At 45.0% G+C, this 72,089-nt stretch overlaps 1 protein-coding gene across 1 annotated transcript; it reads left to right on the top strand.

Moving 5' to 3' along the window:
* Positions 1–5,717: 5,717 nt before the first annotated feature.
* On the top strand, positions 5,718–32,609 carry TNFAIP2 (TNF alpha induced protein 2). Its single transcript, XM_029598004.1, has 12 exons — positions 5,718–5,874; positions 9,877–10,125; positions 12,425–13,055; positions 14,500–14,614; positions 17,928–18,050; positions 18,954–19,057; positions 20,690–20,788; positions 23,537–23,651; positions 24,720–24,842; positions 24,993–25,148; positions 27,823–27,944; positions 29,943–32,609. Exons 1-12 carry the CDS (start codon positions 5,871–5,873, stop codon positions 30,079–30,081), a joined length of 1,980 nt encoding a protein of 659 aa, XP_029453864.1. The 5' UTR covers positions 5,718–5,870; the 3' UTR covers positions 30,082–32,609.
* Positions 32,610–72,089: the final 39,480 nt, after the last annotated feature.

A 72,089-nucleotide genomic window follows, 5' to 3' on the forward strand; every position in this document is an offset into this window, starting at 1 on the left:
AGAGGGTCAAAAAAATAAAGCGCACACAAGAGCATAAGCACCCAGCACTACTTGTGCGCAGAGGCAAACGGCACTTAATGTGGACGCACAGACCACAAGCCCAACTGTGCGCCCAAAAACAGAGTGCACAACCTGGACGCATAGCCAGATGCACACGCCGGACCAACAATGCTGTAGAGGGCAGCTTTAGTAAGCGCGCGAAAAGCCGTTGCAGCCTATCACACAGTGTGCAGCGAAAAACCTCGGAGTGGGGCCTGGCCTGAGGAAGCTGCTCAACCAGCCAGGCTGCCCACATCCCTCGACCTCCCACGGAGCGGGACGAATGTCAGACTGGCGTGCCAAGCACGGAGACCAATGGCGGAGGGAGCCCTGGAAACTGGCTGAGTACACAGACGGTCTCCGGTTGCGGGGGGGGGGGGGGGGAGAGGGCATTATACCGTCGCCGCCACACTCAGCTTCCTGCACCCGCTGCCTTTCAGCTGCTCAAGCAGCTAAGTCCACGCCAGCTGAAAACCAGCTACCGGACCAAGGCACTCATCTGAGGGACCACGGAAATCACCTGAGGAATTAACTGGGGAAGGGACCAATTGGAATCAACACAAGAGAGCAGGGCGAATATATTTCCCAAATTCTCCTTTCTTTAAAATGAAGCAATCCCCAGTGGGGAGATGCACGTCCACCATCTGCTGGAGACGGTGCTTACCGGCAGGTTGATGTCACAGCATGGGTATATATACTGTGACGTCAGCTTGCTCTGTCTCCATCTGCTGGTAGAGGTGCACAACCCATTTGTTCTAGATTCATTTGACTGGACGCTAAGAAAGTGCTGTTTAATATTAAGAATTTCAGTCTCTTGAACACTGCATTTTGGTAGTGATTCTTCTAACTTTGCAGAAACTCCCTGAATTTGACCAAAGAGGAAGAACTCCATAGCTGTTATTCTCTCCCATAGTGTCACAAACTTTAATCGCATCACCAGTGCTGAAGACCCAAGTGAAGAGAGTACCCCCTTTCCTTTCACCAACCTTTGAGCAGCCCCAGGAACAGATCCCTGATGCACCTGAGAAGCCACGGTTCCTGTCTCCTCAGCAGCCTGAGCTGCTCCACCAGTGGGTCCCTCTACCCTGCTGGAGCTCTCCATCATCTGTGAGCCTCTAACATCATCTAGAGGTGCCGGATTTGGCACATTCCCAGCCCAGAAGGGGTAAAGATAACTCTGGGCTCAAGCTGAGCAACGACTCTAGAGTCCCCCAAGAAGCTCCTTCCACCCCAGGAGTCTCCAAGGATGTTTTTATGGAGAAGAAGCCATGGTGCCGGGCAGGAGAACAAAAGAATCAGTTGGGCCTGATGCTACTTGAGTGGAAGCAGTTGGACAATCTGTCTGGCATCCTTTTATCAAGAAATACTTTATAGACAAAGTCTAAAATGGTGCCACTCCCACTCCCACTCCGTTAGCTTCCACCATCTTGAAAATCTGTCTGTCAATACCCCAAAGAGGGTATCACTAAATTAAAAAAATAATTTTGGTAAGTACATATTCCATTGGTTTTCAGATAAGGTTCCTATATACTAAGCATTTTTACCATAGATATGGGGAAAAAAAAAAACGTTTTGTACATCTGGCCCTTAGTGATTTTTTTTTTTTTTTTTTTGCTGGAATGCAGTAAACCACATGTGTAGATGTATAATAGTAATATGTTCTTTTCAGGTGCTAAATTACTTTTAAAAATGGAAGACGTGCATGGCTGCCGGGTTAGTCCGCTGGGATAGATAGGAATAAAGGTCAATAAGCAAGCTGCGAGACCTTTTTATGGGACTAACTTAATGCATTCCTGAATAAGCTCGCTGACCTTGCTCATTTTCATTACAAAACAATTTCATTAGTTTCCATGAGAAGCTATTGGCAGCAAAAAACATGGTAACAGCAAAAAAGAAAAGTGGTTATTTAAAGCCAGGAGGCAACACAGCAATCGTTGCAGTTACTCCCGTGCGCAGTCGCAGAGCTGCCAAAGAACGCTATCTCTGGCAGCAGACTCTGGGGGCTTTCCTGCCCACTCCAGATCATCATGGTGCGTGGATGCCTGCAGGGGAATCATTTGCCCCCCTCCCTCTAGGATTTGTATGACTAATTGCTTTTGGCCCCATTTCTATGATTTTTTTTTATTCATCCCTATTTTTTTTTTTAATATCTCCTCCACCCGCTCCTTCTTCTTAAACCCATTTCAGCTAGTGTTGTGGGATTTGCAGTCCCCGTTTCTTCTGTTTGAAACCAGCATTACAGGAACCAAAAAAAGCATTAGAAAGGAAAGAGGATGTCAGCCAGGACGGGCCTGAAGTCTCCCTCCAGCAGCAGCTTATCCCTGACACCCCCTCCCCTGGAGCAACTCGTTCCTCACCCACTCAACCCTTACCCCTGAACAACTAAGCACCTCCCCCCCCTCCCCCCCACTCAACCATCAATCAATTCATCCCTGACCCCACCCTCAGAGCAACTCACTCCTCCTGCACTCACCCCCAGCCCCTATCCCCAAAACAAATCATCCCTCCCCACAGGAGCAGCCCATCTCCCATCCCCAAGCAACTCATTTCCTCACTCCCAATCAACTCATCCTGACTCTGACCCTTCCCCCTGAAGCAACTGATCCCTCACCCCTCCAAAGCAATTCATTAATTCCTCAGCCCCCCCCCCCCCCCCTCCCTACCTCCAACAGCCCAGAAGCAACTCAGACACACACACATGGTGTAATCACTGGAGACTCGGTGAAAGAAAGCAATCACTGTGCATTTTATTACAATATTTTCTAAAGAAAAATTCAGAAAAAGAAAAGTCAACACATACAAAAAGTGCATATGATTAAAAGTTTATGGACTCCTCGCAATTTAGAATAGTCCTAGAATGAGACTGTCCCATGAATAAATATAGTAAATATGAGTAAATAGTTCTGCTGGCAATTGTTATGTTTTACATTTTATTGTTGTTTTTTTACTCAGCATTTTTTGGGCCATTTTTAAGTTGGGCATCAGCAGGGCAGGAGCGAGGGGGGATCACTCCTATCCCATGGACCCATAGATTAATATGAGACGTGGGGGGGGGGGGGGGGGAGAGAGACCTGAGGGCCTTGGAAGGCTTGGGCACAAAAATCCAGAGAACATTTTTTTAAAAAATTAAGCGGTGTTTTCTTTCAGCAGAGGAGAAGGGACTATGGCCAGGGCCCGTCCTGGCTGCCTATTCAGTTTTGAAAATGAAACAAAATATAAAACAAACTTTCATCCTCTTTTCTTTTCTTTTAGAAACAAAATAGGAAATTTTGTTTCAAATGAAGGCTCACCCCTAAAGCAGGACTATAGCACCAGCAAAATGTGGTAAGAGAGCAGAGAGAAATTCAGACAGAAAGCAGAGAGAAATTCAGACAGAAAGCAGAGAGAAATTCAGACAGAGAGCACTCCTAAACTGTCCATTTTATATGTCACAAAAGCCAGATATTCTTGTCTCTAACACACAGCACCCAGTAATTAGCTTCCCTTTATCCCAGCCACACATGGCGGGATCCCTAACTACATATCTCTCACTTTACAAACCGCAGTTTGAAGTCATAATGCAACGTTTCATGAGAGTAATCTTGCTCAGTTTTGCTCTGTCCAATTGGAGGCGATCCTTTTCCCCCCTCCAGTGCAGTTTCTCTGTGACCTGTTTTCTTTAGATTTTCACTGACGGTCCGTTTGATCACGGCTGAACACTTTAGGTACCTTTGAGCTCCTTTTATACCGGACAGAATTTCTGCAATTTGATCTCGGTTTCTGCTTTCTAATGCTATCTGGATTACCATTTTCTTGGCTCCTCAGATGCCTATGTGCGATTTCTGGCACGCAAACTTCAGTTCTTTCTGTTTGCTATCCTATGTAATACATCTGCACAATGTTGTCGAATGCGACAATAAATGTAATTTTTTTTCATTTAGCCTGCATCTTCCCCCGATTTTTTTATTTTATGATGCGAGCCCCCAAGCCACAGCACAGGAATCACCAGTGGGGTGTTGCGCAGTGCTTGGGCACCTGCTCTTCTCTCGAACCCACAGCTCCAGGCCTCTATTTATTTCTGATTCCGCCCAAACTCTTAAGGCAGTTACGGTTATTTACGGATCACTAAACTCGCGTCCAAACCACCACGTAGCTAATTGCACTCGTCACATGTAAATTCCATATAGATGAGGCTATTAGGTAACACCCCCGATTCAAAAAATTTCCTGAGTGGCCAATGAGCCCATTGCAACGCGGCAAATTTTACGTGTTGATAAAAACAAACAGATCCTGCTTTCTGGGATTCCTCCTAGTAGTATGGTCCTGATACTAAGTAGGAGGAAGCACAGAAAGCAGATTCAGGTTTAAAAAAAAAAAGTCTTGGGAAAAAAAATAATTCTGGGGGCCCAATATTCATGTATGTTATGTGTGTCTATTATACCGGTAGTGGGAGAAAACAGACGCACATACAGCCCAATACAGTAAACTGTGCGGGAGAGCCGGCGCTGCAAGGCGAGTGCCCGCTCTCTCAACGCGTGCCCAGGCCACTCTCCTGGGCACGTGATTCAGTATTTAAATTAGGACCCGCGCTAATAAGGAGGCGCTAGGGACACTAGCGCGTCCCTAGCGCCTTCTTATTGGCGGAAGCTGTCAGTGGGTCTGTCAGCCAACGCTTAATTTTACTGGCGTCGGTTATTGAACCTGCTGACAGCCACAGGTTCGGAAAACGGACGCCAGCAAAGTTGAGCGTCCGTTTTCCAACCTGCGGGCAGATTTTTTTTTTTTTTAAGAAGATTTTTTTTGGGGGGGAGGGGGTCTCTGACTTAATATCGCTATGATATTAAGTCGGAGGGTGTACAGAAAAGCCCAGTACCCCCTCACTGTATAAGGGGTAATAATAGCGCATCAAAACGCGCAGCGAAACGGGGGATAATGGTCTGATATTGAGCATCCGTTTCCCCAACCCGCACTGTCAGCCACGTCTCCTGTGCGCCCGATGCCAAGGAAGCCCAGGGATGCACAATTTCCCTTAGCACCTCCTTTTTAGCGCGACCCCCCCCCCCCCCCCCCCCCCTCATTTAAACGTTGCATCGTGCGCCCAGGAGAGGCGGCTCGGGCTGGCGTTAGGAAAGCCGACGTTCAACCCTGAGCGCCTAGTATTTCCCACGGACACGTCTACTGCGCGGGCTGAGGGTTCCCTCCCCCACCACCAAGAGACAACCGGAGCCACAGGGAGAAAGTCGGTGATTTCCTGTCTCCACCGCAGGAGCCGGGGATTCCTTCTCCCCCGGCAAACTACACACCCGAAGCAGCTTGGGGAAATTCCCTACTCAAAGACTAAAGGAGTGGGATCGCAGAATTCCCCTAGGTTGCAACAACAAAAAAAAAAAAACAAAAGAAAAAAACCAAAAGAAAACCAGGCGGGGGCCGAATCGAAGGCAAGCGAGAGGGGAGCCGATGGGAGAGGAGGCAGCACCTCCCCGAGCCATTTGAAGTCATTGCATTGGGCTGAGCCGAGGAGCTGCTCTCGCCCTGGCTCGGCTTCTGGGCTCCTCCTCCCTCCTCCCCTCCCGGCTTCCCCCGAAGGAAGACGAACGTCCTCGGCAGCTCCACCTGCAGCCCGAGCGCCGGCCGGCAGGCGCCCTCTTCCTGCCTTGCTCAACGTCAGGCTGAACTCATCGGGGTAAGTTCCCAAAGTGATGCAAGGAAGGAAGGCCGGGCAGGGCGGCGAGCGCGCCGGGGGTGGAGCTGGAAATGGCTATAAAGTCGGGGCTCTTAAAATTGCGGGCCGAGGTCGGAGCTAAAGAAAAACCCCTCGGCGGCAAAGAGGAAGCACAGCGCGCGCGCGGAGAATGGGTAAGAGAGCCTGGGCAGGGAAGTGCGCGACTTGGGTCCTCCCTACCCCCCCCCCCCCCTGGCATTTTTAAAGGCGTGTAAAGCGCGCGCGGCCCATTTTGATAGGCGATCCGTAAATTGTAATCAAAACGTGCGAACAAAATAAGTAAACATTGCTTATAGCGCATCTCCCGATAGGATCTCCACCTAAATTACTCATTCCTAATAATAAAAAAAAAACTGCACAAGAATCTCCTGCCTTAGAAGCAGATGCTGCTTGCGTGGGGTGATCGTTTCTAAGGACAGGCTGCAGGCAAAATCTGCAAGAGGAGCTGCGTGGGTACCGGTGAGGATGAGAGAGCGGGCGGTCCCAGCCTTTAAAGCCCAGGCTGCCCGGCTCCGGGTGACAGCGCTGCCGATGCCTGTAAAGAAGGGGGCGTTGTAAAAACTCTGCAGACTCCAAGATTATCTCTCCCCCGGTGTTTAGCTCTCATCAAATACTGCTGATCGACCCTGTTACGTTTAAGGCATCAATTCGGAGTCTCTTTGGGAGAGCTATGGCATCTCTTTAAATACTTACTGCAAGAGATCTACAGTTTATGGTGATTCCAATTAGAACAACATCGTGAATGTTTATTTTATTTGTTTGGTTAAAAAGCTCAGCTGTGTAAAAAAAACCAAACAATAATAATAATAATCTTATCACAGAGCCCTGCGTTTAGGCAAGCTGGAGGGAGCTAAGTGGCGGGGATATTGAATGCTCGTCTGCCCAAGACGATTGAGTACACAGAAAGAGGACACACGTCCGTGTGTCTGTCTTACTGGGCTACCATATGTTTATTTAAAAAAATACGTTTTAGCATGCAAAATATGTTTCCGGTGCTCTGTAAGTAAGGGATCGATGCTGGAAGCCTGCCGGTAAAGCACCAGTATTAACGTGGGTACTGGTGCCCTATTTAATTCGATTGCAGCGCTGTCCTGGTGCACCGGGCATTAATGACCTGTTGTGCCACCTACGACAGTGCATGTGTGTTACAGGCAGCCGTAAATGCCAGCCCAGATGTCCCAGCTATGACCCTGCCATGTAAGAGAGCAGCTTGCTATGGCCTGATTCTCCCCCACCCCCAATATGAATAAAGGTCAGAGCAGAAGGAATATAGCCAAGCCATTTTAGTTTCAGAGCCAGCGGGATAAGAGAGAGTTCTGCCAACATTGGCCTTTATCAAGCATAGCACTGGATGGGGTGTGGGGGGCAGGAGAGGGGATGGTAAGGGGGACCCTGAGGCTTAGAGGGAGTGGGGTGTCACCAGCTGGGAGAAGGCAGAAGGATCTAGGAGTATTCAGTCCATAGCAGTAATTTTAATACCATTCAGAGGATTTTGGCCCACTCGGGGGGGCTGGTATAGCGGCAGACGTGTTAACCTGCTGATAACTCTCACAACTTGTGCGATTTCCATTTTAGCCTCCTTTCTGAAAGGAAATGAGGTGGGGGGGGGGGTGTGTGTTTGTGCAGTAGGCCATATTAAAATTGGGGTTCACCCGAACGCAGACCAATGCACTAAACAGCATTACATAACGCAAGCATTTAACACGCTTTAGTACATCGGGCTCTGAGTGCACATGGAGGGATTTCATGGGAAGGGAAACTATTCAGCAACACCAAACAAAGCTTACTTGAAAGTGAAAAGAGTTCTCGCTGGTTGTTTTGCCCTGCCCCTGTTATCCTCGTGAAAAGGTGTGAACTAAATATAAGTGAATAAATCGAGCCGGAAAGGCAATGCCCCGTGCCGTCTGGAGAGTCTCTTCGCTGCTTAGCCTGCCCTGTCCGCGAGCACAGAAGGAGGTGGCCGCAGTTCACCCGCAGATGCCTGCGCGGCTTTCACTTTTATCATCGGTTTACTTTGCCTTGCGGTAGATGCATCGCAGCTTGCCGCAGACTTCTTTTATTTCTTATTTACAGCAGCAGCAGGGAAAAGTTTGAGATTATTCCACTGACGGTTAAGTGCAATCATTAAACCCATTTCCCCGGCACTCGTCCTAAATCTAAGGCGAGCTGGGGCGCTGCCCGGTGTCCGAGTCCTGCGGAAGGGCCAGGCTGATTATAATTATAATTACAATTAGCAATGCCTCCACTCTCCCCACTGAAGTTCAAAGGCCCTTTCTGTTGCCAAGGTTAGAAAATTCGGCCGCAAGGGATTTGAGATTGTGTGACATAATTGCATAAATTCACCTACACTTTACATTATTTACTATATACAAACGTTATTTTCCTTTACAAAAAAATACATTTTTTCCAGTTTTTCACGTGGGTATGTAGATTATTTCTTTTCTCTTGCCATTTCCGTTCTCCCTCTGTTTCTCTAAATTTTAAGATTTTTTTTTCTTTTTCCCACCTCCTTCTCTCTCTTGCTTTCTGTATGGCTCCCTGTACCCCATTCTGCCTGATTATCATTATTGAAGGCTTAGAAAGCCCCATCAAGATAGATATGTGGGAACATAGAAAGACATGAATCAAATCTTATTTTGGGGACGTATCTACTCCCTTTCTGAGTGTCCCCTTTGTTGATCACCATCAGGAGAAACAAATGAGCCCTATTGAAAGTTGAACTGGCAGACAGCATGGACTGGAAGTTGATCAAGCTCCAGAAACCGGTTTGATCTTCCTATCCACCACTCACCGGGCACCCTTCAGCGAGCCACCTAACTTATCCTCTACTGCAGTGGTCCCCAACCCTGTCCTGGGGGCCCACCAGCCAGTTGGGTTTTCAGGACATCCGCAATGAATATGCATGAGAGAAAATTTGCATGCACTGCCTCCATAACATGCAAATTTTCTCTCATGCATATTCATTGCGGATATCCTGAAAACCCGACTGGCTGGGGGGAGCCCCCAGGACAGGGTTGGGGACCACTGCTCTACTGAAACTAAGTAAATAGTAAACCTTTGGGGGAAGGGACATTGTAATCCTCTGTATTATCCAAGGTGGTGCTGTGCCCACCGATGGCAGTGCTTCCTATTTAAGAGGGGTACCGATCCTGTGCTGCTATCGCAATGAACCGCCTGTGACAGGAACAGATTTTTAAAAAAAATGCACTGGAGGCAAGACAAGGAAGCTTCCATTGCTTGGCCACTGGGACAGACAGATCTTTAATTGACAGGGACCAAAAGGCTGCCAATCCCAGTCCTTAAACGTGGATGTGCTGTAATCAAGGCATTATTTGCGTGCACTGTTTGCTTACAATCTGTCGCTTGTTCACATACTACATTTAGCCTTATATCAACCATGAGCTGGCTTCTTCCTGCTTGTCTTTTCCTGAGCCGCCTCTCAGGGTGCTTGTGGTGCTTGTTTTCTTGTAATCTAATTTCAATGGTGTCGATTTGGTATTGCCGCCATGCTTTTTACCTCCTAGCGTCAAAAGGTCCACTACATTGCAGAACTGTGGGTGAGATTGTTTAAGTAATTAGAACTGAACTTCTGCATGGCAGCAAGGAAACAGATCTCTTAAATGATACTAACACTGGTAGAAATACTAGCATTAAACATCCCCCTGCTCAGGGGACAAGTGTTATTTGTAACCCATAAACCAAAAACTGAATATTACAGTGGCCATGTGGATCAGCTGCTAGCATAGCCTCAGCTCCAGATCGGAAACTTGCTGTAGGTTCAAATTCAGATGAGGTGTAAAGTAGCCATCCCTAGCTGCCTAATGCAGTGCCTCTGCCTCCCAACCCAGTCCTGGAGGGGCACCTAACCAGGCTTGTTTTCAGGATGTCCGTAAGAAATATGTATGAAGCACCGCTGCATACTTTGGAGACGCAGCGTGTGCAAATAGATCTCATGTATATTCATCGTGGTCATCCTGAAAACCAGTGTGCCTCTCAGACTGGGATGGGTTGGGTGTAGTTATGCATATCGTGAGGGGCCCCGTGCTGCTTTGGCAAGGCACATTAATTTCGGTACTTCCACAGCACGCTGTTCCTTCGCCCCTTTTGGACTCACACTTTGTCATTTCCGATGGCAGGGAGAAAGAAAGAAAAGAGGACCAAAGCATTAACCAGGTCCAGCGACAGCAGTGCAGGAGATGGCGAGAGTCGTACAGACAGAGGCGGAAAGGAGAAACTTCCAGCTTGCAAGACAACAGAAGAACAGAAGAAGAAGAAGACGAAAGGGCTGGGTGCTAAATTACTGCAGCTGTTTGCTTGCGGTGCCACCAGAAATGGAGACGTCGTGCCAGCAGAAAAAGAGAGCGTCTACACCCAGCCACTTACAGGTGAGCCTCGCTGATTTATTCACCGTACCTAATTTGGGCTTCTAGTGTGTACATCTGAACAAGAGACAGGTGTAGATTTGGTAAAAATGCATGGGTTGGTTTTTTTTTCTGTTTGAGCCTTGGCGCAAATGTGATTCGACCCAATGTGTTTCACATTTTTAATAGAGGGGAAAGCTGTTTGTACTTCAGGAAAGGAAACCTGAGCCTTGGAAGGCAGTGTATGGCAATGATTAGAGAAGTGCAGACAATTTTTAATCTGGCCCGCGTTCAACAGAATTTCCTCAGTTTTCCCAGACTTGCTGAGGAAATTCATTGGAATTTCCCCAGCAGATGTAGGGGAAATCCAACTGGATTCAATGCAGATTTTATGGTTTGCACTGGATCCACATTGGATCTGCTGGCTGTGGGTGGACCCTGCAGATCAGGTGTGCATACGTTGCACCTCTAAAACAGATCCACCAAGTCACGGGATTCTCGTTCGACTTGGTTTTTTTTTTGTTGTTGTTGTTACGTTCTCTGAATTAATCTGACGATCCTGCAAACTTTCCTGCAAGAAGTTTGCATATTTCTAGTACTGATAACTAACATCTGGCTGCTCCACCAGTTCAGAAATCCAGGGGGTAGACTGCATTTTTTTTTTTTTTGTGAAAGATAAACAAATGTATTAAACAAGCCACTCATGACTGTAGTCAGTGCAACAGTTCTGAAAGTTTGCCAGTTTATTCCTAATTGTTAGTTCATTTTTATTTGAGTGGGGTTGCGACCTGGAACAGCACCGCTGGTTCCTGAACGATGGGCTTGCTATGCTTCATGTTTGAACTTCTCTGACTTTATTTTGAATACTCAGATCCTTTCCCTCTCTCCTAGAGGCCCCCTCCACCCCAGATGTCATGCCTGGGCAAAATGCATCCCCTCCCCCCCCCCCCTCATGGCCCGGGAGGGGAGGGGGGAGAGGAGCCCCCTCCTTCAGCTGGCACGGGTTGCTGCACCAGCGGCGGCGGCTGTCTGCCCTCCCCCCACCCGGGCCTGACCTGGTTGCCCCTGTGATGCTGGCCAAAGCTTACTGGCCCCCTGCATTGGACAGGAGATTTGAATTTGAGCCTCCTGTAGTGCAGGGCACCACACCATACGACACAGTCTGACCCCCCCAGCTTTTCTGATTTTGGCATAATAATTGTTGACTATTTCACACTGTGTGAAACTGATGCTTATCTGTGCGCAGGGCCCTCGCTACAACAGCAGTTCCTTATAATGAACCCAAAGTTAGTATTCATAAAATGCTGTATACTACTATTATACCCTATTGTGTTATACCTAGGGCTGGTCTGATTTCATGTGTTTATAAATTGTAAATGTAGGTGTTTATTTGCCGGCTAATTAGGGGTTCTGTGGGTTACCAAAAAAACACTGTTTATCAGTGTTTTCACAGCACAGGTGCTGTGGTTGAGTCCCTTTCTCAACTGAATGAAATACATACATTTGTGCAACTGAGGAGTCATTAGTATGGGAAAGGCACTAAAAAAAACCCCCAAAAGATCCAGGGTAGGCAAAAAAGGGCTGAAAGAATACTAAGTGATATGTTGTTTTTCCAGTGTTTATTTAAAAATCACCTTTTTTTGTTTGTTTGTATTTTTTTTGGTTTCATCGAGGGGGGAGGGGAGGGGTTATCGGGGCTTATTGATTAAAACCTAAAATCAGAAGCGCTATTCCTACCTTGGAGGACATATATTCCATGAGCATGAGTGTTAATGTATTAGCTCCTTGTCATGATTTCCTTCTTTAGATGTGGGCAGTACCACTTTGTGTCATTGTCCAGTTAATACTATTACACAATATAGCATTATACACTATTCAGAGGCAAAACACTTTCTTCCTATAACGTTACTTGCTCAACAATTGGAATGTTAACACAAAGAAATGTTCCGCACAAGGGTACCCATGCTCAGTGAGTTTTCCCATTAGAGAGCTCGGCCGAAGGCCAGAGGTCAGCTGGGAGCTCAGAACCAGAAGCTCCCTTCAGAAAAAGGTTATTGCTACCATCACCGGAGACTGGAGGTCAAGAGACCAGCATACATAAGGGATTTTGGGTCAATGATATTGTTGCACTGCTTGAAAGTAGTGTCATATTTTGGAGAAAATATGGTGAGATATTTTAGTATTTAAAAAACAGCTTGGATCAGAGATTACATTCTGCTTTACAATAGGCAGCACCTACAACAAAGCATACTTTTAATGCAATTGAAAGAAGATGTAACTGAAAAATATTTTAATTCTTGTCTTTTGTAAATTTTGTTGGCAGTGGCACAAATCAGAGAACACATCGATTGTAAGAGATTGCTCAGTGCCAGCAAGGGCCTGATTGTCCTCGAGCGCAAAGTCTACAGCAAAACATACAGCAAAAGTGAAGAGGAAACGACAAAGGATCAGAAGGAATTGGAATTGTGCTATGAACATCTAGAGCATGAAGTCTTCAGCGTAATAAGCGAATCCATTGTAAACTATAACCCAGAGTTACTGAAACAAGCAGTAGAAGCAATGATAGAGCAAGAAAACGAGAATCGAAAACATTTGTCAAAGACGGGGCTGCCAATGGTGAACAGTTCAAGGCCTCGAGAATGGAAAAGGGTGTGGCTGGATACCGTGAAATGCTCGGTCGAAGAAAGAATGATTAAAACAGAAGAGTGCCTCTCAGAGAAGATGTCAGTCATTGCTCAGTGTTTATTGCACTTGGGAAAAACATTTCGAGAGGACTTAACTCATGTGGTGACAAATGTGGGTCAACATTACCCAAAAGAATATGATGTGTGCAACACCTATGCCAGATTCTACTTCAAGAGTTTCTCTTCTCATCTGAGCACATTTACTGACTTTGAATTAGGGGACCAAGACATATATCTTATCTTGTCTTGGGTGGAAAGCATTTATCCCAAGTAAGTGGGGGGTAATTCATACTAGCTGATCTGCTTATAGATATATACTTTTCTTGGAGCATTCAGATGCAAAAATAATGCAGCTCTCGAGAATGAAATGTTATGTGCACCATGGCAAACTTAACAACCCATGCATACAAGCAAAGGCTTTTTCCTTATAGGTATAGAAGAACCCTGGTGAGCCACACCCAAAATTATCTGCACTAGCAATGAAGAACACTTTGATGTTAGTCCGCTGTGCTGCTTTATTTTGCATTAATCGGAACCCATGTTTACATGAAGGTGTGTCAGAGCTGTTTAAAGTAGTGGAGACAGAGCAGCCCAGAGAAGCCATGAATCCCTTTGGAAAAGTATGGCAAACAGTGAGTTTGGGAAGGAGGTCAGAGAGATCCTGAGACCATTTGCTGTAATGTAGCCTTAGGAAATTAGCAGTAAAAAAAAAAAAAAGCACACAGTTTGGGAAAATAAGAGAGCTTTCAGGTTGGCTGCAGTTCATTTTGGTGAGTAAAGAGGAGTTCCAGAAATGTCCTACAGATATTGATAGAAAGGTCCAGTGCATATAAATGATCTTTGGTCACAGAATTGTTTGGTGTCGTAATCTGCAGTAACTGAATTTTACCAAATAGCACGCTTAAGTAATTGCTGACCAGACAACCTAGTGCTACACGGCACAAAGATGCATGCTTTTCATACTGAGGTGAGGCAATAACAGGGAGAGGTTGAGAAGCTGTCTCATCTTGTGACTTTGCTAGGCATCCTATTTTTAAGGTTCTGTCTCTATCCTCATTCCAGATGTCCTTCTGCAGTAGTAGGTTCATGCCTCAGGATCACCCAGAATGCAGATATTCCAGGGGCAGATACTCAAATATGACTGAACAAAGGGAAAACATACTGTAACCTTTCAATGAAATGGAAGTGGGTTTTTTACAGGAAGACATTTTGCTACTGATTCCAGCATCCATGCTCCCTCGATTCGTTTTCCATTTGTACATTGCCTGTGCCTCCGTTGTGTCGCCGGAGGTTAGAGACACAGATGTTTCCCATTCACGTGCTGTCACGCAGTTGTGGTTGCTGCTCTGTCTTATGCCAGATTTTGCACAAACTGATTTATGGGCTGCGGCTTTTCAGTGAAGGTCGTGCGTCCAGCGTTCCCCTTTTTTTAATCTCATTTCAGTATAAGCGGCACCCCGAGTGCAAGCTTCTGCAGGCAGCCTTCAGCAATACAGTCTCTAAAGTTTCACAGTGGATGCTGACAATATAGTAAGCCCTTCAAACGTGTGTGTAAAAAGTTCAGGCAGGCCTCCCTCACAGGCAGCAACTTTAAGGTTGATGTTTTCATCTTATTTCATGGTTTCTAGGCACTAAAATGTTTTATACTTCTGTCCAGATGGCCTAAAACCAACCTAGAAAAGGGAATCTAAATCTTATTTCTGCTTTATTGCAGTGACATACTAAGCAGCTTCTCTTTGAGAAAAGACGTGAATGTGGACGAACTGAGAAATCTTTTGCCCTTACAGCAAGTCCGGGAGCTTGAGTATTACTATATTATTAACGAAGAGGTGAGCCCTTTGGCATTATTTTCATCAATGGATATGTGTGTACCTGGCTTACTCTTCTACTAATTCCCAGTCCCGTTTCCCAGTCTCCAAGAAGGTGATCTGTACTACAGACCACGACAGGCATTACCCCCCATTTTCTAATCTGCTGTAAAATGTTTGTTAGCCCCCAAAAGAAAACTGTTTGCCTACCTTGTCTTCTGGAAGCCCTTTGAGGCTTGTACAGTGAAGATCAAAAGCCCTGGGGAGTGAAGATCTACATTAGTGAGCACATAATGAAAGAGTGAATAAGGGGAGGGCCAGGGCAGACGTGGCCAACTCTGATCCTCAAACAGGCCTGGTTTTCAAAATCCATACTGAATATGCATGAGATACATTTGCATACGGTGGAGGTAGTGCATGGAAATCAAACCAATGCATATTCATTGTGGATATCCTGAAAAGCAGGAGTGTTTGTGGCTCTTGAGGACTGGAGTTGGTTTAGGGGAATAGAAGAGATTTTCCTTGAGTACAAACCAACTAAATTTAACTATGTTACTCCAAAACAGCTGTTGCTTTATTTGGTAATATTTGGAAAAAAAACATACAGTTAACTATAATAAATTAGAATTGAGATCACCTTTTAAAATAAACTCATACATAAAGATTTAGAGGTCCATATGACAAAGGTTTGTCCAGCTAAGTTCGGGATTCAGCTAGACAAACCGCTGGATTTTAATTTCTTGCTGTGCCCACCTCTGCTGATTTATAAATCGGAGGTGTTCAGGAGCAATCCAGGGTAGGGCTAACTTAGCCAGATAACGCCAACACTGTGTTATCTGGGCAAGTCTGCTCATGCCCTAGAGCAGTCCTACATTTTTCTGGATAACTTTATCCAGATAGCTTGTTTTCTATCTGAGTATATTCAAAGGATTGCATAGCCAGCTGTGTTCCTGTCATGCGGTGCCAGCTAGTCTTGGGTGCACCCCTGTAGGAGTAGGGCAGGACCACATGGCAAGGCTTGGGTTTATCTTCTGCCACATCATCCTCCTCCCCTGCAGGTGTAGCCCTTGGGTTCGGGGGCCGGTAGGCCTTCACTTCTTCGGAAGAACAACATGGTGAGTCAGGCTGGAAGAGGCAGGACAGGCACAGGCAGGAACTGAGGTCAGGCGCAGATTGGATGCTGGGGCAGAGTCAGGCTGGAAGCTGAGAACTGGATACTGGAGCAGGCTGGACAGACACAGGCTGGAACTGAGGACTGGATACTGGGCATGGGCTAGGACTGGATGCAGGGTCAGGCTGGGGATTGGATGTAGGCTCAGACTGGGGAGTGGATATAATATACAAGCTGAACCAGGGACAAGGGTAAGGACTGGGAAACAGAAAAGGAACTGGACAGGGTGGGCCAAGACAGAACAAGAACTGGACAGGACTGGACTAGACAGAACAGGCAACAATGAAGAGGGAAGCCCAACAGGGCGCGAGGCTGGGTATGAGAACCTAGCAGTCGTGGAGGCTGTAAGGTAAGGCAGAGAGGCCCAGGGGGCCAGAAAGCAAAGCAAGGAGGCTTGAGAGGCTGAAAAGCAAGGCAAGGAAGCCTGGGAGGTCACAGAGCAAGGAAAGGAGGTCTGGGATGCCACAGGGTGAAGCAGGAGGCCAAGAGAGGCCACTGGGCAAAGCAGAAAGCCTGGGTAGACTACAAGGCAAGACAGGATGCCTGGGTAGGGCTGCACAACAAGACAGATCGCTGGGTAGGCTGCAAGGCAAAACAGAAATGAGAGAACAAGGAGGTTAGGTCAGGGAGCCAAGGTGAAGAGGCAGCTAGGTACTGACAAGGCAGAGTTAAATGGGGCTGAGGCTTGGGCGTGGTGTAACCAGTGAGGAGGTCCTTGGCAAGGCTATAGGCAAGGCTCACTGAGGACTCCTGGTGGAGGGAAGGCTGCGCAGCAGGCTGAACCTTGGCACAAGGAGCCGGTGTAAGAGGCGAAACCATGGCAGTTACACTGAATATTTGAGTAAAGGTGTCCAGGTAACTTTGTTGTCCGGATAGCTTGCCAGCTCTCTGAATAGTAACACCTTCATTGTCTTTTGATTGGAGTATAACTTAGAACCACTAAAACACAGAACACCTAGATAGACGTAGGGTGTGCCCAACTTTAAAAGGTCAGCATGTAGCCGAAGGGAAAAAGACATAGAATTCTAGGCATCCTGCCAGGAACGGATTGAAATCTAGTCTTGTATAACCGTCCATTATCGTTCCCATGTGTGTGCTCTGTGGCAGAAGTTTGGGAAGGAAGCTAAAACCTTAATGAAAAAAAAATATTAGCAGTGGAGCAGCAGAGCCCCGAGCTGCCAGCTCTCTGTTCTGAAGAGGACGGAGACTCCCTCTCATCTGGCCAAGAACTAACATTCCCTCACTTTCTTAGTGCATTTCCAAAATGTCGGGGTGGGGGCAGATGCAGAGGAAGGTCTTTTTGGTTGGGGGAGCATTCAAATTGCCCCTAATTCAGCCCCTAATTGTCATTTTCTTACATACATTCTTCATGAAAAGCATGTAATGCTAAATTCAAAATCACTCTACCTTATGCACTTCCCTCATCCCCTTACTCTCCCTGATCCTCTCACCTTTCCGAGTTTACTTTCCTTCTCCCAATCCCTTCACTGACCATCATTCACTCTCTCCCCCACAAAATCCTGCCACTCACACTTCCACTCGCACCACCCACAATTCTCTCACCTCCTTCATCTCACTTCCCCACAGTCCCTTCACTCCTACCCCCCTACAATCCCCCTTCTCTCTCTCTCTCACCCCTCACAATCACCTCACTCAACTCCTTTACTCCCACCTTCCACAATCCCCTCATGCACCTCCTTCACTACCCCCCCTTACCTCCCCCTGACTCACCTTCTCTCCCTCCGTGGAAGAGCAACCTCATTGGTAGCAGGTTGGAAGACACATTATTTCCTTAGCATACCCATCTCCCCACCACCACCACCACCACAGCTTCCGCAATCCCCTCACTCACTCTTCATGTTCTGAAAGAGAAGGAGAATCGTGGACTTGCAGCACCTCGGGCTGCTTCCTCCTCCTCTGCTGCCGGTGCCTGATGGTTTTCCTATGATAATTTCTAAAAGTGAAAGCATGCCTGTGTGGTCGCTTTGAAAATTTGTATAAAAGCTGCGGGTAAAATGTACCCGCAGCAGACTGGTGCACTGGTTGAATATTATCTCCTTAATAAGCAGTCTATATAAACTGTTACACAGATTTGTATTGAAATTGTTTATTTAGACTTTACACTCACCTATCCTTTTCTTTTTTTCTTCCTACTTCATGAAGACTCTGGCACGTGAATGGATGCAGAAAAGTTTAGAGGTGGAGGTAAAAAAGTGGAGAGAAGAAAAGGAGCCAGAAATGCTGAACGATTGCTTTCACAGTGAATTACCCATCGACATCCTCCAGGTAAGGATGTCTGTAGCAAAACCAGAAATATTTTACAATAAGTTCTTTGATTTGAAACTTTACTGGTACTAGAAATACCACCGAGCTCAGCATCCTGTCCCCGACTGTGGCCAGTCTGGATCCCAAGTATCCCAAGCACTCTCAGGGATAAGCAACAACTTTCCCCTAGTTCACCTGGCTAATAATTGTTTTATGGAATTTTCCTCCAAGAACTTGTCCAAACTTCTCTTAAATCCAACTGTGCTAATGCCTTGACCACGTCCTCCAGCAACAGCCGCTTCGTTGTGCGCTTGGTCTGGCCCCCTAATCCTCTTCCTACTTCACTGATGAATATATTGGAAGAGCATGCTTTCACAGCAGGAAAACAGAACACCAGATGGCCACTAATCCCAAGCCTTTTCTGATGACCTTGCGGCCTTTCAGTATTCTATATTGTCTGATTCGCTTTTTTATTGCTATATGACTTCATGCCAGCTTTATTTCTACACCGTGTAGCACTGTGAATGCAGCAGTCTATAAATGCTTTAGGCCTGGATTTTCGAAGTTCGCAGAACTTAGAGAATCCGGCGGTAATGGGGGGGGGGGGGGGGGGGGGGCGAAGCGGGCCTGCGAAAGCCGGCAGCGATCGCACCACCGCGGTGTTATCGCTGCTGGCTTTCGCACCCAGTAGCGCCATCGTGAAAGGTGGCGCTATTGGGCGCGCTACTGGCGGCGGTATGGGGGGGGTCCTACCTTTTCGCCATCAGCAAAGTCATTGTGGAGTCCGCCCCAGCAATCGCACGTGAAAAGGGTGACTTTTCGCGTGCGATCGCTTTAGAAAATGACCCCCTTAATTAATTAATAATTATTGCTTATTTCCAGTTGGGAATCCTCCATTCACCTATTTAAACGATTTCCTTTCAGACGATTTACAGCATGAAGGAACAAACTGACAAGATATCTGGGGACCTGAGCAGGCTGCTGATGCAGAGGCTGCGCCTGTTGTTGTCGTCATTCCTTCTAAAGAGGTACGGCGGCGGCGGCGGAAAACAGAAGCGCCATACTTGCGTGTCGCTCACGGTTTGCATTGTTTCACAAAAAGAAAACAAATGCAAGATGATCTCACTCGGTATTTAGTGCAGAATATTTAGGGAATTGAAATCAAACTGTAACTTCCAACGTAGGACGCACAAAACGTAATCAGTTGCTGGGAATGGGCAACGCGCTGCTGCTGTTTGAAACCAAATAGGAAAAGTCGGTGTTGGTTTTTCCTATTTTGTTTTATTTTCAAAATGAAAAGAGAGAGAAAAATGAATGAAATGTCATTCTTTTTTTGTTGTTGTTGTTTTGTATTTGTTTTGTGCCACTGGCATTAAACATTTTAAAACCCAGCTACCGTATTTAAAAAGTCCACCCCCCCAGGGCTCCCCCACAGGACCCCTGGACTCTCCCATCCCCTGTGGGCCTCTGCAAGGCCCTGGACTCCCCCTTAACATACTTAAAACCGGGTTACCCCTTAGGCACCAGTGGTAGGAGCGATCCCCAGTCGCTCCTGCCCCGCCAAGGCCATTTCTTATAATGGTGCCGGTCTGGTGAAATTTTTCCATGCAAAAAAAAAATTGTGCTGGCACCATTTGCTTTATTTAAAAAAAATGAGTTGAACCGTTTAGCAACGAGTGCAGGCTATAAATGTTAATTCATTCAAATTCAAAATTTCATTAAACTTTCCCATTTTGTTTCAAATGAATTTTCATCCCCTACCCATTTAGGACTCAGCATCACAGTACACAGGGAGGATAACTTTAAAGCAAGTGCACGCACCCACATGTGCGACTGTATGGACGCACACGTGCATGCCCATGTATTTTATATCGTGCATGCAAATACGCACAGATAATATAAATACACAAACCTGTTGGGTAGATTTAAGCATATCTGTAAGATACGCGGCACTTATTTTCAACATAGCAGAATGAGTAGTATTTTAACACTAATCCAGCTATCATACTTATCTGGATCTTGAAACTTAAAAGATTACATTTATCCGGATAAGTGGCGCAAGTCTCCTATACGCGAGTGTTTGTGCTCCTAATTTTCTCATGTGGATTTCATGCGCATATTTTCCTTAACACTTGTTGGCTTTTACGCATGTAAATAAATCATCAAAGTTTATAACATACCTGCGTGAAGGAAATTACCAGTTTTACCATTACCAGTTTGCCTAGTCTGTCTCTAGGTCATCAAGACCCTCTTGGTTCCTCACTCTGAACTTCTCCCCTGCCCCCTAACACAGTCAGTTTTTTGGCTGTAAAGAATGTTACTCTCACGCCAGATAATTAGCAGGCATAAATATGTGCAGGTCACAGCCATTCACGCATCCCTTTTACAGGATATAAAATAGCAGCTTAAATGGGTAAATGTTGGCCACGCCCCGAAACATCCCTGGCCTGCCCCCTTTTTTTTATGCGAGCAAATTTACTTGTGCACCATCACACGCACGCATAAGTTTGAGGTTTATAAAATAGCCCTCGCACTAATTATGTGCTGCTTAGCATCTGTTATAATTTGTGCACACACAACTCTTTGAAGATTTACATTTAAGCAAATATCTTCCGGTACCGAAGGTTAAGCATTTGCTACTTACTGTTTTCCTTTATTAGTTATAAAGAATGTTTTGAAGAATTCAAAGAGAAACACAAGCAGCACAAGTATTTCAAGTCTGTCATTATTATGAACATTAACAGCTGTCAAACGTTCAGGTAAGGATGTCTTAGTATGGGAGTTCAGTTCAGAAATAAGTGCAAAAACTGTGTTTTGATTGCTAACTGGCAGGGTCATTCTTCGTTGTGCAACGGCCCGTAATCAAGTGCATTAGGGCGTCATCGCACACGAATACCGCCCTACCGCATGTGACGCCGGCCGCATCGTGACGGTAAAATGGTAATTAGGGGAAGGGGAGGAGTGTGGGCGGGGTTAGGACCCAGTAGCGCTGCGGGCGATAATGTTTTACACACATTATCGCCGGCAGCACCGCAGGAAATAACACCGCCTTTTCCCGTGGCGCTATGGGGGCGGTAGTGTGTGGCGCGGCTGCACACTGTTGCTCCCCCCCCTCCCCTTTTCTGGCCACGGCTCATCATTCTGCTGTATTTTTCATAGCAGAATACTATATTATTTATAGCAGGATCATGAATCCAGAGATATTTAGAAAGAATGAAGTTTTGTTTAAAATATCATACAGAACATTTAATTTTCTTTATCAAACAGCATGTGTGATAAATGGAGGAAAATGATTGGGTAACTGATATTTTGAACTGTGAGGAATGGATGTTAAATTCCAAATTGTTAACCTGAGCTGCAGGGATGGTAATTTTCAAAGGGACTTCTGCATAAATGGCCTTTTAGTGAACTGTGTGACTGATACATGTGTAAAAGTACGAGCATGCACTCTGTTCACATGCACTTTTATATACGTAGAGGAGAGGTGTTCCAGGGGGTGGAGTCTGGGTGGGGCTGGGGTGTGTACCCCCCCCCACACACACACACACACACATGCACACACACACACACACTCACACATGCACACACACACATGCACACACACACACTCACACACACACACACTCACACATGCACGCACACACACACACACACACACACACACACTCACACACACACATGCACACACACACATGCACACACTTCTTTGACTTTAAAAAGCATGCGCGAAAATTCTCTTGGCAAAACAATGTGCACCCAAGAGTGGGTGCCATTGTGCATGCGTAACTTTCCCAGGATAATTTTCAAAGTGAACTTACAGGTAATGGGCTCATAACAGCCAGCTAATTTATATAGCCTGTTGTAACATTACTGCCATTGTCTGCGCAAGGAATGCTCTGGCATGCGCATTAATGCAAAGAGGATGAATCTACCTCGGCGTTAGATGGCAGTATACAAACCCAGGGCAATCAGTTTTCCTATCATGAACTCACACTGATAGCAACCTGTTATCTAATTTATTTAAATATTATTGATCCAGACACAAATAGCAGAGCATGCAAATTCCTTTACATCTGCAAAATCCAACAGCCAGAAAATGTACGTCTTCATTCTTTGTCACTGATCTCTGTTCACTGTAAAGATTGCCAGGTAGTAATTTATACTGCAAGATTAGATTATCACACTTACCAGGTTTAAAAAAAACCTGCCTTTCCTCACCCCCTATGCCCTCTTTCTGTCATCCCACAATGCCCCATTCTCTTTCATTATCATCATCATTTTACAAGTTTGTAATATGTCTACAATTAGAGAACTCAGGGACAGTAACTTTCAAAGTGGTGTGTAGGTGTACATTGGTGCCTGTGCGTCAGTGCACGCCCAGGGATGCAGTGACTTTATAAAACAGCCTGAGCTCACATGTGCTCCTAATTTTAAGTGGGTGCACGTCTAAATGGCTTACCTGGCTATATTTATCCCTTATTTGGCTAAATTCTAGAAGGGGGCATTCTGGGGGCAGGCAGAAGATGTTCTAGGGAGGAACAGAGTTAGTCACATAAGTTAACCAGCTAACTCTGATATTCGTTATCTGGTTACCTTCTGCGGCTAACTCTGGTCAGCTGGTTATGTATAACCAGCTAACTAACAGAGCCGCACAGCAGCTAAATATGGACCTCCCCGTTTCTTCCACATAAGTCAGAGTATTTTAAAACCAGTGCACATCCATGCCATGACCAGTTTAACTGGTTCATCCACCAGTTCACCCAGTGTTGAGCTAGGTCCTCCAAACCCCCCTCGTTTAATAGCCTGCACTTCCCCCATTTATCTTGAGGGGCAAAATTGCCATAAGCACAGCTTATGATGATCAGAGCAAGAGGTAGCATATGGTACAATAGCTCACTAAGTACCTGATTCACTAAGGCTTTTCTCCCATTCTGTGTCTTTGGGAAAAATGCTTAGTGATTCAGACCCTAAGATATAGTGGGACATTCCTATGGAGGGCTTTAAATGCCAGAGGCAAACTTTTATAATAGATAAAATTGGAAAACAGGGAGCTAGTGTAGACTAATCTGAAAGACCCACAAATTAATAGTTTCAGTAGACCAGGCAGCTTATAATCAACTCTTGTGTTACTGAGACCCCAGATGAACAGGATTTACATAAGCACTTCTATGTCTGCTAGATTTCAAAAAGAAGCAGATACTTCAGGACATCTTGGCATTATGCTTCTCTGAGTTTAAATATTCATCTAACATGACTCTAAGGCTGTGATCAGTCACAAGGAAGCAATATCACTCTTCCCCAAGAGTGGGCGAACAGACAGTGAGGAATTTATATCTTTACAGTTATCAGTAATTATCAGCTAAGGACACAAGAATCATTCATTACTCTTCAAGGATTCCATTATGGGAATTTAGATTGATGTTGAGATATTTAGTTAATGATCTGTTTTTAGTTGTACTTCTTATCACAGAGCTAATATTTACATAACCTGTATAATTCCATTTCAGGGAAAATTTTGAAAAACTTAATCAATATACACGCAACGACATTCTGACATCACTTAGTGAAATGGAGGATGCTGGATTTGAAGTACTTCTTCAAGACCTGTTTCAGGATTTAAGGGTACCTAACTCTCAATCATGCATTTTTTTAATAACCCTCAGGACTCATAAAATGCCCCAAATGCTTTCTGTCATTTCGGGTAGATATGGGAAAAAAAAAAGGGCTCATCACGGGCAATAAAGTCAGACAGCAGTGTGATCAGGACCCTGTAAGGCAGGGCCCATCCCGAAACCTTTTCAGCATGTGAGGTTGCAAAATCGGTCATTTTCCATGGCGATGCCTTAAGTTATGGAATGTCCTACCTCTGTCAATCAGGGAAGAAACTGATTTAAAGTGATTTCATCATAAGCTGAAGACCTGGTTGATGATTTTAGATTTATAAGGATTAATTTCATTTAAGGCCGGCAGCAGGGACGTGGATTGTATTTTGTTTTGCTGTAGATTCGTTTTATTGTAGAGTAAATTGGCTTGTTTTTATACTTTTATTGTTTTAGTTGTATTTTGTTGTTGCACTTCGCTTTGGAAGGCCTTATTGTAAGATCTGGAAAGCGACGTATACATTTTTATAAATGAATAAATGAATAAATAAAGCAGAAGGGGAAAATCCTAGGAAACAAGTTAGCCGCAGCAAACAGAGTGGCTTTGTCAGTAAATGGATCTTGCCAACAAGATAGTAATCTTATTTTAAAATGATTCATTATATTACTCAAGTACAGCACTTCCTTATACTGTAAACTTTATGCTTACACTTTGATCCTGTAACCGTAGAGGACCATGAGCCAAAGGAAAAGGTAGGAGAGGAGCAGAGATAATGGGTCTGGTTTATTTGTGTCCTTCCCGTAAGGTGGAATTGGAGAAAAAAAACTGTAGATAAGTCTGGTCAAAACTGTCACCAGACACAAATTTACCCTTCTCAATCTAATATGCAGTGGAAGAGAGCATTAAAAAATGTACACAACTAATGACTATTTTAAAATCAGGTGAGGCTGTGTACTTGGGAGCTTTTTCCACTTTGCAACATGGCCTCTCCTTTAAAAAAAAATGTATTCAGCAGTATCCGAGATTTTGCAGAATATATACACTTACCGTATTTCAGAAGTAGACTAACAAGACTTATTTCACTGTCAGCTTTATTTCAGACAATTTTCCCAAAAAAATGGACTTTGCTGCTACAAGACAATGCAAGAGATCATTAAAATTACCAAGAACTATCTTCCGCAATTGAAGATGCTCAAGGCAACTTGTTATCAGGTAACAGAAGGAAGCAGAGAATCTGCGTTAGTGAAAACATGCTTGGGTCCTTTGAGTGAATAAATATTCTTCAAACATTTTTTTTGTATGAAAAGAGTGAGATTGTAATTTGATGGCTACAACGTAATTTCTGAACTTCTTATGCAACAGAATCTCGTTGAAAGGATCCATCTTCATCTGGTTAAAGAATATATTATCCGGCTGATGAAGAAGAAAGTCAGTCAGAAAAATCCAGACCAGCAGCAAAGCATGGCAAACCAAATTCTGAAGAATGCACTGCTGATAGAGGATTGCTGTTCCTCTCACGTAAGCTCAGTTTCTTGCCAGTTTTCACTGAGTTGTGTAAAACAGTCGCTCTTCCATTGTTCTTCTTAGAAAAAGATATTTTCATAGAATTTGGCACCTCATGGAGAGCCTTGAAATCATAATTTTCTGTCTCAGTAAGATAACAGACCCTATCTGCATACATCCCATAACTGCTCACATGATTTTAATACTCTGAATTCTCGTTGTCATTGGTGTGGTGGACTAAAGATGTGCAAATTCTTCAGAATAACTCGACTAACCTGCAAAAAGTTTTTTGTCAAACTGGCTTAGTGAATTTTGCTGAAGAAATCCCAAGCAGATTCAGAAAAGGTCACTTCAGATTTTGCTGAATTTGGTGGCTCTTCAAGTCAAACCTTTTGCTTGTCTTTCAAATTTTCCCCAAATTTGTGGGTGAAATCTGATGGCTTTCCCAGACAGATCTGGGAAATAACTGAAAATCTGTCAAACTTGAAGCAGGATGAAATTTGCCTACTTTGAGTCTGGATCTGACTTGTTCACATACTTGTACTGAGGACATTGACCTGAAGCTGCAGTGGATGACTTTGGGCTGTGTGCACATCAGTGCTTGCTCTAGTGTCACGGTAGAGAGCAATTTTTTTCTCATATTTTTTCTCACAGTAGAGAGCAATTTTTTTCACATATAAACACTAATTACATCAGAAGAAGGAAGAATAAACCAGCCATCTACAAGGATTTGGTGCTCTTTCCAAATTTTACCCTATTTAAATATTACCTCATCCTTATCAGGTCAAGGTCATTTTTTGAGACCAGGCTCACGGTTGACCTTCCTCACCAAATCTGAGCCCCATTGGCTCACTAGCAAGCAAATTATCATGCCTCCACATAGATAGACAAACAGACAGATTTACCCATTGTATTAGTACTTTCCAGCCTGGGGGTTGGAAAGTTCTAATAAAAATTGTTTGGTCACAATTGGATTTTGGGATTTTTTTTTTCATGTTTTGGTTCAGAATCAAGGAGGACAGTTATCTATGTTTTGTTCCAGTGCAATAATTTATCTATCAGTAAAAATATCCTGCCGTTTTCAGTGGAAAAAAAAACGCTGGTTGTAAAACAGAAATAACATGCACAGTTGAAACATTTTACTAGATCTCCCTACAATTCCTCTAGAAGGAAAATCAGAGAATAGATGAGTCACTGAAAGGGGTTAATGTCTCCTGTAGACCATTAGGGGTAGATTTTCAAAAAACGCGAATAGGCGTACTTTTGCTGGCGCATCAGGCGCAAGCAAAAGTACGCTGGATTTTAGTAGATACGCGCGGAGCCGCGCATATCCACTAAAATCCTGGATCGGCGCGCGCAAGGCTATGAATTCTGTATAGCCGGCGCGCGCCGAGCCGCGCAGCCTACCCCCGTTCCCTCCAAGGCCGCTCCGAAATCGGAGCGGCCTTGGAGGGAATCCTCTAACGCCCTCCCCTCACCGTCCCCTCCCTTCCTCTACCTAACCCACCCGCCCGGCCCTGTCTATACCCCCCCCTTACCTTTCTCCGGGGATTTACGCCTCCCGGAGGGAGAAGTAAATCCCCGCGCGCCAGCGGGCCTGTTGCGCGCTGGGGCGCGACCTGGGGGCGGGTACGGAGGGCACGGCCACGCCCCCGGACCACCCCGGGCCGTAGCCACACCCCCATACCCGCCCCCAAAACGCTGCCGACACGCCCCCAAAACGCCGCGACGACCGGGCCCGCCCCCGACACGCCCCCCTCAGAGAACCCCGGGACTTACGCGAGTCCCGGGGCTCTGCGCGCGCCGGTAGGCCTATGTAAAATAGGCTCACCGGCGAGCAGGGCTCTGAAAATCCGCCCCTTAGTGAGCAAGGGAGAAGCAATGTTTTGTCATTACTGGTTTCAGTTCCTAAGAAACAAGAGATATCCTGAGAGCAGAGTCAGACTTACCATATCCTGCGCCCCTGCGAGGATCGCACTGATGTTTGACTCACAGTGCCCTTAGCACATGCCCTGCCGAGAGTAACTAGAAGCTGATCAGCGGAGAATCCCCATTCATTATTCTGACAGAGTAACGGTTTGGTACTGCCATTTGTTGAAATGGAAGAGATATTTCTCACTCTTACTTTTCCACGACTAAAAGAAGAAGTGTTTAAAATGTTACTAGTCAAAACCCTTCCCTGGACGTGGTTAAGGAAATGTAATAAATATCACACTGTTATGGTCATTTCCCTCAAAATACAATATTTAGAGACCATTGAGTCCTTTGGGCGTTTTGTTAAAACGTCCTTGCTCTCTCTCTGTGTGGGTCCTCTCCTGGAGCACCCAGAAAAGGAATAAGAATAAGGGCTAAGCCTGCTCACCACCAGCAGTTTGCAAACCCTTGAAGGGGAGCGAGGCAGGGAGCCAAGGCAGCTCCTCAGCATTACCCGATGATTCCCTCTCCTCGTCAAAGGAGAAATTGCTCCATAATGTCACCAAACCAATTCTGGTCCTCACTTCGCTCCCTATTCAGGTGGTTTGTAATCAGACATAGGGGTTTCAAAAACCACCATTAATGCTCTGGGGATACCCTGTGCCTTTGTTTAATCCCAGTGCTTTTTCTGCCTCGCTTTAATAAAGATTTGATGATAGCACATCCAGTAATCTAAGTAGCAGAGCTTTTATGTGGGCTTTTTTTCTTGTGACAGGGATCAAAAGCGACCTGGTTGAATCCAGTCATCCCCTCACTGGCTGAAATTATTAAACTTCAGGACACAAGTGCTATCCAGATTGAAGTTGCCTCACTTGCCAGAAAATATCCTGATATAAGGTACGTACAATTCAATAATTTCTGAAAGTGCACTGAACTGTCATGGAGCTACTTGTTCCACTTCATGGTTTGCATGATGTCATCTGAGCTGCCATTATTTATTCCCTGGAGCTGATGTGTTTTGGACCACAGACTTAGAAGCCTTGTGAAAATGTCAAGGCCCAAAACGTGCATCTGCATGTGCGTACATACATACAGGATAAGTCACTGACCCCTAGATTAATCAAAATGCTATAAATTTTGCATGAATAACACCTACAATAAGGGTGTGGAGCGAGAGACTATTTATATGGCTATTTATATCACTGTAGGAGGGTCCTCTAGTAACTCGAGGTGAGGTTTTGTTGATGGTCTAGGGTTTTGGAGCCAGTTTTGCACGCACAGTGAGATGTCCGAACAGCACAGTACACATCAGTGAAGATTTGACATGGTTTGGAATGAAGAAAGGGACACAAAGATGAGATTTCTACAATGCACTCTCGCCCTAGCTTGATAGCACCAAGTGCTATCAAGCTAGGTACCTTTGTGCACCTTGGTGTACCTTTCCTCATTCCAAATCACATCAAATCTTCATTGATGTGTACTGTGCTGTTTGTACATCTGCTTGTGCATGTAAAACTGGCCCCAAAACCCTAGACCACCAACAAAACCTCACCTCGAGTTACTAGATGACCTTCCTATAATGGTATAAATAGATGACTAATTTCTCCCCTTTGACTAAAATTTTAAAAATCTGAATTTGCATCTCGTGATATGATAAATACACATGCATTATGGCATTATCGCGGGCGTTGGGTCCCTAATGCCCGCGATAACAGCCTAATGCATTTTGGTGAATGACCCTGTGAATTTGTTAAAGGAACATATCTGTATTCCAAACCACCCATAGATAATGAAATAAAAAATGAAGCCTTTTTATTTTAATAGTAATCAAAGTAATAAAGCTCTAGTTCTGAAATAAACGATGTCCTTATAAAGGGTGGCCCATGGAAAATTAGCCTGCCTCCATGGCACTGGTATTGGAGGCGGGCTGTTTTTCCATGGGCCACCTTGTATAATAATGGTAGAGGAATTTGATGCTTGTATTTTCCTAAGAGCACAAGAACTTCCATGGACCAAGGGTCCATCTAGTCCAGCATCCTGCTGTAGACCATAGCAGACAGCGGGTGTTTCAAGGAACGTGTGTGTAGAGCGGGCCTTTCCAGTTTCCAGCGCTCATGGAGTGACAACCCTGACTGTTATGTTTACATTTCTTACATTTTACATTGCCGAAGCAGACATTAGGGCTCTGAAAATTCCTTCCTGAGTTTATGCTGAAAATGTGTTTAGCGTCAGAGTACTAAATACTGTAAAAGAGCTAACTTTTCAGTTTTAATATAATTTTTCAGCATCTAGTAGCAATGATGTTCTGGAGTGAATAAAGTATTTATTTCCTGTGCGATAGTATTCTGATAGATTAAGGGTCAGAAGCGCAAAGAAAAATCTTTATCCAGTTTGAGGAGGTAGATAGCCCTAATAAAACAGAACTCCATATTGACTGCACTGTATTGGAGGAGGTAGTGTATAGTCAGACAGTAAATTTTTTTTTTTTTATTAACTGTATCAATTGGGGTAGATTGCCAGAGCAACCTAGGCAGCTAGATTCATGGCTTTGAAAATTTGCCACTTCCTAATTTCACTCATGATTGTATTTAGTCACTCAAATTCTGGGCAGTCCTGGGAACAGGGCTAGGTCGGAGGAAGAAGGAGGTTAGCCAGCTAGTGCTAAATTTCAGTGCTAGTCTGCTGAGTTCCGAGGCTGTTGCTGTGCGCAGGGATAACACTGGATAAATGTAACTGGCTAGCCTGTGGCTGAAACTACTCTTACTTTTAACCTGCTAAGTTGCTGCCTAGCCCGGTATTGGGAATCGGCTTCTAAAGGTATGGCCTCCAAACATCTGTGTGATTTAGCACATAACACGATACACTGACTTTTCCAATACTTTCTTCTCCTTACAGCAAAAAGCATGTTGCAGCTATCTTGTACATCAAGGGGAACTTAACAAATGCTGAAGTGAGAGCTATTCAGGACATCCTGGATGACTGTGAAAAGCCAACGGGTTCCCTTCCACCACCACTCTTTGCATACGTGCACTAAGCCCTTCATGGAACAAGCAGAAGTTAAAACGTTGATGTCTCATGCGGAAAAAATGACTCATGGAGCTGTTGTGCAAATTCTGGCCTGCTTCTTATAGCTTAAGTGAGGGGTGGAGCAGCAAAGAGTTTCCTTTATTTCTTCTTTGCTTTACCCTTCTCTGTTGTAAGTGACATCTATTCAGCGCTGTCCAAGAAATTGTGCACAGTCTGAACGGTCTCGGAGCGAGCCAGAACAATCTTTGTGCATTAGTACGGAATAACAACAGAGGCTGCATGTCTCAGCTTCAGGAATCTGTACCGCAGAAGCCGTGTTGTCACTTCAGTGGTGCACAGCTGTGATAGGGCTTGGGCTGTATGAAGAAGAGACTTTACCATTCTCATTTATTTCCAAGGCAAAAGGTTTATATTTGGAGAAAAAAAAAAAAGTATTTCGAGTTCCTATTGCACACCCAGCACCTGCTGCATTTACAGACAGTGCCTTATCGGTAGGAAATGCCACATGCACACCAGTCTCTGTTGGTTCTGCCTTTTCTTCTCTTAGCCCTCATTTTGTACTGATCAACCTGATTTCGGGTCTGTTGAAGCTATTCATTTCTGGGCTTTTTTTTTTAACCTTTTATAAGAAATTCTTTTCTAAGAAAAGGAGAGATGCGAATAATCACTTTTTGGTGATTTTGGTCCAGCACCATTTCATTTTCTGAGTCTATGCAAAAAACAGCCATTTTGTAAATTAAGAACTAGCATTCAATGATGCTGCCTGGTTGATACCTTCGGGGTTAAAGTAACTTCAGATGTAAGTACTTGGATTTAGTTATTACTCATCTTTCCAAACCAGTATTCAAGGTGAGCTATGTTTCAGGAACAGTAGGTAGATCACTGCCCCGGAGGGCTTATAATGTAATTTGGTACTTAAGCCAATGAAGGGTTAAATGACTTGCCCAAGCTCATAAAAAGCATCAATGGGAGTGGTAAGACTCAAACCCTGGCTTTCCTGGGTTGTATCCCACTGCTCTACCACTAGGCCACTCCTTTTCTTTGGGTCATACTCTCTATTTGCCATAGGCATGTTTTGAGTTCACCTTATTGGTGCCTTTAGGGTATACATATGAGGGAGAGGTAGCAAAAGGAACTTAATTTGTATTGAACCTTGCCACAGTTGGGTCAATCACAGGTTTAGGGCCTAAATATTCAAAGGCAAGAAGAAATGTTTCAAAGTGGGATTTTATGAACACAAAAAGCAGGGTAGATTTTGAATCTCATTAGTCACCTAAATCCCCATCTGAATATTGGAATTGGATGCCAGTTAGATGCTTAAATACTTAAGGGTTTCATGGCCAATATATACTATATTTAGACTTTTATGTTGATATACTTCTGTTTATCTTATTGAACATACCCAGAGCATCCAATGTAAGCCTCACCTCTAAGCCACCCAGTTCCTACAGAAGACCACCTTTAGGTGCTAGCTATGGACAGACACATAGGTTATGTATCTGAAAACTTGTTGAACATCTAGCTGACCCCATGGGTGTCAGGTGATCCATATTCCTGTCTTAGATGGAAATTTATCACTAGATGTCTTTGCTGTTTGACATAAAAAGTCACAAATCAGGGAAACCCTTCACACATGGAATGCAGGTAAAATTTCTATCTGGTTTCAGTGCATTAAGGTGGCAACTTTCTGTAAGTCACATAACGGCAAACTGTGCTGATAATTTTATAATTGCATACTTTTAGAACATTTTCTGAGGAAGACTACCCAAGTAGTTTTTCTTAGAAAATATTGCTAAATCTTATACTGGTACAAAAGTACCTGTGTAATGGCATAGTTTGCCCCTTCTATATCTGCAGATGAAGGTTAGGTGGTAAAAGCTACCACCTAACCAAATTATACCCCTAAATCGAACCATCTAGGGAGCCTGTGCCTTCATCTTTAGCCATCTGGTGAGGTGCAATTTTCACTCCGGGGGAATCTATTCAGCTAACCCTCGTAGGGGCTTATTTATCAAAACACAATAAAGCATGTTAACGCGCAATGTTAGTACAGATGACCTCGTCATCTCAAGGGGGCCTATTCACTAACAACATGCATTCATGTGCGGTTGCACGCTGTCATGTTTTAATAAAGAGGCCCCACAGCCAATCAGAGTCTTTTGAAAACTGCCCCAAAAGTATCAGGGGATTTGGTGAGTGTTAAACATACAAACCTTCCAGGGCATGACTTGATAAATTTGAGTGATATTATTTCATGAGCTACAGTTAACAGTATTTCAGTGCATTGCATATTGTAATATTTCTTATTCCCAAATCATGTGTTGAATTTTATCTTCCATGATGGGTCAATATTTATGTACATGTTATATTTTGTATCTTTTTTTGTATGTATCAGGCAGTGTTGCACTAGAATGTTCTCTATGTGCCATAATGTTGTTCTTCAGACTTGTGTTAGGTGTGTAAAATCTGTATGTACAGATATACACTATGCATAAGCATTCCCTGTAATTAAAGAGAATTTAAAGTTTTTCTATATATATATCTATTATTTTTTGGGCCTAACAGTTTCCTCCTGCTCTTTTTGAGTTTCTAACTCAGTTGGAACTTGGCTCTCTTAGGCAACAGCACCATGAACCTTCCTTCACAATTGCAGGGGGGGAGGGATAGTTTCACCCCGTTTATATTGTCCCTCCACCCCCCCCCCAACACACACACACCTCAGCCCAGTCAGTGCAGTGACAAACCTAGGCCAGGGGCACAAGCTGCAGCTTCCGCTGGAGCCTGGCTAATGTGGACCCTAATAGGTGAATTTTAAAAGCCTTACATGTGCCAAAGCCGGGAGATATGTGCAGAAGCCGCGCCGGCGCACATCGCCCGGATTTTAAAAAGTGCGGCGTGTGCACAAACATTTTTTTTTACAAAAAAGGAACGGGGTATGGGCATGGTCTGGGCGAGCCGTGGGCATTCCTAATGAAACCAGCACATAAGGACTTACATGCAACAGCGTGCGCTGGGGTCCCTATCTGCGTAACTTTACTTCTGCTATGGATGGCGTGCAACAATAAAATAAACACAACGAGGCAAGTTGGTGAGGTTTTAAGGGTTGGAGCTAATAGGGTAAAAGGGAAGCTTATTAACTAGGGGGTTTAGGAAGTCCTATCTTTTAACTGGGCAAATTGGGAATGGACTGGGGAAACTGGTAATTTCGTCAGCATTGCATATCTACCACTTACATGGTAGAGGCGGCATTTGCGAGCACACGTGCGTGTCCATGTAAAATGGCGCACACCTGTACGCGCATGCAGCCTATTTTATATCAGGCTGCGCATATACCCGCATATGATTATAAAATAGCTGCATCCATTAGCGCGAGCCAGCATACGCATGTACACGTGCACCCACGTGGCTGTTTAAAAGTTACCTTCTAAGCCTGGCCACTTGGTGTCAATGCTGAACGAAGGCAGAGACTGCCCTCCCTCAGAAGTTGTGAACACTGCCCCTTCAGCATCACAGCCCCCACTGAACTGACGAGCAGAAGCCTGGCTCAAGAATCGTTACCCAGGTCCTCCGCATGGCAGTACAGAACACTTACCACTAAGCCATCAGGATAACCCATGTGCTTGTATTTCAAAGGAAGCTTTCTGTGTAAAATTCGTACTCTTGTAATACATTACTGCAATGCTTCTAATCCTGCAACCATTTGCTCTGTCACAAGGCTATGCCACGCTCAAGAGCTCACTGGAAAAATACACATTTCTGGTGTCTGTGATTCCTCCACTTAATATTGTCACGATCCTAAGTAGGAGGAACCACAGAGATCATATTGAAGTACAAAAAAAGTATCCAAAAAAAAAAAAGTTCTGGGCACCCAAGGAAGCCAGGCTGTGTATCTTGTAGGGGTATCTTGTGCCGTGGCAGGGGAAAATGGATGCTCGTATTGGGCGTCCATTTTCCCAGCCTGCACTGACAGCCACCTCTCCTGTGCGCCTGATGCCGAGGAGGCGCTAGGGTTGCACAATTTTCCCTAGCGCCTTCTTTTTAGCTCGACCCCTTATTTAAATAATGCATCGCACCGGGGGAAGTGGCTGAGCGCACTTCAGGAGAGCGGGCGCTCAATCACGAGCACCTGTTTTACGTGAGCCGATACTGCATTGGCCTGTAAGAGCAGTGATAACCATAAGATAGAGAGGAGATTAGTTCGGTTAGGAGTTGGCTTCCAGTGAGTGAGGAGGTGCTGTCGCTGTTCTCATTTTGAGGCCTACTAAGTATAGGGAAGCCATAATTTTAAAAGGACAGCTGTGGTATGATTGAGGAATGAATGATATGAGTGATTATATTAATTTACAGTATAATTAAGGTAAGGATTAAAGTAATTTTTAAAGTTAAAGCCTATGTTGCATCACGAATTAGAGCAACATTTTATAGTAACATTAGACAATAATAAAGATAGTGAAAGAAGGAAAGACCTGATTGCAAGTTAAAGCTGTCCTTTTAAATTAGTCATAGGGATAAACAATTATAATTTATTTTAATAGCTAGTCTTTATACAGTAATAATCAGTCGTCGTGGACACACATGCAGGGTACTCAACTGATTAGTCTGCGGAAGATCCTGAAGTGATTAAGGGAGATAGATTCCTGTTTTGATTTAATTAAAGAATAGAGTGATAGGAGTGATGAAAGAAGAAGTGAAGACGAAGAAAACTGGCCAGCAACAAAAGAAAGAAAAAAGAAGAAACAAATACAAACAAAGCAAACATAGGCCTGGATTCATCATTCTTTTGCAGAATGATGAATCCTGCGAAAGCCCACAGCCTTCGCACCACGGCGGTGCACCAGCTGCCGGTTTTTGCACCGAATAGTGCCAGCGTGAAAGGTGGCGCTATTCGGCGCGCTACTGCCGACGATAACGTTACTAACCTTATCGCTGGAAGCGAAGACACCGCCGAGTCCGTCCCCTCGCCGCCCCGACTCCTCCCCTCACTGCCCCAACTTCGCCCTGACTCAAATTTGCATGAGAATGGAATTGAAAGGGGTGAGAAGAAGGTCATTGAGGATCACCTCCGCACCCATAAGTACATTTCACGACACCCGCTCCCTCATTTCCTCCTCACCTCCCCAAGGATCACTCTTTCAGCCTTCAAGCCGAAACTCTCTGACTGCTTCGGAAGATTACATCTGGGACAGCAGCAAAAGGAGACAATAAGTGGTGGTGCCCTGGACTACAACCTTCTCTTGTGCTGCCCAGAGCCCGACTGGTGCTTTGAACTATGCCGCTGTGCTGCACAGTTCAGAGCACCAGTCGGGCCCCAAGCTGCAGAGGAGAAGGACACGGTTAAAGCACTACTGCCGACCAGGCTGCCTTCCGTAAGGTGACCCGCCCGTCCTCAAACAACTGCTGACGTCTTGGTCCTCCCAAGTGCTATGCATCTTCCTGATCTCCTCCTCGTGTTCCTCCGGGCTCCTCTTTCATGGCAGCGGACTGCCAGTCTGAAACAGGAGCCTTCCTCATGACAGAGTGGCCAACAGCTAACTCCTTTCACTTCTAGCAGAATGTACAGTGCTGCAGCCACCCACCACATACCTAACCCACAGGCAAGCAATATTTATTTACTAATTTATAACTCACATATATTCAACACTTTACCAGCAACTGCTGCCCAGAATGACTTCACATACATATCATAAAATAAAACAAATAAATAAATCTCCTTACAGGCCTCGGGAACAAGTGGAGCTGAGAAGAGGCCAGAAGCAATGAGAACCGAGACTCCGAGAACAAATGTTGGGATTATGGGCTTGGCCAGGCCGCATGGCCCAGCACAATGCAGAGGCAATGAGATTTGAGCCTTGCAGGCCTCCTGGGATGCCGCCATCATTTGCTTGTGTTGGGGGGCCCAGGGGCGCCCTGTGTTCAGACTGCATGCACAAAGCAGCTCAGATCCTGGTACAACTGTGGGGTGCTGGAGAGGGAGGATCAGGTGCCAGCACTCCTCCTCCTCTTCCTCCTCCCAGCCTGTTACACAGTATCCATCCCCAATGTGATTCTCAGGCAAAAAAAAAAAAGTTTGACCCCCACCCCGGCTTAACAGCTTTGGAGAAGACAGAACTGAGGGGAATATAACGGAGCTTTATAAAATCATGAGCGTTGTGGAACAGGTTAATGATCATTTACCGTTTCAAATGGTATTAGGTCTCAGGGACACTCCATGAAATTAACTGGTAGCAGATTTAAGTCATCGAACAAGCTGTGTAATTTGTGGATGTAGCATGATAGCAAAATTGAGTTTAAAAAAGGTTTGCACAAATTTCTAGAGAACAGGACCATTAATAAATATTAGCCAGGTAGAATGGGGGAACACCATCTCTTACTTCTAATAGTAAGTAAAAGGGAATGGTTCTCCTGATTAGGAGCTGTTGCCACCCTGAGAGTAAGAGGAATCAGGTCTACTCACTAACTGGATTGTCCACTGTCGGAGACAGGATACTGGGCTCGATGGTCTGACCTAGCATGGCAATTCTTATGCTCAGTACTTCTTCCACTGTTGGAAACAGAATATTGAGTGATATAAGTGTCCTAAGACAACTCTAATGTTTTAAGTGCTTTTTTGACTATATGAATGTCGCTTTTGTAAACCATCGTGATCTTCTTTTGGAATGACGGTATATAAAATGCTTAATTAAATAAATAAATAAATAAATAAATAAATAAATGCTGTGTTTAATGGATCATTCGTCTGACTCAACTAGACACAACTCAGGATCTAATGTTAATGTAAGTATAGGGGAAACCCCTCTTAAAATGCATCCCTCTCTACTTTAGTAGAACAAGGAAGTTTGGGTGGGGAGACCTGGAGAGTTTAAGGTTGTGTTGCACTTGTAATAATTTTGGATGACCACTAGATGGCACTTTTGTGAGATTTGAACAATATAATGTATTGCTGCTGTTGGGATTAAGGGGTGGTGTGTTGGTCCCCTTTAAGGGTGTGGGTTTAGGTGATTGGGGGGAAACTGTGTCCTGGGGAGCTGTAAATCTGAAATGCTTTGGCAGGAGTTTGACCTTTCCTAGGTTGGAGTTGGTATGAGAGGCCTCTCCAGAATGCAGTGCACTAGAGTAGCCAGTCTGTAGGCTGGTGGGTCTGGGGACCACCCCAGTCTGGCATGGGGCCCTGCAGCGGCTTTTCCCCTCAAGGGAAGAGGCCCGAGGCCATAGAGTGGAAGAAGGCTTTCCTCCCCAGAGGAAATGGCCCAAAGCTAAGGGTGGAGACGTGCTTCCTCCTCTTGAGGAAATGGCCAGGAGGAAGATGTGAGGGGTGTGAAGGATAGTGGGGAGATCATGGGAGTGCATGGGTGCGTCCCGCCCCGGGTGACAGCCGCAAGCGGAGCCCATCCTGTTTACCTCCATGTCGCGCTGACGCCGTCCCGCAGACCGCCTCCAACGCCGAGGGAACACGCTCCACGCTGCCGATTTCCAGCCAATCAGGGGACAGCCCTGATTGGCCTTTAAATTTGAAAAGCTCACTGGCGTCACGCGCCGAGCGTCACGCGCCGAAGGAGCGCGACAAAGGGGCCTGCCCCTTTGTCTCGCCCCTTCGGCTCAGCCCCGAGGAAACCACGAGCCAGACCCACTGTTGCAACTATATCGTATTTTAAGGCCAACGGTTACTGGACAAACGGACCTAACAGACCGGACAAAGACATCTCACATCGACCCCTTTCAAACATTTCAAACATCTCAACCAATCCTTTCCTGCCACAATTTAGCACCCTATCCAACCCTTCCAGCATCCATTCCAGCATCCAGCAATTCCAGCATCCATTCCAGCAATTCCAGCTGTTCCAGCATCCATTCCAGCATCCAGCAGTTCCAGCAGTTCCAGCATCCAGCAATTCCCAGCATCCAGTCCTACAGTTCCCGCATCCCTTCCACAAATTCCAGCATCCATCCTAGCAGAATCTGAACCTACCCGGTTACAGACCCAACACTATGCTTAACACAGCAAATCAGCTTACAATGACGCACCACCACTCTATCCCCATACTCAAGAGAAAACCCAGAAATAACTCCCCCCCTGACCCCAATCAGACACCCAGACAACAAAGACTCCTCACCATCATGACATCTCCCATTACACAACTTCTAGGCCTCTCATTATTCACTCTAACTTTATTCAATGCACAGTCACTTTCCAAAAAAATGCATTTACTCAACGATTACCTCATTGAAAACAACCCAGACATATGTGCAATAACAGAAACATGGTTAAAACCCACGGACATATCCCTAACAAACCAACTACCTACTCAAGCATTCGACGTCTTCTCAATACCTAGACCAAAAAAGAAAGGAGGAGGAATTCTACTCGCTGCAAAAAAACAATTGGGCATAACCCTACAACAATCATACTCCACTCCTAAACTTGAATGTTCCATATTCAAATCTCAACATCTACAAATATTCCTCATCTACGCCACACCAGGAACTCTAGAGGCTAACCCCTCCCCTTTGATAGAGACGATAGCCAAACACTACAATGCAGACAAACCAACCATCATACTGGGAGACTTCAACATTCACGTGGACGCCATCCCGCAATCCTCTAATTGCGAAACCTTCCTTACCTCCCTCAGTCACATTGGATTCACACAAATAATCAGTGGACCCACTCACAAAGCAGGTCATACATTAGACCTCATTTTTATCAACGATAGCTGGACCATTTACACCAATCCCACCTGCACGCCAATCCCCTGGTCAGACCATCAGATCATAGACACAACCCTCAAAATGAAGAACACACCACCCCCAAACATCTCCAAAACCACCATTCATTTCAGGAAACCATGCTCACTGGACTTACTCAAAGAACAATGCTCCAAAGATCTCAAACTAATAGACCTCTCGGACGCCAACACAGCCACCACGTCATGGATCAAAATCACTAACAAAATAGCTGATCAACTCTGCCCAACCTCCTCAAAGATAATCCAACCAACAAGAGACAACAGAAAACCTTGGTTCACCCCGGAACTCAAAGCACTAAAACAAAAACTACGAAACAAAGAACAAAACTGGAGAAACAACCCTTCACATACATCCAGACTGGACTACAAAGCCATCCTTAACACCTACAGAAACGCTATCCACAAAACAAAAAAGGACTTCTATGCAAAAAGAATTCATAACTTCATCTTCGACTCGAAAGCTTTATTCTCTTACGTTTCATCTCTCACCAAACCAACGCCCCCGTCCATTCCAGACCAACTAGCGCTCAGCAAGGCCAACGAATTAGCCATCTACTTCAAGACAAAAATCTCAAACCTTACTCGCTCCCTTACAACCCATCATACTCAACCAACACCTCAGAGCACATTCCAACCCACACTGAATGCTAAACTAGAGTCATTTGAGACCACATCCGCCTTGGAGATTGAAAATTTACTTAAGAAAATTAAACCATCAGCACATCCTTCTGACCCACTCCCTACTAATTTGCTCACCGCCATCCCTAACACCGTCGCAAAAACTATTGCAGAAATCATTAATACCTCCTTAACCATGGGCACAGTTCCTAATCAGCTAAAACTTGCTATCCTCAAACCCCTACTGAAAAAACCAACTGCTTCACCCACTGACCCAGCCAACTTCAGACCCATCGCAAACCTGCCCATGATCGCCAAACTGATGGAAAAAGTCGTAAATAAACAACTCTCCGAATATCTCGAGGAGCACAACATTCTCACCCCTGCACAATACGGTTTTCGGAAATCACTAAGCACAGAGTCCCTTTTGCTTTCTCTCACAGATAAATTACTTTTGAACCTGGAGAAAAAACAGTCATTCTTGCTGGTACTGCTAGATCTATCTTCAGCGTTCGACACGGTAAATCACTCACAACTCCTAAACCAACTATCAAACATAGGAATTAAAGGCACAGCTCTCAATTGGTTTAAATCATTCCTATCAAATAGGTTTTACAAGGTCAGAATAAACAACAAAGAATCTGACCCCATCCTATCAGATCAAGGTGTACCACAAGGCTCATCGCTCTCTCCCACCCTGTTTAACATTTACCTCCTCCCCCTCTGCCATCTGTTATCACAACTCAAGCTCACGCATTACCTCTATGCAGACGACATTCAGATCCTCATCCCCATCACAGAATCAATTCAAAAAGCCTTCGCCTACTGGGATAATTGTCTCCAACCAATTAAACAACTACTCTCCAGCCTGAACCTGATTCTAAACTCAAGCAAAACAGAGCTGCTACTGATTTCACACAACCCGAATACCCACCCAATTAGCCTCGCACAACCCACACCTTCAAACATGGAGCTCTCTGCAGACGTAAGGAATCTAGGAGCATGGCTAGACAACCAACTTAACCTAAAAAAATTCATAAACACAACCACCAGGGATTGCTTCTTTAAACTACAGGTCCTAAAGAAACTAAAGCCACTCCTTCACTTCAATGACTTTCGCTTCGTTCTCCAATCCATTATTTTTTCGAAACTTGATTACTGCAACTCAATCTTACTTGGACTCCCCGCCAACAGCATCAAACCTCTACAGATGGTACAAAACACCGCAGCCAGAATCCTAACTAACACTAATAGAAGAGACCATATTACCCCCATCTTGAGCAACCTCCACTGGCTACCCATCAAGCAGAGAATCCTATATAAAACCTTAACTATTATTCATAAAGCAATTCATAACATCGCACCTGTATCTCTACAAACTCAACTACGTCTACACTTACCCTCCAGACCCATCAGAAGCATCTACAAAGGCACATTAGTCGCAGCTCCAACCAAATCAACTCTAAGAAAAAGAGCACTCTCAACTGCTGGACCACACCAATGGAATGCGCTCCCACCAGTCCTACGACTCGAACCTAGTCTACCAGAGTTCAAAAAACGGTTAAAAACCTGGCTCTTCAGTCAAGCCTTTCAATGCCCAGAGGGTAAATAGGCACCTCAGCATAGACTCTCAGTTCCAACCATTGCAGGTTGACATTAACACCTTGCACTTAATTACATATAAGTACTTGCTTATTCGTTATGTTGATTTAACAGTCATTATTTACATACTATATAACAGTACATTATTTACAAACTATATAACAGTACATTTGCAGATTATCTTCACTACTAAAGTGCCTTGTAAAAAGTTGTACACACACATTCTATTCCAAAACACTAATAATGTTAATTGCCATTTGCTAAATGTTATTTTTACCTTCAATGTTCCTTGTAATAATGTTTAATGGTTGATTGTTATTGTTATTGTTCAATGTTCTATGTACAAAACCCCGGTCTAACCTCCCAGACCAGGGCAACCTTTTCGTTACTTGTAAACCGGAATGATTTGTATTGCATACAGGAATTCCGGTATATAAAAATTAAAAATAAATAAATAAATAAATAAATAAATTAGAAGAAGAGGGAGGCCTCCGGACTGCGAGCGGTGGGAGCACTAGGCGGCCGCCTAGAGTGCCACGGGTCTGAGCCAGTAACTGTATAGCCTTTTCTTCTTCCTGCCCCCCACCCCCCCCCCCCTGCGGCCTGGAAGAGGAATTGGTGGGTCCACGCAGGCAGGAAGAAGGAAAGGTCATACAGTCGCGGCCCAAAGCAGGAGGAAGAGCAACAGCGCTGCGCCTCCTCTCCACCGCAGATGCAGGAAGTAGAGCCTCATCAGCCTCCGTGCTGCCTCAAGAAAAATGAAGAGTCCCCCATCTGGAACAGCTCCCCTATGAGGAAAGACTAAAGAGGTTAGGACTTTTCTGCTTGGAGAAGAGACGGCTGAGGGGGGGATATGATAGAGGTGTTTAAAATCATGAGAGGTGTAGAATGGGTAGATGTGAATCGGTTATTTACTCTTTCAGATAATAGAAAGACTAGGGGGCACTCCATGAAGTTAGCATGTGGCACATTTAAAACTAATCAGAGAAAGTTCTTTTTTACTCAACGCACAATTAAACTCTGGAATTTGTTGCCAGAGGATGTGGTTACTGCAGTTAGTATAGCTGTGTTTAAAAAAGGATTGGATAAGTTCTTGGAGGAGAAGTCCATTACCTGAACATAAGAACATGCCATACTGGGTCAGACCAAGGGTCCATCAAGCCCAGCATCCTGTTTCCAACAGTGGCCAATCCAGGCCATAAGAACCTGGCAAGTACCCAAAAACTAAGTCTATTCCATGTTACCATTGCTAATGGCAGTGGCTATTCTCTAAGTGAACTTAATAGCAGGTAATGGACTTCCAAAAAAGACATATAAATAAATAAATAAATAAACTCCTGCTGTCTCCATTAGGGTCCACTTTGCCATGTGCATGACTCATAACTTTGAGCCCACTAAATACATTCGGGAGATGGACCCTTACTCCAGAAGGGAAAACCCTCCCATCATTTTGTGTGCCCTAGTGGGGGAGGGACAGAAGTAATTGTGCTGCAATTGCCATTCTGTTATGAGCTGTATAATGACTCAATTCCTGTAAGCAGCTGCCTGCAGCTGTTGCCTCAGTTCTTCCCCGGTTCGTTTTTTGACAAAGCGGGAGGAATAGAGCTGCTTACGGGAAATCAGTGTGCTGCGAGGAAAGCTCTGGTTACTGGAGATGGGCGTTCACTGACTGCTTTTTTGACTTTTATAGCAGGCGCTGTCTGACTGGGCGTTGGCAGAAGGGGCAATGCTGGCAGGAATGCAAGACACTGCCAAAATTCCAGTGTTTATCACCCTGGCCATTAGCTTATCCCTGTGTTATCTTACCCTGGTAGGTAAATGAGAGCCCCTGTTTGATCTGTTTTCTAGACAAAAGGAAAATGCTTCTGAGTTGCTGTTAATTTAGATATCTCAGGACAAAACCCTTTGAACCTGCTATGGTAACACCAACCATTCAATCAAACAAGCTATAACTTTTTTTTTTTTTTAATCAGAAGTATCCCTTAATATATTGATGTTGAGCAAGACACAGAATAATTTCAATCTGGAAAATTCAGGTTTATTTTCTCTGGGACGACAGTTCAACAGATTCTGATGGGTTTGCAGCACATCCTGCCCACTCTTTGGGTTGTTAGGCGAGCCGTGGCATTGTGTGCATTATGTAACTTAAGAGACATGGTAAACGAATTAACCTGCTGACCGCCTGGTGGAAAATAGTCATAATCTATGACGCCTCGCTTTTTGTTCTTCTGACCCAAATAACTCCGGAAATAAACTAACAACTGGGTCTGTCTGACAGCCTAAGTAGGGGAACTACTAGCAGGTCGGACGTTTGGGCTGGCATTGCTGTTTATATTCTTACAAAGCCTTGTAGTAAGACATGGTATGGGAGGGGTTCTGGGTGTGAAGTAAGCAGTGCATCTTGTGTGCTAATCTCATCTGCCCAAGATGGTAGAATACAAAGGGGAAAAATGTCAAAAACCTGTCCTGCATAAGGAGAGAGGCCTTGCAAGCGGTCATGCACTTTGGCCAGCAGCTGGGATAGATCCTTAGCAGCATGGACAAGAATAACTGGGTCAGTCTTTTTTCTGCCATCATCTATGGTGTTACTATGATGTTTCTTCTGTATTTCACTTCATAAAAACCTGATTTATGGTCTATGAGATCCATATAAAACATTTATGAATTTTGCATTCAGGAATACTTTGAAGACTTTTTTTTAAAACAAAACCATATACAAAGAAACAAGTTTTTCTTGTATATAAGTTAGGAAGTGCTCTGTGGCATCTATTATGGTGTAAGAGATGTCATCTTTTGCTGATTGCAGGGCCTGACTGCATGGCCAGTGGGGGAGGGGAGCAAGCAGGGAAATTGTCTTGGGGTCCCAAGCCACAGAGGGGCTTTGTGACCCGCCTAAAGCCGACGTGAGCATGGTCCAGGCAGCAACAATCTTATGACCATTGATGCATCAGAGAGAATTATCACAGGGCCATGGATCTCCTGGGTAACAGGAACCCACGTGGAAGGAAGAGTGGGGCCGCCACAGGGCCTATGAATGAGTGCCAGCTCATAGGCCCAGGGCTGATGCTTTGTCATGTCCCTGGGCTCCTGAAGATCCAGACTTACAAGAATATTTGATGCCCTAGGCTAACCATTGGTCATGGATCCCCCCCTCCCCCAACTTACCCCCCCCCCCCCCAGCACAGCCCTTCATCCTACTGGCAGCAAAAGCTCCAGCACAGCACTTCCTTCTTTGGCTCTGGCACAGCGCCATTTTGGGCCTTGTGCTGGTGGGATTTTGCCACCCCCAAAATGTTGGCGCTCTAGGCAACTGTCCTAGTTTGCCTAATGGAAACACCAGCCTTGTTAAGATCACCACTGCGACAGTGCAGGAGCCAGCTTAATAAGATGAAAGGTGAGGGGCGAGAGGGTAGGGATGGGTAGGAGGGAGAGAGCTCAGAGAAGGGGGCCATTAGGGGGGAAGCAGAAGGGAAAGGATCTGGGAAAGGGCCATGAAGGGATTAGGGGAGGTCAGAAGGGAGACCACCTAAGAAAGATCTATCATTGGAGGTAAAGAGAGAGAGCACCCAAGAAGGGCCATCAAGGGAGAGGTCAGGAGGAATAGCACCTAGGAAGATGTTATATGGCGGGAGGAAGAGCACATTGGAAGGGGCCATGAGAGGGGTAAGACAGGAAGGAGAGCATGCAGGAGCTGGCCATGGAGAGGGTAGGTCAATAGGGAGGAAATGCAGGAAGGAGCCATATGGGATAGAGAGCACCCAGGAAGGGATCATGGGGGGAGGGTAGAAGAATGACCTCAGGAAAAGACCATGAGGGGGAAGAGAACTCAGGAAGAGGTCACGAGGGGGATAGAGATAGCACCCAAGAAGGGAGCCACTGGAGGTGGAGGGACAAAGGCAGAAGGCAAGGCCCCTGGGAAGGGGCCATGGGAGGAATGAGGGCAAGAGGGAGAGTGCTGGGGAAGGGGCTGAGAGTGCTGGGGAAGGGGCTGAGAGGCTGGGGAAAACACTCAAGAGAGGATCATGGGAGGGAGGACAGGAAGGAGAGTACTTGGGAAGGGACCATCAAGTGGGAATGTTGGAGGGAAAGCACTTGGGAAGGTGCCATGAGGGGGAGGAAAGCAGGAAGACTTGAGTGAGAGCAACCCAGGCAGGGACAATGTAGGGGGGCTGTAAAGGCAGAACTCCCACGAAAAAGAGCCATGGTGGAGGGAAGGGCAGAAACCGAGATCCTGACATCCGGGTTCTCCTTTCAAGTTCTGCCCATAAAGCAGAGTGAGATAATATCTCACGTAGGATGAGACCTCCCTTGCAGCAGCCATTAACTTATTTTAAAAGCATTTTAGCCGTATGAATATTATGTTCATAAGCATGCTAAACTGTTGTTTCTTTAAATACATTTGGTAAAGAGATTCCTTCTACAATAAAAGAAACTGAACATAAGAACATAAGAAATTGCCATGCTGGGTCAGACCAAGGGTCCATCAAGCCCAGCATCCTGTTTCCAACAGAGGCCAAACCAGGCCACAAGAACCTGGCAATTACCCAAACACTAAGAAGAACCCATTCTACTGATGCCAGTAATAGCAGTGGCTATTCCCTAAGTAAACTTGATTAATAGCCATTAATGGACTTCTCCTCCAACAACTTATCCAAACCTTTTTTGAACCCAGCTACACTAATTGCACTAACCACATCCCCTGGCAACAAATTCCAGAGCTTTATTATGCGTTGAATGAAAAAGAATTTTCTCCGATTAATCTTAAATGTGCTACTTGCTAACTTCATGGAATGCCCCCTAGTCCTTCTATTGTTCGAAAGTGTAAATAACCGATTCACATCTACTCGTTCAAGACCTCTCATGATCTTAAACACCTCTATCATATCCCCCCTGAGCCGTCTCTTCTCCAAGCTGAACAGCCCTAACCTCTTCAGCCTTTCCTCATAGGGGAGCTGTTCCATCCCCTTTATCATTTTGGTTGCCCTTCTCTGTACCTTCTCCATTGCAACTATATCCTTTTTGAGATGCGGCGACCAGAATTGTACACAGTATTCAAGGTGTGGTCTCACCATGGAGCGACATAGAGGCATTATGACATTTTCCGTTTTATTAACCATTCCCTTCCTAATAATTCCTAACATTCTGTTTCCTTTTTTGAATGCCACAGCACACTGAGCCGATGATTTTAAAGTATTATCCACTATGATGCCTAGATCTTTTTCCTGGGTGGTAGCTCCTAATATGGAACCTAACATCGTGTAACTACAGCAAGGGTTATTTTTCACTATATGCAACACCTTGCACTTGCCAACATTAAATTTCATCTGCCATTTGGATGCCCAATCTTCCAGTCTTGCAAGGTCCTCCTGTAATGTATCACAGTCTGCTTGTGATTTAACTACTCTGAATAATTTTGTATCATCCGCAAACTTGATAACCTCACTCGTCGTATTCCTTTCCAGATCATTTATAAATATATTGAAAAGCACTGGTCCAAGTACAGATCCCTGAGGCACTCCATTGTTTACCCTTTTCCACTGTGAAAATTGACCATTTAAGCCTACTCTCTGTTTCCTGTCTTTTAACCAGTTTGTAATCCATGAAAGGACATCTCCTCCTATCCCATGACTTTCTAGTTTTCGTAGAAGCCTCTCATGTGTTCTGTTAAGGGTAGTAAGTGCCACTCCATGAAGGTTACCCTCATGTGTTCTGTTAAGGGTAGTAACTGCTTCTCTGTGCAGGTTACTCCCATGCATTCTGTTAGGGAGGGATAGTAACTGCCATTCCATGCAGATTCCCCCCATGCGTTTTGTTAAGGATAGTAACTGCTGTTTCATGCAGATTCCCCCCATGCGTTTTGTTAAGGATAGTAACTGCTGTTTCATGCAGATTACCCCCATGCGTTTTGTTAAGGATAGTAACTGCCATTCCATGCAGATTCCCCCCATGCGTTTTGTTAAGGATAGTAACTGCTGATTCATGCAGATTACCGCCAAGCAAAAATGTTAAACCACCCCTTTCTACTTTTTAAACCTCAAGCCTTTAGGGCTCCACCCTTTTGAATTCATTACTATTCTCGTCTTCACCACCTCATCTGGGAGAGCATTCCAGGCATCCACTACCCTCTCCGTGAAGAAATATTTCCTGATATTAGTTCTGAGTTGTCTCCTCTGGAGTTTCATATCATGACCCTTGGTTCTACCATTTCCTTTTCACCGGAAAAGGTTTGAAGTTTGTGCATCGTTAATACCTGTCAGGTATCTGAAGGTCTGAAGCATATCTCCTCCTCACCACCTCTCTTCCAGGGTATAGATATATTTAGTAGGGATGTGAATCGGGCTTCAGACGATTGAAAATATCGTCGATATTTTCAAAATCGTCAGAAATCGGGGGCTCCCCCAAAACGATAGGAAAACCCCAAGATATTGTTCGTGAGGGTTCTCTTATCGTTTTGGGAGAGGGCGGGAAAAACGGCACACAAAAATAACCCCTAAACCCACCCCGACCCTTTAAAACTAATCCCTTAGCTTCCCCCACCCTCCCGACCCCCCAAAAAACGTTTACAGGTACCTGGTAGTCCAGTGGGGGTCCCAGGAGCGATCCCTCGCTCCCGGGCCGTTGGCTGCCACTAATCAAAATGGCGCCGATGGCCCTTTGCCCTTACCATGTGACAGGGTATCCGTGCCATTGGCCGGCCCCTGTCACATGGTAGGAGCACTGGATGGCCAGCGCCATTTTTAAACCAGTTTGCTTGCACCTCAACCTAAAATAAAAACAAGTTATTGAAGTTCTTTGTGCGGATACCATAACTCACAGTTATTTATACATCATAAATTCTAACCTTCCATAAACTTTTAACATGCTGAAAGCAACTTAATGTAATCACTCCACGTCTTCCATTTCACAATCCAGCTCACGTGTACCTATTCAAAAACAAAGTACACAAGATAACACCCACTCCAGAGACTTCCCACAACGCTCAAGTTGACAAAGAAAATAGTACTACAGACCAATCTTATCTTTGCAATATTCCAAATTCACTTTTCAGACAGCCTTCACATGTTACCGGGGAGCGCTAGGAGAGCAGTCCCCATTAGAGAGAGTGTGCCCTTGGGCCCCTGGCACGACCCCGTGCCAAGGGTAGGTGAGCGTGGGTGGCGAGAGACAACCCGACCCCCAGCCGGACCTACATGCCTCTGGAATCAACATGTGGAGTGCTGGTGATGAACAGTCCTCCGACCGTTCCCGGCCCTTTCGGACCTGCCGCTGGGATGGCAAGAGGCAGCAGGCTGGACTCAGGGCGTGGGCAGACGAAGGATCAAAAGCAATAGACGAAGACTTGAGAACCATAGACTGTAGACGTAGACCCTAAAGCAAGGTACTGTGGACATAGACTCTAAAGCAGGATACTGTAGATGTAGACTCTAAAGCAGGATACTGTAGACGTAGACGCTGAAACAAGCAGGGAGGTTCAGACATTGGCACTGTCCCTCAGGGCACCCTACACAGCCAGTACGACTGGTCTGGTCACGGACCACCCAGTCCCACATCCTTGGGAGCGGAACCAGCGCAGGAAAGGAAATATGCTGCACAAAGAAGTCCAGGGTAATGTACTGCACACCGGCAGTCAAAAGTGAAGTACTGCACACTGGCAGTCTGAAGCAGGAGGCTGCCCACCGGCAGTCTGAAATAGGTTACTGCACACCGGCAGTCAAAAGCAGGTTAAAACATCAGGGTCAGGAACAAACACCAAGGAACATCATGAAACATCGGGACGTGCAAGACACGGCACCAAGCTGAAGCCAACACAGAAGCCTGACGGAGCGCTGGAAGAGGAGACATCCAGAGTAGTGTAACTCCAATGCAAGGCAAAGCATGAGTGCTGGAGAAGAGCTTTTATAGCCCAGGAGCAGGCAACTCCCTGGGAGGAGTCCAGATGGGCCGTCCCTCGCTGACTCTATAAGAATGAAGAGGAGCCGCGGGCCCGCCCCTTAGGAGAAGGGCGTGGCCCACACCAGAGCATCTAGGCTGCAGTGGAGCAGGCCTCGAGTAGGCCCCAAACAACACCGAAGGCCTCCCAGGCCGTGGAGCAGGATCCGGACAATTGCTTAGGCAAGGCCCTGGCTTCGGAGCGGCCTCCAGAGAAAGGTGAGATGCCTCCTGTGATGCAGCTACAGGAGGAATCGTAACATCACAAGATCTCCAAATTTACTTCTCAGTATAACGACACTAACACACTCCAACCAAAGTCCGTCTCTCAATACAGCGAATCGGGACAACAAGGCGATGGTAACCAAATCGCGTTTTACTAACCGTTATAAGGACACATTCATCAACTACACCCAATTACTCCACCCCACAGCCAACACACATACATGCAACCAATGAGGACACAGCCCTCTCTACTTCCTCAAAACGAATTACAACGTACCCATTCACAACCAACAACCATCACGCATACATGCAACCAATGAGAACAAAGCCCTCACTACTTCCTCAAAGCATATAACAACGTGCCCATTCACGTGTCCCTGCAGAAGGGATATTTTAAGATTTTGATTCTGAATTGTTAACAACTTTTGGTGCTATTGTGGGGTATTGAAATATTGCTACCAGGGTTATGCTATTTTGCACATGTTTTGTATTGATGTTGTATCATTGATTAATATGTATTTGTGATACTGTATTTGTGAATACATTTATATATTATGTATCATGCAAATGTGTAATTGAAGATAATATTGTGTAAGCTGGAATGAATAGACATATTAAAGTATTCATAATTATTATATAGATTCCCTATATATTTGTATGTCCGGTAAAGGATTAGGGGATCTGTGCTCTCCCTTTTTGTTATTACCATATCAGGATATCATATCTATAGCAACCACTGTGACCATTACAATTAAAGGTAACTCCACTAGTAAAGGGAAAATTGGGGGTCCTCTTACTTATGTAAGGTCCAAACTACCAAAGGGGATACGAGGCATTTGCCACACATGCCCTATTTCCCTTTTTTATATGGTGGCAAGTAAAAAGCCCTAAAAAGAGGCAGGACTGACTGGGTATTTTCAAAACTAAGAGGGCATTTTCAAAATTCTCCCACTTATTATGAGTCACCACAAAATATTTTACAAAAGCTTCTTCCCTATCTTTAGATGATTCCGTTTTATTCTCCACTAAAGACGATGAGAAATTACTACTTACCTGATAATTGTCTTTTCTTTAGGACAGTCAGATGAATCCAGAACCAGTGGGTTATGCACGTCTACCAGTAGATGGAGCCGGAGCAAGCTGATGTCACAGTATGTATATATATATATATACACCCCTGCAGTGACATCAGCCTGCCAGTATTCTCTTCAAAAGCAACTGTGGACAGACTAGCAAAAAACTTGATTAAACAGAGAGCCACTTCAATATTCAGCCAACAGGCAACACTGAGCTTGGCCAAGAAGGTAATAACACTAGACCAGGGATTAGAGCAACACTTACCAGTAATCCCGGAAACACACAGGCACACAGGAGGATCATTATGCAATCATCCAGCAGCCAAGGGAGGGAAAGTGGATTCATCTGACTGGCCTAAAGAGAAGGAAATTATCAGGTAAGCAGTAATTTCTCATCTGTTAGTGTGCAGTCAGATGAATCCAGAACAACTGGGATGTACCCAAGCTACTCCCGAACAGGGTGAGAGGCTGCCTGCAGCCTGCACACAAAGGCTGCGTCCTCCCGAGCCTGAACATTCAGACGATAATACCTGGAAAAGTGTGTAAGGAGGACCACGTCGCAGCTTGGCAAATGTCGACGGGAGACAACAATCTAACCTCTGCCCATGACACTGCCTGAGCCCTAGTGGAATGAGCCCTAACCTGACTAGGTAACGGTTTACAAGCATCAACATATGCTGCTGTGACTACCTCCTTAATCCAGCGAGCTATTGTAGCCCATGAGGCCAGTTCTCCTTGTTTAGTACCGCCGTGAAGAACAATTAGGAAATCTGTTTTCCGTATCAGCTCAGTAACTTCCAAATACCGGTTGATATGTCGCTTGACCTCCAGGGGTTGCAACAGACGATACTCTTCTGCAGCTTCCTCTCTGTCCAGGGATGGCAGAGAGATGGACTGATTCCGGTGAAACTCATTGACCCCCTTTGGAAAAAAGGAACAGTATGCAGCTGTATTGCTTCTGGAGTCACCAGGAGGAAGGGCTCTTGGCAAAACAAGGCCTGCAGCTCGGAAATTCTCTGCGCAGAACAAATTGCCATAAGAAACACCATTTTCGAGGTCTGTAACCACAAGGAGAGGCTATGCATTGCCCTAAATGTAGGACCCGCTAAGAATTCCTATACCAATTTCACACTCCATAAGGGTACTGGAAACCACAAGAGAGGACGAAGATGTTTCACTCCTTTCAGGAAACAGGTCACATCAGGATGAGCTGATAAGGAACCACCATTCACCTGACCCCTGAAAAGGGCAAGAGCCACTACTTGTACCTTTAAGGAATTAAGGGCCAAACCTTTATTCAAGCCATCCTGCAAAAACTCCAAAATGAGTGTGACCTTGGCCAAATGAGGAAGAGTAACTTGATCCTCTCACCAGGCCTCAAACACTCACCAAACTCACACATAAGTCAAGGAAGTAGAGAACTTTCTAGTCCTAAGCAAGGTGGAATTTACTGCCACCGAGTATCCACATTTCAGCAATTGAGATGGCTCTTCATGAAGGACAGGTCCCTGCTGTAAAAGGTTCCTGTGCACTGGGAGTTGAATCTACCAGAAGCCTCTTCAGATCTGCATACCATAGCCTCCTGGGACAACCAAGATCACCATCCTTTGTGGTGTTTGAACCTTTGAATCAATCTGCCCAACATGGGCTATGGAGGAAGGCATACAGCAACTTGTCTTCCGGCCTCACCTGTACTAGGGCATTGATCTCCAATGACTTTGGATCTCTTCTGTGGCTGAAGAACTGTGGGACTTTCACAATGTGCAAAGTCACCAACAGGTCTAGGAACAGGAAACCCCAGCAATCCCAAATCAGCTGAAATGCCTCCTATGACAATGCCCACTCTCCAGGGTCCATATTCTCCCTGCTGAGAAGTGTGGTCTTACTTTGTCTTTGCCTGCGACGTGCGAGGCTGAGAACATCTGGAGATGCACAGCACCTGGAGTTTGCAAGTGGTTTCCCATCCAATTACTAACCAGGTCCAATGTTGCTTAGTTTCCAAGATCAGACAAGATTGGGTGCATTCAGGGTGGTGTGGTCAAAGGCCACTTCTGCCCATTCCATAAGTTGATCCTGTGACACTTGTTGGCTCTTAGTACCTCCCTGCCAAGTGATGAAAGCCTAAGATGTTGCATCATCTGACATTATTCAGTCCTTTTCACTGGTCAGGAGTCCTTCTTTCTACAGACTCTTCTCAACTGTGAGAAGGTCTCACTCCAAGTAACTTCCTTGTGAAAGGAAAGACCCCATTAGTACCACTTCATGGGGATGTGGCACCCTCGGACTATGGATGATATAGATACATGGTAACATAGTAATGACAGCAGATAAAGACCAAATGATCCATCCAGTCTGCCCAGCAATTTGCTTATGGTAGTAACTGCCGCTCTGTGCAAGTTACCCCCATGACTTCTGTTGAGGGTAGTGACTGCCACTCCTTGCAGGTTACCCCCATTTGTTCTGTTAAGGGTAGTAAGTGCCACTCTGTGCAGTTACCCCCATCCATTCCGTTAAGGGTAGTAACAGGCTAACTGCAGCTCTGTGCAGATTACCCCATGCATTCTGTTTAGGGTAGTAAGTGCCACTCTGTGCAATTACCCCATGCATTCTGTTAAGGGTAGTAACTGCTTCTCTGTGCAGGTTACCCCCATGCGTTCTGTTAAGGGTAGTAACTGCTTCTCTGTGCAGGTTACCCCCATGCGTTCTGTTAAGGGTAGCAACTGCTTCTCTGTGCAGGTTACCCCCATGTGTTCTGTTTAGGGTAGTAACTGCTCCTCTGTGCAGCTTACCCCCATGCGTTCTGTTAAGGGTAGTAACTGCTTCTCTGTGCAGGTTACCCCCATGCGTTCTGTTAAGGGTAGTAACTGCTCCTCTGTGCAGCTTACCCCCATGCGTTCTGTTAAGGGTAGTAACTGCTTCTCTGTGCAGGTTACCCCCATGCGTTCTGTTAAGGGTAGTAACTGCTTCTCTGTGCATGTTACCCCCATACGTTCTGTTAAGGGTAGTAACTGCTTCTCTGTGCAGGATACCTCCATGCGTTCTGTTAAGGGTAGCAACTGCTTCTCTGTGCAGGTTACCCCCATGTGTTCTGTTAAGGATAGTAAGTGCCACTCTGTGCATTCTGTTAAGGGTACTAACTGCCTAACTGCTGCTCTGTGCAGATTACCCCCATGTAAGAACATAAGAACATAAGAAATTGCCATGCTGGGTCAGACCAAGGGTCCGTCAAGCCCAGCATCCTGTTTCCAACAGAGGCCAAACCAGGCCACAAGAACCTGGCAATTATCCAAACACTAAGAAGATCCCATGCTACTGATGCAATTAATAGCAATGGCTATTCCCTAAGTCAACTTGATTAATAGCCATTAATGGACTTCTCCTCCAAGAACTTATCCAAACCTTTTTTGAACCCAGCTACACTAACTGCACTAACCACATCCCCTGGCAACAAATTCCAGAGCTTTATTATGCGTTGAGTGAAAAAGAATTTTCTCCGATTAGTCTTAAATGTGCTACTTGCTAACTTCATGGAATGCCCCCTAGTCCTTCTATTATTCAAAAGTGTAAATAACCGAGTCACATCTACTCGTTCAAGACCTCTCATGATCTTAAAGACCTCTATCATATCCCCCCTCAGCCATCTCTTCTCCAAGCTGAACAGCCCTAACCTCTTCAGCCTTTCTTCATAGGGGAGCTGTTCCATCCCCTTTATCATTTTGGTTGCCCTTCTCTGTACCTTCTCCATCGCAACTATATTTTTTTTGAGATGCGGCGACCAGAATTGAACACAGTATTCAAGATGCGGTCTCACCATGGAGCGATACAGAGGCATTATGACATTTTCCGTTCTATTAACCATTCCCATTCTAATAATTCCTAACATTCTATTTGCTTTTTTGACTGCTGCAGCACACTGAGCCGACGATTTTAAAGTATTATCCACTATGATGCCTAGATCTTTTTCCTGGGTGGTAGCTCCTAATATGGAACCTAACATCGTGTAACTACAGCAAGGGTTATTTTTCCCTATATGCAACACCTTGCACTTGTCCACATTAAATTTCATCTGCCATTTGGATGCCCAATCTTCCAGTCTTGCAAGGTCCTCCTGTAATGTATCACAGTCTGCTTGTGATTTAACTACTCTGAATAATTTTGTATCATCCGCAAATTTGATAACCTCACTCGTCTTATTCTTTTCCAGATCATTTATATATATATTGAAAAGCACCGGTCCAAGTACAGATCCCTGAGGCACTCCACTGTTTACCCTTTTCCACTGAGAAAATTGACCATTTAATCCTACTCTCTGTTTCCTGACTTTTAACCAGTTTGTAATCCACGAAAGGACATCGCCTCCTATCCCATGACTTTTTAGTTTTCGTAGAAGCCTCTCATGAGGGACTTTGTCAAACGCCTTCTGAAAATCCAAATACACTACATCTATCGGTTCACCTTTATCCACATGTTTATTAACCCCTTCAAAAAAATGAAGCAGATTTGTTAGGCAAGACTTCCCTTTGGTAAATCCATGTTGACTGTGTCCCATTAAATCATGTCTTTCTATATGCTCTACAATTTTGATCTTGAGAATAGTTTCCACTATTTTTCCCAGCACTGAAGTCAAGCTCACTGGTCTATAGTTACCCTGATCGCCCCTGGAGCCTTTTTTAAATATTGGGGTTACATTGGCCACCCTCCAGTCTTCAGGTACAATGGGTGATTTTAATGATAGGTTACAAATTTTAACTAATAGATCAGAAATTTCATTTTTTAGTTCCTTCAGAACCCTAGGATGCATACCATCCGGTCCAGGTGATTTGCTACTCTTTAGTTTGTCAATCTGGCCTACTACATCTTCCAGGTTCACAGTGATTTCGTTCAATTTGTCTGACTCATCACCCCTGAAAAACATCTCTGGAACTGCGTCAATCACTGCTGCCATCAAGCCAATATGGTGGAAGGAAATGCAAAAGGAATAGTTTGAAACAAATAGCTGAGCCTAGGTAAAATATTCATTTTCACGACTGCTATTCTGCCCAGCCAGGAAATGTGTTACCTATCCCATTCCTTCATACCTTTATAAATACGGGCTATAAGAGAGGGATAGTTCAATTGAAATAGATCCTTCTGCTTTCCCAGGTACACCCCTAGATACTTAATTTTCTTGGAAGCCCACTTAAATGGAAAATCTGCCTGCACCCCCCCTCCCCCCTTACCAATGAAACTGGTACTAAATGTTCAAAATCTCCGATTTTTCCCAGTTAATTCTGAATCCAGAAACAGAGCTAAAAGCTGACATCTCTGCCACTATTTCCAGAAGAGAGGTAGCTGGATCTGTCACTGTAAACAAAATATCATCAGCGAAAAGGGACAATTTTGATGAAAAATCCCCAATTGAAATTCCTGATATCCTAGTATTATTCCGAATGCGAATAGCGAATGATTGCAAAAGTAGTGCAAAAAGCAATAGAGATAAAGGGCCCCCCTGCCTCATACCATGACATACCGGAAAAGATGTAGAATACCCCCGTTGACCTTTACGCACACTTCTGGAGAAGTATAGAGCTTGCTAACCCATTTAGTGAAAAAGGCTCCAAACTGCATTTTCTGCAAAACATGGAACAAGAAAGGCCAATGCACTAAGTCAAACGCTTTTTCAGCATCTATGGTAAGCAATAAAGAGGGAATTTGCTAGAGTTGAGCCCACCACATAGAGTCCACTGTCTCTCAGACATTATCTGAAGCCATGCGGCCAGGTATGAACCCTGCTTGGCCCGGATGTATAATACTAGAAATAATACCATTCAGTCTATCAGCTAAAATCTTAGCTAAAAGTTTCAAATCAAGATTGATAAGGGAAATTGGGCAGTAGGATCCGCAAACCATTGGATCACGTCCTGGTTTGGCTAGGATTGGAATTCTGCAGAATGGAATGTTCCCCACGGAGGGAATTAAATATCCTCATCAAAGGGGGAGTAAGTGAGGTTGAGAATTTTGGATAAAAGTTTAAGAACCATTGTCTAATATCTTTGTTTGCAGTAAGCAGATTACCCTTTTCGTCTTTGATCTTAACTACATTATTTTGAATCTGTTTTGCTTTCAATTTATTGGCCAGTAATTTACCCGCCTTGTTCCCCTTCAAAATATACCTACCTGATGGATTAAATCTAAATGGTACGCTATTGTAGCAGAATCCAGCTCAGCTAATTTTGCTCTGCAGGATTCCAATTGGCGCAAAATATGGCTAGAGGGCACTTTTCTATGAGAGACCTCTAACTGAGCTATTTGCCCTCCCAAAGCATTCCTGTCCCTCTCTTTTTCTTTTTTTACATAAGATGCTCTGGCAATCCGTTTTCCTCTTAGCGCAGCTTTTAGGCAGTCCCAAAGTACCACCGGAGATATACCGTCAATATCATTAATATCTAGATATTCCTGTATATCCCCCTGAACGTGCTTTGTAAATTCCTCATCCTCCAATAGGCTGTCACTGAGCCTCCAAAGCAATTGGCCCCTATCATAGTTGGCAAAGTCTAATGACATCCATATTGGAGCGTGATCTGACCAAGTTATAGGCTCAGTGATCACCTTAGTCATGGTATTCACAATCCCTTTATCTGCCAGAAGTAAATCAATTCTAGAGTATGACTTGTGGTGACAGGAAAAGTATGTATAACTCCTAGACCTAGGATACTGGTTCCTCCCCAACCGGGATAGGAAAGTTTCTAAATAATGACCATCCTTCCCCGAAGCCAGACCCGAACCAGGAGACTTATCTAGTGCAGGATTAATAATAAGATTAAAGTCACCCCCTATGAGTAGATGACACTCGGCCTTCTCATTCAGAACCTCTCCTTAATCTTGGAAAAATAAACCTTTTTTAACATTAGGAGCAGAGAGATTAATAGTCGTGTATTTCACTCCCCTTACGAAAATTACCAGAATGATGTACCTACCGTATGGATCCTTGCAGCAAGATAAACATTCAAAAAGGAAATCTTTTCTGAAGAGAGTACCCATGCCGGCATATTTTGCCTCATTAGTACAAGCAGCCCAGAATTGAGAGGGAAACACCCCAGAGCATAAACGTCGCTCATATCTGCTTCTCAGGTGTGTTTCTTGCACTAGTGCAATTGCTACCTGAAGACGTTCTAAATCAGAAAACAGGAGATGCCGTTTGCTGTAGGTGTTGAGCCCTTTCACATTTAAGGATAATAATTTAAAAGAAGCCATAGTAAGGTGATCATCTGGGCCAAGCTAAAAGGGAGAAATCCCCACCACCACCACCACAGAAAACAATATATTTGTTAAATGAAATCGCAAACGTAACTGCTCGCTAATGGCAAACAAGCCCACCATGGAAGTGCCGAATGCAATGATCTATAGCAAACAGTGTAAAAAAATAAGTCCCACAACCCTGTGGGCCCACCCCCTACTCTATTGGAGCAGCCATGGCAAAATTGCAGATCCAGGAACTCCTGAGGGAGATTAATCGGCGAGGGCCTCGAATCTCCCCCACCCAGCAAGCAGCTTACACAGAGAATCGCTGTAAGAAAAAAAAACAGTACCAAGCGCATCATAGAAACAAGGAAAACTAGAGTACTGCTCAGACACACAAAGTAAGCAAACATGAGTGTAACTAGGTACCCAAAAGATAAAGTTTTACCACAAAACTGTCCCAAAAGTCTCAGGTAGCTTCTTTGGACACTGTCAACCCCTCTGAGTTTCTACACAGCCTCCTTCTTCCTTTTCCAATGTATGGCCGAGGAGCGTCTTCCTTCCGAGTAGCCAGATCCTGAGGCTTCCGCCCTTGCTCCAAGTCAGTGTAGTCAACTTCCAATAGCACCCCCATTGCTTTGCATAATTTTTCACCCGATGGGAGATTCCCCGTACCAAAAACTTGAGGCCAAAAGGGTGTAGTGACCGGTATTGGACATTATCCTTCTGGCGTGCACTAGTAATGGTTCGCAAATCCTGCCACTTGCATAGCATGATGGGAGAAATGTCTGCATAAATTGTTACCTCATGCTCTTGCCAATTCCAAGGAGATTGCTTCTTGGCCGCATTTTCTATTGTCAAGATCTTTTTCACTGTCTTGAGTCTTTATTTGTAAGTGAAGGAAGAGTATGCTTGTTCTTTCTGTCTTTCTGACCCACTCCCATCTTCCTGCCCTTCCTCCCCACCATTCCTGCTCCTCCTCTGAGCAGACTCCTCTGCCCCGCTCTCTGTGCTACCTAGCACTCTCCTGCCTTCCACCACCTTCCTCACTCTCCTGACTTCCCCTTGCCACCTCCCTGCTCCTGTTATCACTCCTAAGCTCCCTCACTCTATCTCTATCCTCTACCTCCCGCCTACTTTTGGCCTCCTAGCATTCTGGTGCTCCTCCTCCTCCTCCCAGGCCTGCTCCCAGCCCAGTCACTTCTCCTAACCTTCCTGTTCTCTCCTCTCCTTCCTACTATCACTCATCCCAGTTACTCGCCTCTCTCGCCCAATTGCTTCCCTGCCACTCACAATCCTCACCTCTAGCACACACACAAGCCTCCCATTCACACACTAAACAAAAAGGACAAACAGACAAGACAAACAGAACAAACATACTCTCCTTCACTTACAAATAAAGACTCAAGACAGTGAAAAAGATCTTGACAATAGAAAAACAAGAAAAAGCAATCAGGTAATTGATATCTAGAACCTCCAAAACTCTTCTCTACCTCTCACTTCTCTCCTCCAGCACCTAACCAGCCTTCAAAGGAGTAGGAAGAGGAAGCTGGCTTTTATAGAGCAAGAAAATATCGCATGAAGAGGGATTTTATCACTTTGCACGAAGCAATAAAATCCCGCATCCTATATTTCCATGTCCCCTGGCTTTGTTGAATACCACGGTACACTTGCTATTACCGCATGATTTTAATGGTAAATTTCATGCAGCAATTGCTTTTATTTACTGCAGCTTAGTGAATTAGATTCTTAGATTGGCATCTTTTAGCTGGGGGAAGGGGGGGGGGGACGGGGGTCAGAGAAAAAATTCTCACCCCAGGCTCTCACACACACACACACACATTTTCCCTCCTCCCAAACACTTTCTCACTTCCTTTTGGTTTCCAGGCCCAATCCCACCAGCCTCTAACCTTTCTGCCTGTTCAGCTGTGGCTGCCACAAGAGGAGATTCAACCACCGTTGCTTCCATCATCTTCCAGCCTGTGCGGGCCGATGCGACACCACCTCCATCTTCTGCCCACAATGTGCTGACACACTCTGCTCCTTCTTCCGCCTGGGTGGGCCAACGCGTGGCTGCCTTTACTTTCTCCAGGCTGCAAGGGCCCAATTCAGCCAGTGTCAGTACCCAGAGATTTCCAGTGTTTCTCCAGAGTCCTAATTCTGGAGTCTCGAGCAAAAAATACCAGAGGGCTCCTAGATATCATTTTTTTGACTTCAGTGTTGGCTCCAGAATAATTGTCACCCTGTGCGAAAATTGAAATTGGTGCCCTCCCTTGGAGGAAAAATAGCAGCTTCGGTCATGCCTCTGCCTGCAACCTCACTCCTTCCTCTTAGCTTCCATCCCTGTCCCTCCACCCCGTCTCTTCCTGCCCTCTCCGTCCGTCCCTTGCCTCCCCCTCAGCTTCCATCTCTACCCCACCCGTTTCTGCTGTTCTCCCTTCCTCACTCTTACCTACCATTTCTAGTCCTCAGCTTCCATCCCTCCCACCACACCTTTCATCCTTCCTCCTCGCTCTTACCTTTCGGCCCTGTGCCTCTTTCTATCCTTTCAACCCCCACCTGTTCTTTCCTCCTTCCCCTTCTCGCTCTTACCTTCCATTCCTGCCCCAGCCTGGACCCAACCAACAGGAGGCCAAGCTGGGGGCTCAGCATCTCTAAACACTGCTTCCTGCCAGCGGTGTCTCTCTTCCGCCTGGCTCAAGCAGCGCCCCAGCGGCAGGAGGCAATGTTTAGAAGCACCGAGCCCCCCCCAGCGCTGCTATCTTGTCGGTGACAGGCAGCAATTCAACTCTGTGGGCCTTGGGGGGGGGGGGAAGGCAACCCTCGGCAGCAGCTCTTCTTCGCCCCTGTGGGGCTCTATCAGAAGATGGCCTGCAGCTCTTCTTTGGCCCGGCCACCACATCAGGAGGGAGCACTAGTCCTTGGCACCCTGTGTGGCTCCATGGCCAAAAGCCGGCCTTTGTTCTCTTCAAGGTGATGCGAAATCTGCTGGCTGTAAAAACTGCCATGTGCTGGAGAACAGCGCAGGAAACCTCAGATCCAGGACAACCAAGGGTGGCTTTTGGCCGCTGCCATCTCATTTACTTCCCTCCTCCAAGTCCGATATATTTGAGGACCAGCTTTTAAGGGCTTCACCTCCCTTCAGCAGGCTGATGTAATTGCAGTGGAAGTTGTTGCTTCCGAGGCTCAGGCACGAATGGCGTCAACCACAGACACGGTCACAAGCGAAAGGTTTTCTGCGATAATCAGACAGCGCCGTGTTCAGAAAATTGTATGACCGGCATTTTACTCATTTTTCCAGTGATTACGTTTTATTTGTGGTGCTGTGCAATATATTTTGATGCATTCTATTTTGTTGTTTGATTACGTGATGCTTTGAATAGTTAACATTGTTGTGCATTAGTTTTGCTGTGATTTTATTGCATTTGATGATGCTTTTGTGCCATAACTGGCATTTTATCTGTTGTTCCCCGCCTTGAATATATTCTGGAAATTGAATGAATGAATGAATAGTTTGATATATATCTTTCAGTGAGGGAGGGGAAGCTCTTTTTGCTTTGGGTGCTCGGCTATGCATCCTCATGCCAGAGACATTACTCGCACATTCTGATCGGGTCACTGGGCCTCCTGGATCATGCACATAACTGTTTTTACTACCCAGGGAGGTTTGAACTTTGTGGTTACGTGCACTGAACACGGGTGCCTACATATGTTCAGTGTAGCCCTTAACTGTGTACTGTTTGGGGGTTTTTTTATTTTGTTTGTCTGGGGATTTTTTTTTTTACCCCACAGCTGTGATTTAGTGCCATACGTCTTCATTTGCAACTCTCCAAGAATGTCCCCCCTATTTGTATCCCGTCCTCTCAACGTGCTTAGTAATTATGTATTGGTCTGTAAAGCTGAATTATGCTGCAAGTATGTGGAACTCAGACTTGAGTTTGCAAAGTACACAGAACCTGAATTAATTATTGAAAACAAAAAAACGTTCATGGTGTTTAGCACATTCTTCCCCAGACCTGCTCACCCAGAAGGAAAGGTTTAGGAGTGGGAAGAGGAAGTGAATGTAGATGGAGGAGAAGGAGGAGGAGTGGATAGTTGCTTAACTGACTCTAACTTCCTGATAGTCACAATAGAATTTCAGTTAGATCACTATTATAATAAGCATCAACCACAGACACAAGCCCTTTTGTGAAACATTTTTGCTAAGAAGGAAACGCACTTTAATTCCTGGCAGTTTAACAGGTAAACTTTATTGTCCCAATGTGCTGACCAAGTTTAGCCAAAAATAAATCATCTGATTACAGATTAACTGGCTATGGGTTAAAATATTTGTTTTATTGTACTAGTTCCAGGAAAAACAAGACACTGCGGAGGTTGTGATATGTTTTCCTGGGCCAAGAAAAAAACCCAAATATACATTGATGCTATTGCATATTATTGTAAGCCCTCCGGGAACAGGGAAATATTTAAAGTATCTGACTGCAATCTACTATGAAGTGCCCGAAAGGCAGAATACAAATCAAACAAATAAATAAATATTAGTTTTTGGGGGTCTCACATGTCCCCCTTCTTCATAAGTCGCTTCAGTCCTGCACACGATAGCCAACAGAGCTGTCTTCATCCCTGATGGGCAGGTAATCAGTTACCTAATTATAGGCCTTTTTTTTTTTTTTTTTCAATCAACTTGCTTAAGAGAAGAAGTTTTGAAACTGGCCAGGAATGTTTTGTTACTTCAGGATCCAAATTCTCCTGCTTTGAAATGGGAAATCGCCAATTCAGACCCCCACAGCCTCCTCTTGTGTCCAGATTAAAATGCCCCTGGAGGCCAAATAAAGACCACATTCAGTGAACTCTGCTTCGATTTCTGTTGAAGTTCATGTTTGTTCTTAGCTGCAGTAAGAGCCTAGAAATACAGTCGCCGCCTTTATGTCTGTGTGAATAGAGGAACCAGCCGTTTACTCTTCGATGTGCTATCCTTCATTTCCTCCAGTTGCTATTAAGATCCGAAACTCCCACATTTGTTAAGTTCTACAGTATTGGATGCAAACACAGATCTTTATTTTTCATTTACTTAATATCTCCGGTGACTATTTCTGAACTTGTAGAAAGGATCGTCCCAAGTTTCTACTCTAGGTAGCGGAAGGATCTTGGCTGACCCAAGGGAGGAGAGCGCACCGCTAGTCATGAAAACAACACCAGGTCAGATATCCAGTGAGCTGCCTGTGCATCAGCAGCGCAAACAGTTAACCACTTCCTTATTTTCCTCAGCATGTTGTAACTTTTCATATTCCCCACTCCAGACAGCCTGCAAGGGTGACATGACAAACCACGGCGACATTGATGGCTTTAGAGGGACGTTTCCTTTCAGACTAAATCCCTTGCACCACCCTGTGGCCTGCACAAGTCACCATAGTAAAGGCAGCTGACTATCATTTCATTTTTTTTTCCCCTTTTTATACTTTTATACTCCCCTCCTTCGTCAATATGAACCTAAGGTGGTTTATATCAAAGATAAATACAATCATCAATTTACATCAATAATACAGATTGACAAACTAAAGAGTAACAAATCACCAGGTCTGGATGGTACCAGCCCAGAGTTCTAAGAGAACTAAAATATGAAATTGTTAATCTGTTACTACTAATCTAGTAGTTATCATTTAAAACAGTCACGACACCTGACGACTGGAAGGTGGCCAATGTAATGCTGGTTTTTTAAAAGAGCTCCAGGGATGATCCAGAAACTATATGCCGATTAGCCTGACATCAGTGCTGGGCAAAATGCTAGAAACCATTTTTAAAAACAAAATCACTGACCATAGAAATAGACATGACTTAATGGAGAAGAATTAACATGGTTTTAGCAAAGGGAAGTTTGGCTTTACCTGTCTTTTAGATTAGAACATGGAGATAAAGTTGAGCCACTTGATGTAGTATATTTGGATTTTCAGAAGGCATTTGACAAAGTTCCCCCATGAGAAACTCCTCAGGAAATAAAAATGTCATGGGATAGGCGGCAATGTCCTATTTTGCACTAATAACTGGTTAAAATACAGGAAACAGGTGTAAGACTAAATGGTCAGTTTTCCAAATGGGCAAAAGCCATTATTTAGTTATTATTTTAATAGCCAGCACCTGTCACCTGACCAGCATCGCATTATGCTTTACAACATAATACGTCAGAGATACATAATCCATGCAGCCCCCTCCAGTGTCGAATGCCCTGATCTGCAGGGTGAAACTACTCACAACACACACACAAGGCATGCTGTAAATGTTCAGTAATCCTAAGAAAAACAGCACCAAAGCCTTATACACAATAATCAAAAATCAAAAACACAATTCCTCAAACCTTGCACCTCAACAGCCGAAAATGCTGCGGGGAAACACTATCATCATAGGAATAGTGTCTTGTGACACAAGAAATCAAAGTATTTTGAAAGTGTTTTATTTACAACAAAAAAAAATATTGAAAAATTATCAAACTTTATTTAACACAGTTCCTATGATGATAGTGTTTCCCCGCAGCATTTTTGGCTGTTGAGGTGCAAGGTTTGAGGAATTGTGTTTTTGATTTTTGATTATTGTGTATAAGGCTCTGGTGCTGTTTTTTCTTAGGATTACTGATCTGCAGGGCGGCTTTCAAAAAGCAGAGTGGAGAAGGAGCCATGCTATCTACAAATTAAGTCAAACAATCCTGAGCCAGAATGAAAGAACGTGACTTGGAGCCGAGATCACACTTGTACATGCCAGATGCATAAAGCATTTTTCCCATAGACACAAAATGTGAAAAAACCCTTTAGCATATCAGGCCCATAACAGTCAAAACACGAGCAGGCTTTGAGCTTCACCAGCACGACACACTTCCTATTTAAGCCCTTTAATTGGTCTTGTCTATGGGAAACTAAACTGCCTTCATGATTTTATTATGTGGTCTTATTTCCTATTAACATATCCTCAATTATGTGGTTTAAGAATATCATGCAACCTAAGTATAAAATACTTTAAAAAATAAATCAAGCACTGTGATTTTTCTTGTGAGTGTATGTCAACATTCAAAGCCATGAACCTCCTCTGCTCAGTGTGCAGCAGTGGTCAAAAATGCAAAGAGGATGCTAGGAATTATTTAGAAAGGAATAGAAGACAAAACTGTGAATGTCATCATAAGAACATAAGAACTTGCTATAATGAGTCAAAGTGAGGGTCCATCAAGCCCAGTATCCTGTTTTCAACAGTGGCCAATCCAGGTCACAAGTACCTGGCAAGATCACAAACAGTAGATAGATCCCATGCTGCTAATGCCCAGGGATAAGTAGTAGTTTTCCCCAGAGCTACCAGGTAAATAACACTTTATGGACTTCTCCAGAAACTTGTCTGTAGGCAATGTAAGAGTATACATAGCCATGGAAAGGTTGCCTGCTCCACCCCCCATCACTTCCTCTATGGGGGGGGCAGTACTGGCTTTTTACCTTACCTTACCACTTTTTACCTTATTTGCGATACGAAAAGCTCAGGAAAGGACAACAGTTTGTCTCAGAATCAGACTGTTTTATTTTCAGACATTTCAGATTTACCGCTTAGAATTGGATGTTCACCAAAGCCTACCAAAACACCCAATGAATCTAGGTTATAATTTCCCTTCCTACAGGCCCATATAAACATGTAGAACCAATGCAAGCACGTAATATAAACTGTACAGTATGACAACTGAACTATGTTTATAACGCCTTCAGTAACAAGTAAACAATCACATGAATGTTTTGAACACTCTATTAAACATCGAAACTTTGTAATCCGTTGTGATGGCGAATCCAAACGACGGTATATAAAACTCGATAAATAAATAAATAAATAAATAGAATTAAATAGATAACACATGCCTTATTACAGCACAGGCATATACTGAGTAAAGCCCTGCAACATTAATGAACATAAACATATCAGAAACTTCAACTTGCTACAAGTATGTTAATTGATAAACATAATTAACTAGCCCTCATGATTGTACAGATTACCATCAGTTCTCACCCATACGGAAGTCCAGTTTGCAGATCTGTGGGAGATGATTATGGAGAACATCCTTGGGGTGGCAGCATGTGTTGAAGTCTCTGTTGTCCTGGCCATGATGCAGTAGGCAGGACCTTCTCTTTACATGGGGAGGCCTCAGGCAGGCTAGCTGTCCATAGGGAGGGGCAGGCAGCTACGGTCCAGGCATCATCTTCAGGTATTAATGAGTGTCTCTCTCTGGCCACTAGGGATGTGCATTCGTTTGCGATGAAATAGGAAATATAGACAATATTTCCTATTTTGTCGCGTTTCGGGGAGTCCCCGAAACAATAGGAAAACGCACGAAATTTCGTGTGGTTTTCTTATCATTTTTTTTGGGGGGGGAGAAAGAGCACATTAATAAAAAACCCCAAATCCACCCCAACCCTTCAAATTTAATTAATTGCAAACCCCCCCCCCCCCCCGGAAGACTTACCGAAAGTCCCTGGTCATCCAGCGGAGTCCTGGGAGCGATCTCCCGCTCTCAGGCTGTTGGCTGCCACTAATCAAAATGGCGCCGATGGCCCTTTGCACTTACCATGTGACAGGGGCTATCGGTGCCATTGGCCAGCTATTTTTTAAGATGGTGCCAGCTGGCCATTCCTCCTACCATGTGAAAAAGGCTGACCAATGGCACCGATAGCCCCTGTCACATGGTAAGGGCAACGGGCCACCGGTGCCATTTTGTTTACTGGCAGCCGATGGCCCATGAGCAGGAAATCGCTCCCAGGACCCCTGCTGGACCACCAGGGAATTTAGGCAAGTTTTGGGGGGGTCGGGAGGGTGGGGGATTGTAATTAATTAAATCTGAAGGGTTGGGATGGGTTGTTTTTTTTCGGTTTGGGATATCCAAAAAAAAATCGTCCCGAAATGCGGGAAATGAAATTTCCCACCGCGGGCCGATAACAAAGGCCAAACCGAGAGGTTCGGCCAAATCACATCTCAACTGGCCACCATCCTGAGTCTCTCTCCACTGCAGCTTTTAACAGTCAGAATATGAATATACAATAGTAAGGGCCGGATTTTAAAAGCTCTACGCATGTAACGCCAGTGGATTTACACGCGTAGAGTGCCTTACGCGCACCGGCCCTTTTTTATAAAGGCCCGGCAACACGCGTACAGCCCCGGGACGCATCTAAGTTCTGGGGCTTTACTAAAGAGGCGGTCCGGGAGCAGGCGGGGCCAGAGGCCTCCGACACAGCAACCATTTGGAGCGGCCTGGGAGGGAACGGGGGAAGGCAGCACGGCTCAGCGTGGGCTCAGTGCGCAAGATGCATAATTGTGCACCCCCTTGCGCATGCCGCACCCCGATTTTATAACATGCGCGTGCCTGCGTGCGCATGTTATAAAATCAGGCGTACATGTGTGCGCTGGGTAGCGCGTGCACATGTACGCCCGCGTGCAGGTCTTAAAATCTACCCCTTCATGCTTAGTCAATCAGAGCATGAAAAGGGATAATTTTTCCATTTCAGAGTGCTGCCCCTCTCTCCCATCGGGGGGTATCACTGCTCCTGCTACGTGGAAATCAGATCTGGGGTCCTGTCACCTCTTGATCAGCACAGCTTTGCCAAGTCAGTGATTTTCTTCCTTTCAGATTGCTGATCCCTCTCTCCCTCTTGGAAAGGTCACTGCTCCTGTCTGATGAAACGTCTTTGGATAGTCTGTTTTTCTGCTCTGGGTGTATTAAGTTGTTTTTGGTCAAAAGTTCCTCATCTTTTTTATTGAAAAAAAATGGTTATATCTTGGAGGGGGACCTCTGTACACAGCTTGCTGGAGGAACAAATAGCTCAACCATGAATTGTTTCTCCAGGTCAAAATTCATTTCCTCTGAATTCCTTAGCTGGAATATAGGTCTGTGTCCATATTGTGATCAGAATTCATATTTTGCTGCATTCAGTGGTAAAACCTCAGATATTTCATACATGTCCAAACCTTTTATAAACCCAACTATGCTAACTACCTTTACTACATCCTTCAGCAATTCATTCCAGAGCTTAATTGTGCATTGAGTGAAAAAGAATTTTCTCTGATTTGTTTTAAATGTGCTACTTAATAACTTAATGAAGTGTCTATACTTGCTCCATTGTTTTTTAATATGTTTATTGCTCCTTTGACCATGCATATTAAAAATCTAGCCTATGGCACATATTTTTATGCTGATGACCATTTTTGTGAATTTTAACTGTTTAGATAGTATTTCTGTTTGGTTTTTCTCTCATAAATTAAAAGTTAATCCAACCAAATCAGAGGTGTTTTGGATTAGTAGACAAAGTCACTCTTTGGATTACTCTCCAGAGATAGGTGGTGTTCAAATCCCTGTAAAGGAAAGTATGATCTCTTTGGGTGTTTGTATTGACTCAAAGTTGGCTGTTACATGCTTATTCTCCTATTAGGACCCTTCGTTCCTCTCAGAAATGTTTGCTGGAAATTCCATTTTCTCTTAAACTTGAGCTGATAAGGTGTTCTACTTTTGCTTATCAATTGTGAAATTCATTGCCTTGGAATGTCCAGGGAGAGTCTAATTATGCTAAATTTCAGAAACTTGTTAAGGCACTACTCTTTAATCAATCTTTTAATTAATTTAAGTATATGGCTAAATTCCTAATTTTTTATTTGTATTTATTGATTCTTTAAATTGTATCATTATGTTATGTTTCCTGTTTTTATTCTTATACTTTATGACAATGTTTACTATAAACCTCTGTGATATTGGAAAGGCAGTATATTAAGTTTAATAAACTAAATCAAACTAAACTAAACCAACTGAAAACATCCCCTAGTCTTTGTATTTTTTGAAAGAGTAAATAAGGGATTCACATTTACCCGTTCTATTTCACTCGTGATGTTATAAACCTCTATCATATCCCCCCTCATCCGCCTCTTCTCCAAATTGAACAGCCCTAACTTCTTTATCCTTTCCTCATAGGGAAGTTGTAATGTTCAATCTCCTTTATCATTTTGGCTGCCCTTCTCTGTATCTTTTCCACTTGAACTCTATCTTTTTTTAGATGCAGCGACAAGAATTGCAGAGAGCTCTAGCTGCTGTCTCACCATGGAGTGATACAGAGGTATTCTACGTTTTATTCTCCATTCTTGTCCTAATAATTCCTAGCATTCTGTTTGATTTTTTTTGATCCGAGCCTAGGATTTCAAAGTGTTGTCCGGATTCTTTTCCTGGATGACAACTCCTAATACGGAACCTAACACGGTGCAACTAGGGTGAGTTACTTTTCCCTATGTGCATCTCTTTGCCTCTGAATAGATCTATGCTGCAGCCACACCCGAGTACTCTGTGCCCTATCTTAAAAAAAGATACTGCAAAACTAGAAAAGGTACAGAGGAAAGCAAAAAAAAAAATGGCAAAGGGGATGGATTGGCTGTCTTATGAAGAATGGCTAAAGAGATTAGGGCCCTTGTGCTTGGAGAAGAGATGACTGGGAGAGGACATAATAGAGGTTTATAAAAGCACAAGTGGTGTGGAACAAATTAATAAGGAACATTTATTTAGCCTTTCAAGTAATACCAGGAATAAGGGGAGGGTTACCAACCAGTCTGGCCAGTTTTTCTGTGCCAGCTTCCATCACAAGTTAAAAGCCAGCAGCATGAACGCTAGTTCACATCATTCATGATTTTATAGAGCTCTAGCATATTCCTCTCGGTCCTCTCTTTTTTTCCAAACTGAAATGCCCCAAAATCTGTTAAAACAGGGGTGATCAAACATTTTGGTCTGAGAATCACATGGGGCATGGACACTGAGTAGGGGGTGGAGGGGGGGGGGTGTGTCCCAGCCCAGGATCACCAGCACCCAATCCTCACCTCTCCAGCACCCCACAGCTATACCTGGCCCAGGGCTTCATTTGTAGACAAAAAGGTAGAAGAACTGTGGAGGAGGTAAGATGGGCAGGGCCAGGGCCAGACGTGTCCTGTGCAAAGGAACAGGTCCAGGGCAGGGTGTGAACTCTCTCTCTCACACCCATGCACACTCTCATACCTATACCTGAACACACTCTTCACGGCTGGGGGTGGGGACGCAGGATCACCGGGGTAAGGAGGAGAAGGTGGATAGAGGGAATGGGGCTCCTTCTCTCTGCCCTGGTGGTCCTGATCCTCCATCCCCAGTTCCCTCATAAATTCCCCAATGGTCCTAAAGCCCCCCTCCCCCCTAAGTCTAATCTCCTATCCTTGGTGATCCTCAAGCCCCCCTCCTCTCCCTGGAAAATCACCCTCTCCAGCAACTCCCCTCCTCTTCTCCTTGGCAGTAAAGTACAGGCCTCCTCTTCAAATCGGAACCAGCGGGCTCCTCTGTGCTTTGGAAGGGGAGTGGGATTGATGTGCACTACTCGTTGTCCTCAGTCTCCTTGGACAGGGGTGTGGGGCCTGGGATTCAGAGGCTTCACCTACTCTTTGCCTCCTTGTGGATGGAAGGAAGTAATCAATGCCACATGCTTTCCTCCCTTGCTCTCTTCTCTCTCACCCACCCACCACACCCAATCCTCTCTCCTCCCCTCCTTCACTCTTTCTCCTCACTCGGATCCCTTTACTCACTCCCCCCCCCAACGTATCCCCTCCGTTCACCATCTTGGCCCTTTCACTCTCACCAGTGTGAGCAGCAGAGGCCTAAGAGGCTAGCGGGATAAGCAGGAAGCCAACACATCCAGGCGTGGCAGAACTAGCAGTAGGGGGCTGACAGGCATTCACCCCGCATCTTTCCTAAATTATGCTGAGAAATTGGACAAAAATCAAAGCCATGCGGCTGCCCTTGTCTCAGGGTGAGCAGCTCTAACGCTCTCTGATCTTATCTGCTTCCTCCAAAGATGGGGGGGGCGGAATAAATGATCCGTGCAACCACTGGCTCGGTTCTGATCTACACTGCCAGCTCTGTTCCACTTTTTCAGGTGCCAGAAAAAAAGATGGCACAGCGCCATTCTGGGTATGTTGGGCCAGAATTTAAGTCCTTGTTAATGGCCCCAAAAAGAGATTGAATTGGCACAAATTTGAAACTTGTGAACAGCAAGCAGTGCCAGAGAAGCCCTGACGATTGGCGCTACTGCTCACAGCTTTCAATCCCTTTTCCTGTCTCTTCTTTGCTCTGCAGAGATGGGGGGGGGGGGGGGGCTGGATTAGGGTCAGGAAGCAGCTTTGTCTGTTCTCTTCTCAGTGTGCCCCCAGGCTCACCTTCCTCCCCTTCTCTTCCCCCCCCCTGCAGGCTGCCTGGAGGGAAGAAGCTGGAGTCCCCGGAACCGCGTTCCTTCCGTTTCCCCGACAAACTAAGCCCCGATCCCGGCTTCTGTCTCCTGGGCTCTGCCCTGCTTTGGGCCTGCAGCCTGCACACAGTCCCATCCTCAGCACAAGCAAATGGATGGCGGCATCCAAGGGGGGTGGGGCCTGCACGGCTCAAACGTCACCGCCAGCAGGCTCCGCACTGGTCTGGGCATGCGGTCTGATCGAGGCCAGGGCCCCATCCCCCACCCCCGACACCGGCCCACCACGACTGTATTTGTTGTCAGGGTCCCCCGCAGGACTCAAACATCATCGCTGCTGGACTCTTGCTTGGCCTGCAGCTCTTCCCGAGGCCTGAGGCTTCTCAGGAGACAAGAGCTCTCGGGCCAGAGCAAAGGCTCGGGAGGCTGGATCTGATCCGAGAGCCGACGTTTGCCCACCTCTGTTTAAAGTCTTTCTTCATAAGGGAGCCGTTCCGTCCTCTGTATCATTTTTGCGACCTTTCTCCGTACCATTTCTAGTTCTGCTACTGCATATCTGTTTTTAAATGGGGGTGACCAGAACTGCAGTGCTCAAAGTGTGATCTCGTCATCATACATCTATGCAGAGAAATGATGATTTTCTCAGTTTATTCTGTCTCCCTTTCTGAATAATCTCTAATTCTATTTGCTTTTTAAACTCCTGCCTCATACTTAGCTGAGGATTTCAATGCATTGTCCACACGTTTCCCTGGGGGATGAATCCAGTGCAGAACACAGCATTGTGTATCTGCAAGGTCCTTTGTGTTAGATTCTGCACAAACACTACCTAGGTGGTGCTGCTGTTGCTGCCATTCCCTGCATCTGTCCCATGCCCTTTTTTGCTTAAGACGGGCACTCCTCTGTGAGAGAGAGCGCGCGCGTGTGTGGCTGAGTGTGATGCCCAAATAGACTGGCAGGCAGTGTAGTTCAGCTAATGAGTATACCACTGTGGTGCCAGTATAGTGTGCACGGACAGATGTTACAGATGTGCTGCATTACGAGCTTCCCTTCCTGATGCTACTCCTGTCTGTGCCAGCGCCTGCTGCTGCTCAGAATCGGTTTCTTACTCTTGTCACACTCTTGACACTTTGTGAGAGTCAGTCTGACTCGCCACAGCAACAGCAGGGCCACTGACATCACCAGCCTCTACCCCTGTGCATTCAAACTCAGCACGGTAGCAGGCGCAGACATGTAGAAAAAGCATGTACCCCGTACCTCCCCACCTGGACAGCAGAACACCCCATCCCTTCCCCAGACTCCCTGCTCTGTGCTGGGCGCAGTTGCAGGTCTTTACCACTTCCCCTCCCGCTGATGCTT

This window comes from Rhinatrema bivittatum, chromosome 4 (assembly GCF_901001135.1).
Source record: "Rhinatrema bivittatum chromosome 4, aRhiBiv1.1, whole genome shotgun sequence".
In the NCBI taxonomy this organism is placed as follows: Eukaryota; Metazoa; Chordata; class Amphibia; order Gymnophiona; family Rhinatrematidae; genus Rhinatrema; species Rhinatrema bivittatum.

Excerpts from the sequence above, each read along its gene's own strand:
- TNFAIP2 (XM_029598004.1), top strand. Across the intron at positions 13,056-14,499 it reads GTGGAAAGCATTTATCCCAA|TGACATACTAAGCAGCTTCT; the intron begins GTAAGTGGGGGG and ends GCTTTATTGCAG. Across the intron at positions 20,789-23,536 it reads AACAGCTGTCAAACGTTCAG|GGAAAATTTTGAAAAACTTA; the intron begins GTAAGGATGTCT and ends ATTCCATTTCAG.